Source organism: Mixophyes fleayi, chromosome 1 (assembly GCF_038048845.1).
Source record: "Mixophyes fleayi isolate aMixFle1 chromosome 1, aMixFle1.hap1, whole genome shotgun sequence".
NCBI lineage: Eukaryota > Metazoa > Chordata > Amphibia > Anura > Limnodynastidae > Mixophyes > Mixophyes fleayi.
Window position 1 is genome coordinate 175430457 of NC_134402.1, and position 72089 is coordinate 175502545.

Sequence of the window (72089 nt, forward strand, 5' to 3'; positions counted from 1 at the left end):
TTCCATTGGTCCTTAAAATTACTAACCAGTTGTTGGTCAGAGCATTAGTGTATATCTGTACCATACCTATTGTATTTCTGTGCCACTTCCCAGGAAATAGTACAGATACCGCCCTTTAATAAAACAGACTATACAGTATCATCTTTACCCTAATCCTCCTAGAGCTACTGGAAACTAGAGATGTTCACTGACCCCCGTGTTTTGGTTATGTTTTTGGAAAAACTGCCCTCATATTTTGGTTTTTGATCTGTGTTTGTTTGAAAAAATGCTAAAATATGCTAAAATCACATCATTTGGCTATTTTTTTGTTGTTCCTACATTATTATTAAACTCAAAAACACAGATCCAGTCCAGTCATTTCCAGTCAATTTTGATCACCTCACAAGTCACAATATTATTTTCAACCACTTACAGCCAAAGACTGCAGCGAGCTGGCTGGTTGCGATTAGTAACAGCACAAAAACACATAAGTTCATAGCACATTTAGGAAACATTGCCACACAGCAGTGACAGAAGAGAAAAGTGGTGCAAAATAGAATTGTCCTTCGGACCTCCCACCCACCCTTATGTTGGATTGACATAATATGATCGATTGGGCAACAGAGTAGACAAGGTTATGAAGTCGACAATATAATGACATTGACAGTATTATTAGGACATCAATTGTAATGTAGACAGTATTATCCGTTAACCATAACCCTAAAATAATACTGTCCACATTTGAATAGTCTACCTAAATCATATTGTCCACCATGTGAATTGGTGACCTAATAATAGTGCAAGTTGAATTTGTCCATGGGAAATATGTTAAAAAGGTTTAACAAACTCACACAGAAACAGGAAGGGTAGTACATTTTAACAAACCAATGAACTCTAAGACTGATGGCTTTTCGCTGTTCTTCCATCCTCTGAAGCATATAAAGGGTGGAATTCCACCTTGCTACCACCTTTTGCTTCAGTTGGTGGCAGGGCAAATTAAATTGTTCTTGTAGCTGCTGCAATCTAATCGACAGAGCAATGGCACAAACACACAGTAGTCCATAGCACATCTAGGAAACAATGCCACATAGCAGTGACAGAAAAGAAAAGTGGTGCAAGATGGAATTGGCCTTGGGCCCTCCCACTCACCCTTATATTGGATCTTAAAAAGGACATGCACAGTTTAACAAACCAGGCACTTCAACAACAAGGAGTCTCCTGATCAGGCAGGAACTCCTCACTGTCTCACATCACCCCCTCTGCTATGCTCTGATTGGCTGACAGTCACTCAGCCAATCAGAGCAGACACGCTCCCTATTCACACTGACATGGAGGAAGCAAAGCAGGAAAGGTAAACTTATGTGTATGTATGAGAGAGAATGTGTGTCAGTGTGTATGATAGATGTATTAGTGTGTATATGAGAGAGAATGTGTGTCAGTGTGTATGATAAATGTATTAGTGTGTGTGTGTGTGTGTGTGTATGTATTTATGTATGAGAGATAATGTGTGTCAGTATGTATGATAAATATTTTAGTGTGTGTCTGTGTGTATGAAAAATGTGTATATGAGAGAGGGGAGGGTGAGTCAGTGTGTATGATAAAGGTGTTAGTGGGGGGCTTGTTATAAGTAAAATTGGGTGTGAGGGCAGGGGGGCTTGTTATAAGTGAAATGGGGGTGAGGGCAGGGGGGCTTGTCGTAATATAATGTGGGTGTGACGAAGGTGGTGGCTAATGTGTGCAGTTTTATTTGTAGGGTGATGGTGGGCCAATTTAATTTAATAGTGGGGCCTATTAATTTAAGATGAGGTGGCGGGACCTTTAATGCTGGGGTGGTTGTTGTGGTTGGGGCTATGAATTGAATATGGGGTTAATTGAATATGGGGTTAAGTTTGGGCAGGAGGGCTATTTATTAAATGTGAATATGAATTATTTAATGCCAGGAATGGTTGTGGGAAATTGTTATATTTATTAAACTTAAATGCTATTTATTGCTAGGCCTGTTTGGAGGTAGGGAAATAGGTTTATTTATTAAATGTGGATACTAATACTAATTAGTAACGGCACAAAAACACATAAGTTCATAGCACATTTAGGAAACATTGCCACACAGCAGTGACAGAAGAGAAAAGTGGTGCAAAATAGAATTGTCCTATGGCACTGGAGGAGACTGACAAGAACACTGCTACCCATTCTGTTTCTTTGTGAGCAAAGGCACTGAGACTGGAGAGTGATTAGAACACTGCAACCCCTTCTGTTTCTGTGTGAGCAATGGCGCTGGAGTGGTGACAAGAACACTGCTATCCTTTCTGTTTATTTTCAGTATGAGCAATGGCACAGAGTAATGCCACTGGAGAGTGACAAGAATACTGTCTGCTTACCCTGTTTCTGTGTTAGCAAAGGCACTGGAGACTGATAAGAACACAGCCACGCCTCCTGTTTCTGTATGAGCAATGGCACTGAGCATTGGCCCTGGAGACTGGCAAGAATGCTGCTACCCCTCCTCTGTCTGTCAGAGAAATGGCGCCGGATATCCATGAAGGGAGGTATTTATGGAATCCTAAACTCGCAAGATCTGATGCGCCAAATACGTTTTGCCTCCATTTCAGTTCCAAGGACGCGAGAAAGTACTCAGCTGGCTTGGCTTGGTACTCGGATTGGTAAAGATGGGGGGGGGGGGTCGACTTTGAAAAAAACAGAACCTGAGCATCCCTTCCGGAAGCCAGCAAAATTCTGCATTTTTTTCCAATGCACCATTCCAGACCAAACTCTTTTCACATTGCCACCACGTAGCTTGGTCATTGAAGAGATGAAAAACATATATGTTTGTATGTATAATTTATTTTAATAAATATAATAGTCAGACCCGAGGCTTTCATGCTGCAACATGCTTAACCACTCGTAATTATGACAGCCTATTATTATTGTTATTATTATCGTTTATTTGTAAGGCGCCACAAGGTTTCCGCAGCACCGTACACAGTACAAACAGTAGACCATACAGGGTAAAACATTACAGAACATTAAACATAAAATACCAATACTTCAGAAACTCCGGGCAGGCAAATACAGTAGAGACGGAGCGGAAGAACAGGTATGGAGACAGGAGGAAAGAGGTCCCTGCTCATACGAGCTTACATCCTTACATCCTCATACAGCCTAGTCACTGTATGAGGGACCATGGGAATTGGCAACCTATGAAGAAAGCAACATATGGTACATAACATACGTGCTACCTCCTAAACTGCCTATCAACATCCTTGATCCACGACAGCTATCATGGGAAAAAACAAGGATCAAACCCATCAAAGGGATTACAATACATCAAGGTGTCATTCTCCTCAAACTGATTTACGGTCCTTTTTAACATTGACCAGTGCTAGAGTGGATACAGACAAATAAAATAGCGACTTCACTTTCTCCACCTTCTTCCCTGGAAAAATCCAATCCTGTGGCTCAAACAAAGACTCTTCGATCAAAATGAAATCAGGGAGATCTTGTCATATATGAAAATTTCCTTCAAAGCAAGACCTCCAAGTTACTACAAGCAAAGAAGTGGCTGTTATAAAGAATGATATTTCATAGCTTACCAACCGTATTACTTCACTGGAAGAGGGAAAAGACACCACAGATGATTTTTTTCTCAAGTTCAGAAGCATTGTTTCCTCATACTGATGAGTTTTGATCCCTGAAGACCAGGGTGGACGATTTAGATAATAGGGGGAGACGCAGCGATATTCATATTCGTGGATTGCCTAAAAATATAATTCCAAACTGGTCTGATCGATATGCTAACTAGATCTTTAATGAGATTTTAGGACAGGACCCAAATTCACAAATCACATTCAACAGAGCTCATAGAGACCAAGAGGAATGCCTTCAGAGAAGCCTTGTGATGTAATTTGCTGACTTCACTATTATACCAAGAAGTTAAGGCAATTAGATGGAATTGAGTTTGATGGTGATAAAATACAAATCATTGAGGACCTGTCATGGCACACTTTACAACAGTGCAGAGCTCTGAAACCTCTCACAGATGAACTCCACATGAACAACTTAAATACAGCTAGAGCTTTACGTTCAACTTACCGTTGTCTCAGAATGAGAAGCTTGCCGGTTTGTGTTCTCCCTCAGACACTGTGTTCTCCCTCAGACATTGGACATACCCCTGATGGATCTCCCAACTGGTGTCTTTACCGACTTTGACCAAAGAGTTACAATGGCACGTAATCCAACGTCCGAAACGAAGATTGAGAAAGGAGAGGAGTCCTTGTCCTCCATGAGATCCTTCACAATACCTTTGTATCTATTTTCCTTGAAGGTCTCTCTTTAGTTGTTCTTCATTCCATCGAAGTTACATGACTGTTGTTTACTCCTCAGGACGATTCAATAGCTGACATTTCGATGTCCTTGGGTGAGATCATTCTCATAAAGTTTCCCAACTCCCATATTTAATATTGTGCTATTTAGGTTTAGTATCCAGTCAACGCTATGTGTTATGTATGCTGACTCTTCCCAGCCAGCACGGCCATTAACAGTCTGGGCATGCTCGTGCTTGTAGAACTTCAAGGACCAGCATACCCATGGCAAGCAGGGAATGTTGACACTTGGAGAACCACCGTTAGCCCCATTTCCCTGACACCCGGGCCTGCTGTGACCTGTAGTACCACAAAGTAAAATGTAAATAAAACACCACACCCTCTTTCAAACCACATTGATTTAAAAAAAAAACCAAAAAAAAAACCCTGAAAGAAAACACAACTCCCTCTTTATAACCACATATCTTTATTAAAAATAATAAAACCTCAAATACTTACCATCAGATGTCTTCATCTATATAGCCCTGTGCTATTTCCTGGCTTTAACTTTTCTTTGTTTTTAGTTAGCAAGAATGTGTATGTCTCACTTGTTTTTATTTCACACATAGGGGCATATTCAATTGTCCGAAAGTCCCGCGGAGTTAAAAAAACTACTACCGATAAGCTGGATTACAGCTCGCGGCTCAGGGAGCTGCGAGCTGAAATGCAGCGAGAAAATTACCGTATTAACGTTTTTTCTGTGCACTATTACCGTAATAACGGTAATAGTACGCGGACCGCGGGATTTTCTGCGTTTCCGCAGACAATTGAATACGCCCCATAGAATTATAGATACATTATTTAGGGATCATGTTTTATTTGTAACAAATTTTTGAATGTAACTAAACTGGGGACAGGTACAATAATTAAATTATTTTACAGCTTTCAGCTCGCAGCTTCCTGAGCTGCGAGCTGAAATCCAGCGAGTAAATTACCGTATTAACGGTATTTCTGCGCAATATTATCGTATTAACGGTAATATTTTTCGAGCGCGGGCTTTGCGGCGATCCCGCCGTCAATTGAATACCCCTCTATTTGTCATAAGTAAAACTATTTCATTTCTACACGACTGTCAGTGAATGCTTGTTTCTTGTTGGTGATATAATACATTAGGCCAATCGAGAAGAAACTGACAACAACAGTTTTAGACTGTGCATAGTTAAAGCTTTCATATATTTCTAGCAGAAAATCTGTACACTGAAAGCTGCATTAAGTTTAATTTTTGGTGCAGATGCAGAAAACAGTGATAGGCTTTTATTCCTAGTATTTTTTTTAATGTATTTCAATTGCAGGGGTTGAAGCCGTCTTAAGAAACCTGGGACACACAAGGATCCTACTCATGGTATTAGAGCTCCACCGTGTGTCAGAGATAGGGAATTATAGTAGCAATGTAAGTAAAAGTATGACCCCCAGAAATGGAGGAGGCAGATAGTTTTACTGGTCTTCTATAGTAAAGTGTAAGATGTCTACTCTACCTAAGTGTATTGTGACACTGGTAATTCTTACAGAATGATTATGTCAGTAAAACCGCAAAAGAAAATAGCTGCAAATATGTTCCACATATATTCATGAACTGTTATTGTAAGATGTCACACCAATCAATTTCATCCAGTACTCTGCTGGTGGTAGTTGCTGATAGTGATTTAGCCCAGCTCTATTGAAACTCAATGTGACCTGCCAATTTACATGTGACACAGCGCGTAATCATTGATATTAAGTAGTGATTTATTGACGCTATTTTTCACTGCATGCAAAACCTCCAATTATTCGAAAAACACTCAGGGCCTGATTCTAGTCCAAACATAACTTGCAACTTAAGTTGCGTTTTGAAAAAATGCACGCAACTTAAACATAGTTCTGACCATGTTCAAATCCAACCGTATCTCTTATGAGTCGCGGCGGTGCCGAGCCGCGGCAGTGCCCAGCCGCCGCGACTCTCTCTCCGCCTAGGCAACGGCTGGGACGTGACTCGGAAGTGACGTCCCGGTCGTCATAGCGACGGCCGGGACATCACTTCCCAGTCACGTCCCAGCCGTTGCCTAGGCAACGGTCGGGGCGCTGTAGGACATAGCGCCGCGTCCCAGCATTAGGTGCAGCTGGGCGCGCTCGCTAATTCACAGATGATAATCATTATGACAGCCTCTAGTGCTGATTGCATCCCCACTTCCATTGGCCACTGGTTGTTTATAAGACAGGAAGGGCTTAGCCTCCCTACCGGTTATAGTTCTGTCTCTCAGTATATAGCCTGCTCCTGAGCCATTGTTCCTGAGTACCTTTGATTGGATTTCCTGTGTATGACCTATTGCCTGTCACTGGATCTTGAACCTTTGCCTGTGACCTTGACTTATCGCCTGTCCTTGGATACTGAACCTTTGCCTGTGACCCCGACCCTGCTGGTACCTGACATCCCCTCTTGTGCTCCGTCCAGTCTGCAAGATTGCTGGCCTGCCTCTGTTCCGTGTACCTTTGCTCAGCATTGTGAGTATAAACTTAGAGTTTAAGACCTGTGAGCATAACCAGTCTCTATGGGAAAGGTGAAGACCTCGTCACCTATTCTATAAGTTTATGCCGCACTGCTTGCCGTAACAGTATCTCAAGATATGTGTCCATCTAAATCTGGGTAAAAATATGCTTTGCCTAAACAGTACTGCACACAGTATACACACATAAGTAAGTACAAAAAAAAGCTCACATCTGAACACATAAAAAATGGTATATTATTAAGAAGAACTCATTATAGACTCATTATAGACATTATAGACATTATAATCATTTATAGAAATATTTTACATAAATAAACAGGGCATGGCCTAGATTTGGAGCCATGCAGAAATGTCTCTTCATAGTTCCTGCTATATGGTCTCATATATACGATCACTGGACAGCTTCAAACTTTTTCTGTCTGTTTTGTACTGTCCCTTTGTAGCATCACCCAGTTTAGATTTGCGGTCTAGTCATTGCATGAGCATTGACAATCCGTGACAGTTCACTCTTGGTACGGGCTCTCTATGCAGCCAGGACATCTTTGATCCTATTTTTGACAGAAACTTACCTGGAGCCTCAATTTTCCATCCAGCCATCATGAAGGAGATCACTGGCATTGATCCTCTCTATCCCTTTTCTGTCCGCAGACTTCCATCTTTCCATGGGTGAAGACCTCCAACACTGTGCATCAAGACAGTGTGCTGTCTTTGTCCATCCCTGGACCTCTCCGACTAGGTTAGTACAAAGGTTCTGTTTTCGTGCTCCAACAGCATTTTGGAAACATGTGAATCCATCCACTATAACTGTCAAACTCTCATAAAGTTTCCCAACTCCCATATTTAATATTGTGCTCTTTAGGTTTAGTATCCAGTCAATGCGATGTGTTATGTATGCTGACTCTTCTGCTATGTTCACTAATTGTTTCAATTGGGATCTGTTTTCATGCTCCTCTTATTTTCTTGTTTTCCTTTAGGTCTTTAATTTGACTCATTCAGAATACTCATGGAGATGCAGTTAGCATACACACTGTTATGGCTCTATAGATTTTTTACAGAAAGGTTCTTATAGATTTGTTAACATTGTTGTTAACTTATTATTAAAGGTTGCTAATGTCAGATTTACCCAGTGACCCAGCACCATATATATATTCCAATATCTACTTTTTGTTTGGAGACACGGGTGTCGTTTCTGTCACTATGTGCCCCAAAAGAGGCACTTTAATTCACCTTTGTATTATACTGTTATTCATTTGTTTATTGCTGTTACCCCCCCCCCCCATCTCTTCAGGATCTACCCACCTCCCTTTGGGAGATCCGTTCTCCATTTATATTCTTCAATTTAAGATGTTTGAGGTGGTAGTATTGCTTCCTAGTGAGACATGTTCCGCTATGGAAAACTTACGTATTGGTACTGTTTTAGGCCAGAGAGTTGAATATCCCTAAACAATGAGCTATAGGGCCCTCTGAGCCCTACAGGCTGTTAAGGTTGATATAGTGTTAGTTCAGGAGACACATTTAAAGCACAGTCCCCCCTCCCCCTCAATGCGCAGCCACTATTATCCCAATGTGTTTTACTGCAATAATTTTAATGGAATATCAAAGTGAGTAGCTATCTTAATTGCTAGACACTTCCCACTGTCAGACATTGTTACAGACAGATTAGAGAAGGGTAGGGGCCTCTTGGAAAAATGTAAAATCTTTAATCACCAAGATTTTGAAGTGCATCACGATAGTGGGAGATGATCTCAACTGGATCCCAGATCCCATTCATAACACATGGAATAGGGCTTGTAGTTACCCTAAGAAAACACTGTCAGGCAAGATGCACCTTTCATGAGCACCAGTTGGTTGACACCTGGAGACTCCTGCACTCTTATGACCGTGATTACAGATTCGACTATATTTTTGTCAGCCACAAACACTAACACCTTTTGCATGGGGCTGACATAGGTTCGGTGACCTCGTCTGATCACACTCCCATTTTTATTGCAATTCAACTGACACTCCCTTCCTTTAAACAGTGGTCCTGTAGACTCAACGAATGCTTACTACAAGATACCTACTGTAAAACACAATTGTAGCCCTCTATTGCGAAATATGTAGGCAACAATGATACTCCAGACATTTCCAAAATCTCTGTCTGGGAGGCTCACAAACATGTGATTCGAGGTAGATGCATTCAGTTAGGGGTTTTATTGAAAAAGCAGAGGGAAACACAGAAAGTTGCGCTGCTACACAAAATTAAACTTTTAGAAACAAACCACAAGACCTCCCTTCCTTTACACAGATCTTAATGCTGAATTGGTAGGGAAAGTACAGCATTGAACATTCGTTAATGATAAAATGAAACTATTGTATTGTATACGCTGTAGCCGCTTCTTTCAATGGGGTAACAAACCGGGTAAAATGCTTGCTAGGGCCCTGCTTGCGCAGAGGGTTAACTCTCACATCCAACCTATAATGCATGATAAAGGCTATATATATTTTGAAACAGAAGGTAGAGCCATTACAGTCCAGTTTTATTACACTAGACTTTACAACATTACTGGTTCCACACCTAAATCTGTTGGTTGGAGCAAACAGGAGGATATAGCTAGCTATCTACAGTCAATTGATTTCCCTGTGCTATAAGTAGAGGTTTTCTTAGAACACCCTTTTACGTCTCGGGAACTGGAGCAAGTTACTTTATCTTCACCCTCTGGTAAAAGCTCAGGCCCCGATAGCTCTACCATCTCCTATTATAAAAATAATAAAGAGAAGCTTGTTCTGCTACTCCTCCAGGCATTTAATGCCATTTCAGATAAGATGAAATTCTCCAGACAATACCTGGAGCTTTACATTACCATTCTTCCAAAGGAGGGGAGGATCCCTTCCAATGTCCCAGTTAGAGGCTCATCTCCCTCCCAAACATAGATGTGAAGCTCTATGCCAAGTTAATTGCTAACCACTTAAGAAATCCTTCTCCCCAAAATAATACATGATGACTAAGTTGGGTTTGTCCTTGGCCGTAAAGCACGCAAAAACATGACCAAAGTGATTAATCTGATCCATGTTATTTAGCAGAGAGATATTCCATCTATCATTTTGTCAACTGATGCCGAGAAAGCTTTCGATAAGATTGATTGGGATTTCCTGATGAGCCTTCTGGAACACATGGGATTGGAACCCAAATGTCTTCATAGAATTCTAGCTCTTTTCTCTCTGCGTATTATCTTAAACTCCTACTCATGCAATATCTACCCTTTACAAATGCATTATTGAAACCTCTTTATCGTATTACTCCATTATACAAACTCTTGGGAGGGGGGGTACTTAAACAAAGAAATCACTGTAGAGGAATTGGCGAAAAGTCTTCCAAATTACACATATATGTTCCATTAGTCATCAGTTGTGGAGCCCTAGCGGTAAATGTATCAAGGTCTGATTTTTTCAGCGTTTTAAAATAACGGCAAATCGCGGGTCATAACCCGCAATTTTAGTCCCCAAGTCTCCAGATATGTCAAACTGCGATTTTCACTCTGATCTTAAAAATCGCTGGTCATCTCTGGCGATTTGCTGCAATGTCAAACACTCCCGTGTTTCGCTAGCTCTCCCGTTTTTAGCTAACTCTCCTGTGTCTCCCAACTGCGAGATTAGAAAACACATCACTGTTACACTGTCTGTCTATCGAGCCAGAGGTCTGGCAGCTGTCAAAACTGTAAAAGTAGATAAATGTTCCAAAAAGAAAAAGCGTGGGCTCCCTCGGCCGACCACTATTAACCCTAGTGCTGTCAGCCTACTGCTGGTTTTGTGAAAATCGGGGAAAAACTTGCATGGGGTCCCCCAGATTTTCACATAACCAGCACTAGGCAAACCAGCCTGGGGGATGCACAGCAGGGGTCCCCCTGCCATAATGACAACCAACTCCAGGTTGCTCAGCGCTGGGATGTATTCCCTAGGGAGTGGGGTCCGCCGAAAAAAATGAGTGGTTCCCCCTCTAGGGAAACCCAGCCCAGTGCTGGAAGCACTAGGGCTCTTCCTACAACCCTGGGCAGTGGGTGTAACGTGATAATGGCGAAAATTTAGTTAAAAAAAACAAATGGACGCCATTTTGTTTTGTGGAACTACAAGTCCCAGCCAGCCCGGGTTGCCATAAACAGTGTGGGCATACTGATGCTTGTATAATTACAAGCACCAGCATACCCATGGCAGCCAGGGCATGCTGGCACTTGGAGATCCACAAGTGCTAACATGCCCTGACACCCATGGCTGGCTGCGACCTATAGTACCACAAAACAAAATGTTAAATAAGCCACTATTCCCTGTTTAATACAAATAATAAAACCCCAATAAATGCACTAAAAACCCTCATTCATACCACATAAATTTAATAAAAATAATAAACCCAAAATATTCACCAATTAGATATTTTCATCTGTTGTCAGCAGCTTTTAATCCAAAAATGCTTGTAAATTATATCCAAAAACATTTGTAATTCCAAATATCCTGCTTCAAAAGTCCCAAATAAATTGTAATTCCAAATGTCCTGCTTGTAAATATCTTCTGTTCTCATTGGCCAGGAGGGCCCCCTTGTTGCTTGCAGTCTTCATATCTTCAGCCCAGGAGGGGCCCCATATTTGTAAACCAATCCAGAACATGCTTGGTTAAAAAAATAAAAAAGAGGACACAGGAACAGCTTGTACACTGTACAAGCTCTGATACGCAATGAACTTAGCACAGCCGCGAGGTCTATTTATAGTATAAGGGGTTTCCTCATGACAGCATGGGAAAATCCCTTATACTATAAATAAACCTATTTCCTTCCCTCCAAACAGCGCCAGCAATAAATTAATTAATTTAACAAATATACCAATTTCCTGCAACCATCGCTGCCATTAAATAACTCATATTTACATTTAATAAATAGACCTCATTCTCCCCAAACACACCCCCACATTCAATTTATAGCCTCCAAAACACTCCACTATTAAATTAAATTGACCCACCATCATCCCACAAACACAAGAGCAACCATTAAATAGTCACCACCTACCAATCACACATTACATTGTCACAAGCCCCCTGCCCTCACACACACACACACACACACACACACACACACACACACACACACACACATTACTGCACCCATTCATCATCACCATGCTGTGCCCCCCTATGATCACACTGTGCCCCCTTATGATCACCACAATGTGCCCTCTTATTATCGCACTGCACTGCACTGTCCATGCTGCTTTTCCCACCTTCACCTGGCCCCCCTTCATCACTCTGTGCCATGCTGCCCCCCTTTTCATAACACTGTGCCACGCTGCCTCCTCTTCATAACACTGTGCCATGCTGCTCCCCCTTCATCACTCTGTGCCATGCTGCCCCCCCTTCATGACTCTGTGCCATGCTGCCCCCCCTTCATCACTCTGTGTCATGCTGCTCCCCCCTTCATCACACTGTGCCATGCTGCTCCTCCCTTCATCACTCTGTGCCATGCTGCCCCCCCTTCATCACTCTGTGTAATGCTACTCCCCCTTCATCACACTGTGCCATGCTGCCCCCCCTTCATCACTCTGTGCCATGGTGCTCACCCCCTTCATCACTCTGTGCCATTCTGCTCCCTCCCCCTTCTTCATCACTCTGTGCCTTTCTGCTTCCCCCCTTTTTCATCACCCTGTGCCTTTCTGCTCCCCCCTTCTTCATCACTCTGTGCCTTTCTGCTCCCTCCCCCCCTTCATCACTCTGTGCCATGGTGCTCCCCCCCTTCATCACTTTGTGCCATTCTACTCCCTCCCCCTTCTTCATCACTCTGTGCCTTTCTGCTTCCCCCCTTTTTCATCACCCTGTGCCTTTCTGCTCCCCCTTCTTCATCACTCTGTGCCTTTCTGCTCCCTCCCTTCTTCATCACCCTGTGCCTTTCTGCTTCCCCTCTTTTTCATCACCTTGTGCCTTTCTGCTCCCCCCTTCTTCATCACTCTGCCTTTCTGCTCGCCGCCCCTTCTTCATCACTCTGTGCCTTTCTGCTCCCTCCCTTCTTCATCACTCTGCCTTTCTGCTCGCCGCCCCTTCTTCATCACTCTGTGCTTTTCTGCTCCCTCCCTTCTTCATCACTCTGCCTTTCTGCTCGCTGCCCCTTCTTCATCACTCTGTGCCTTTCTGCTCCCTCCCTTCTTCATCACTCTGTGCCTTTCTGCTCCCTCCCTTCTTCATCACCCTGTGCCTTTCTGCTTCCCCCCTTTTTCATCACCCTGTGCCTTTCTGCTCCCCCCTTCTTCATCACTCTGCCTTTCTGCTCGCCGATCCTTCTTCATCACTCTGTGCCTTTCTGCTCCCTCCCTTCTTCATCACTCTGCCTTTCTGCTCGCCGCCCCTTCTTCATCACTCTGTGCTTTTCTGCTTTCCTCCCCTTGCCTCATTCCTTTACTTTTTATTGGCTTCTTTCATCTCTTTTCCTCTTTTCTTCTCTTCTTCTCTTCTTATCTTTTATCTTCTTGCAGGCTCCTCTCTGCGCCGCTCCTCACTAAATACTGGGCGTGATGTGATGATGTCATGCCCGACATTCAGTGTGAACGGAGCAGGAAGGAGGGATGAGGGGCGCCCTGCTCCCCCCACCAACGAAGAGGGCGGATCAATCAGGCGTCGGAGTCCATCGGGAAATACCCTGGCTCCCCAGTCTGACCCTGGGTGTCAGTCATCACTATCAGTCGGCATTTACACCTGACCTGTTGTGAGTGCAAAAGATACAGCTGAAAACCGAACGTACTTCCGAAAAATACAGGACTTGAATTGGCCTCATCTTCGTCAGACCATCCTTACTGTACATGGCTTATGTTAGTCCGTCCCTTCCCTCCCCCCACTCTGAGTCTGAGTATAGGTAGAGTTATTTCTCTATGCAAATAGAAGTACGTGCGAACATGAATCAGGCCCTCATTATTTAGATTTTCAGCTGCTCAGAAATTGCTCATGAATATAAACTCAAAATTGAAAACACCTTAAAAATTGACAGTGTGATATTTCCCTAAAAGTATCCATGGTTGTCTGCCAAGTTCTATTTTTAGTAAATAGGGAATGAATGGAAATAAAAGAGCTCTGACTACTATATTTTCAAAATGATCTGATACTCATACAAAAATGTACATATTTATTTTTTATTCATGCTATTTACCAACATAAAGGTCCAAGTGATAACAAATAATTAATGTTGGGTGTTCAATTTCTAACATGAAAAATATGCTGAATTATTTCCCAAGCAGGGAATTCTGACAATCATTGCTTTCCCCCCTACAAACATGGATAACAAAGGGATAAAAAATAAAATAAAATAAAACAGTGGGCTTTTAGCACCATCTAGTGGGGAACATGGAGCTGACAGCCTTCTTTTTTAATTATCTAAAGATATAGATATGCTGCAATGATTTTCAAAGTGACCTTTCTGAGATTCACATTTGATATTTATTTCATCTGTAGTTTTGTGTGGATATACGGAAAATATGCACAGTTTAAAGGGAAAAAAATTAGAAAGCCAGTGACCCAGTCCAAGGTAGCCCACTATGGGACTGGCCTGGAGGGGTAGAAGCCTCCCCAGCCCAGCCAGCCTGTACATGAGGACAAGTTTGAGACCCACTCATATATTGAATTATCTGTTATTACCATCTTCCTTTGCTGAAGAGTTCAGCGCAGATAATTAACAAACTGAAATCTTCAGTGTTACTCATGCCGATATGTGAATTTTTTTATGTGTTTCTTTTTTCATAAATTTAACTTAATATGTTATTTTAAAGTTGTGAACAGCATTGGCATTACATATCAGCGAAATTAAAATTGCTTAGAAAACTATTTGCCTGTTTAAACAAATTGGCCTTTAATTTTCACACATTTTGCTGGTGGATTTTGGCTTTAAGCATTCAGTCCTACCTCAACCACAACACAGAGATGAAGGAATTGACTGGTTCGATCTTAGCTCTATTCACAGACAATAAATCCTGATAAATCGAAACTTACGCATGACATTCTGTGTAATAGTGATGTAAACGTGGAATAGACAGAATTTTACACATATGCAAAATGGCCTGTTTTGCCATGAAACTCGATTCATGTGAAATTATGCAGTAACTTTGCCCATCTCCAGTTGACACCCATCAATCACTAAATAAAAATCAAGAAATCCTATCTGTTATGTTTCATACATGTATTTTATTTTAAAAAGTGCACTTAAGATTATGTTTATTCATATGGATATTGCTGTCTATGGAGATTTAAGTTAGATATTAAACATCTCCATAGTCAGCAATAACAACATTGACATCTGCAGACTATAAGACTTTATAACACATTAATGCAGAACAGCTAAGATATTAGTGTGCCATGGGCAAAGTTTACATTAGCAGGCTCCCAATTCCCATTCCACATGGGAAAACATGTAACTGTATTCCACAAGTAGGATGTAGTAAGCTTCCACGAGAGGAAGATGTGTCCACTGGTATAGGTTAGTCTCTGTGAGGGTTTATTACAATTTAAGAATTTAATTAGCAAGATCGGAGATCTTTTGGGAATCTAGATGGTTTTATAGTTAGTACTATACTTATCGGTGGCCTTAAATTAGAGCTTGAAGTGAGGTTAAAGGTTAAAATTTGATGTAGGTTCAGATTTCAAATTTGGGCTAATGTTAAGGTATATTTTTAACTTTACATTTCACTTGAAAGAGATTTACCTCTTTGAAACAAGGGGTCTCTTGTCTTCCTAGGATACTAGGTCACTTTAATAGAAGCTCTTAGGGTCTCCACAAGCCAGTCTCCATTGCTAGGAAGTGTTAGGACAATCGTTCTATTTGCCCCTTTATTAAAACAACCATTTAAGGATGATAGAAAACAATAATTAAAATACATTTGGTTACCCTGCTACAAAGGTATCTATAATATAAAAGTCTAGTGGCGTGTGTTAGTCTGTGTGTGTGTGTGTGTGTGTGTGTGTGTGTGTGTGTGTGTGTGTGTGTGTGTGTGTGTGTAAAAAATAAAACCAAGCTGCAGAGTCACCTGCTGGGCGGAGTTATACACTGACCTACTAAATTCTTAGTGTGTGTGGAAAAAAAACCTCAGAAAGGGCTGAAATTTGGTATACTAAGATGTTTTTAATTTGTTAACTTAATTTGTTAATTGTTAAAAGTGTTTAGAAAGATTTTTAAAAAATATATATATATTTCTTGAAGGAGAAGTGACAGTTGGGAGTGGTTGGTGGTTGCCAGGGGTGACAGTGGGGAGTGGTTGGTGGTTACCGGGGGTGACAGAGCGAGAGGAGTGTGATACTCAGGACCGCTGAAAGAGATCCCTGTGTCTGGATAGACATCTGGATAGATGTGGCGATGAAAATGAAGGATGAGGTGATGGAGAAGAATGATGAGGTGGTGCCATGTGGACAAAACCACGTTAAAAAAGGGCGCTTGCGTCGGGAAGTAACGCTCTTCCCCTGAGGAGGCCTGGGCTAGGCCCAAATGCATGACAAGAACCTTTTTAACACCTTAAGTAGCTTGATTTGACTAGAATGCATGAGTATCATGCACCGGTTAACTTGTTGGATATATATATATATATATATATATATATATATATATATTTATTATACAAAGAAAAAGTTGTGGTTATTCTATTGCAGTGCATTTGGAGTGCATTCTAAAGGATATATCACAATCCTATTTCAATAGCAATTATGTTGGTAAATTATATCGAGTGCCTTAGCCTGCAATGGTATTAATATTAGCAATGAGCCTTATATGGAGTTGTACTGTAGTACCACTATCACAATTTACCGTAACATAACATAATTGTTAGATGAATAAGATTGTGGTATAACCTGAAGAGTTAGGATTAAAATCTAAAGTGTATAGGGCAAAATCTGAAATATAAATTAGAACACTGGAGATTAAAACAGCAACAAACGACTATTACAGTTGTAATATTGTATTTTACTCATATTTTGTTTACACTTTTTTATCTTGTACACTTGCTATAGTATTACTTTTAAGCGAATGGTCTAACAAAATTTAACCAATAAACATTGAGGTTCTAAAGAGTACCTAAGTGCACCACAATAAAATGACCTAAGCTTTTTCTTTATATAATAGATTTGTTAACTGGGTGATTATGACTGGTAGCACAATCTGCATATCAATGATATGCATTTTTTATTAAATAAAAAAATAGGGTGTTAAGGTTTAAATAACTGATATAGCGTGAAAGCTAGTGCGGGTGGTATTTTTGTTTTCTGTACTGTATAATTGGTATTTGATTAAATCGATAAGCAGCCCAGACAGGAGACACAATTAGCATAATATAAAGAAAGCTTCAGGGAGCCTGCATTCCAGGAAGTGAACTAACTATAGGGGTTTGATAAATATAAAGAATACTGGGATACTAGTAATACACCCACAAAAAAAACAACTTTGTAGTATTATTCTTACTACAACATTCTTTGGAAATTATTACTGCAATAAATGAAGACATTTGTTCCCAATCTCATCAGTTGAATCTGTAGGAGGCAGAGGGAGTGACAGGGCAGGTTGAACTCAAAGAGAGGCATAAGGAGTGAGGTTGGGCTTGGTACCCAGCAAGACAACTTGTTTATGGGGCTCTATAGCCTAACCCAGAGTGGTATATGTTACATTAATGGCAGAAGCTGCTTTATTGACAAAGGAGAAGAGACCAAAAAATAAGCCGTCTTTTAATTAGTTGCATAAGGGTGGGGTAAGGAAAAATTGCTATGGGCATGATTTCGACAAGAGTTAAATCGGCAATAAAATGCTGAAGGTGATTATAGCGACATAGAAAAAATTCAGACTTACGTAAAATAGCGATAACAAAAATGCAGGCACCAGGAGTCAGAACACTAAAAAAACGTGGCAGTTACATCGGCATCATTTAGGGGCCTTACTAAAAAAAAATTAGAAAAAAGTGTTCGGTTGATTGGTATAAACACTATTAACCTTGGCAGCGCTGCCAAAATCTCGACTTTGGCCACAATGCGGTATATGAGTTTGATATGTAGTCGGACAGCTTTTCACCAGGCTCTCAACTGGTATGAGAGGTGTACAGGGTCTAACTGTGACCTATAGACAGAGCTACCATTTACCTCTGAGTCCCATAACTGCTGCATCCCCTGTATCAGCCATAGATCTACCACTGCCTGTAATCTATTAAAATCACAGTAGGGGTCATAGGAGGACAGACATTATTTTGCATAATATAAGTTATGTTATCTAGATTTTAAATATTATGCATTTGAAAGGATATATTTAGGGGTAGAACACTACACTGCTGGCTCCATAGTATAATTGGGGAGGAGGGGAGGATGGCAATGTAGTGTTCTGCCCCATAACCATTTTTTTGGTCAATTTTTATTTATTTTGTTTTTTAACAACACTTTTTTATTGTTTTTTTTGCAAGGCATGAAGGTGATAAACAACAATTCAGCAGGTACATAGGTGCAGAGTTTCTTAGGAGTCAGAAAATTCAAAAAAAGTCAGAAAAAAAAGAAAAAAGTATCTAAACAAATGTGGTGTACCTATGTATACCCAGGGTGGTTTCAGGAGTAGACATACAATGGGGTGAAGGTGGGGCGAGGAGGCCAATGAGGGGAGAGTTATTATTTAGGCAATGTGTGAGAGTGGTAGAGTGATGACCCACTATTGTAGTGAGGGCGGGTGGGGAGAGTGTAGCAATTGGGAATATGTTGTGGTTAAAGTTGGGGCAGCTCAACAGTGGGTGGTCCATGGTGACCAAACAGCCTGGAAGGCAGTGGAGCTGTGGTGTAGCGTGGCTGCTATGCTCTCCATGTGATATGTGACCCACACACTCTGAATAGTACTGGACATGGTAGGTGGGGTGATATTTTTCCAGTTGGTGGCTATGAGAAATGTTGCTGCATTTACTATGTGGTGGATCAATTTCTGTGAGTGGTGAGTGGTATTGGGGATCGGCCTGGGCAACAGTGTGTACAATACAGAGGTGAGCATGCAAATGTCAGTGATGGATAATATGGGCGAGTAGACTTCTTGCCAGTAAAGACGTATTTTTGGGCAGGTTCACCATATGTGCAGTAGGGTGCCTTGCTGACTGCAGGCCCACCAGCAGAGATCTGAAAAATTGGAGAAAAATGAGTGAACGTGGGTGAGAACACTGTACCATCTATAAAAGATCTTATGAGCGTTCTCTTTTACTCAAACCAATATTGATGTTTTAGCCAAATTTTAGACCACTACTTCGGGTCTGGCACCTCCTCTGTGTCTCACTCCCACACCAATTTGTGGGGATCTTTGGGAGGCTGTTTGTGTTAAAGCAAAATTTAGTATATGGTGGAGATAAGGCCCTTGGATAAAATTGAACTGCAGCAGAGTGCCTCCAGTGGCGAGCATTGCTCGAAAGCTAAGGAGAGCTGGAAGGAGTATTAGTAGAATACCTGGTTGGGGAGTGTCAATGTAGCGCTGAGTGCTGTGAAGGTGGGAAAAACGCGCATGGTGGCCAGGTCCCATACAAATTGTAGGATGTGTCCAATTGTGGAAACGTTGGTGCTCTCGTCCTGGAGGAATCAAGTTCCAAAGTGGAGCGAGCAACATGTAGTCGGAGTGTGATTAGTGGGGGTACATGTGGCCATATATGATATAGAGAGGGAACATTTAACCGTGGGAATGTGGTTGACTGCTATAGGTCTCTGGCTTGGGGGTGTCCATAGGAGGGTATATGGTGAGTAATAAGTCTGATTCAATATGCGTCCACACTCTTTGAGGAGAATGTCAGACCACACATTGAGAGAGGTGAGTGGCCAGATAATATTTCCACAAATGAGGGGGCTTTTAATATCCATATATTGTGCGAGGGATGTAAGGGAGAGGGGGTTCTTAATATAATGTGCGAGGGATGGAAGGGAGGGGTTTCTTAATATAGAGTGTGAGGGGGGCTCTTAATATAATGTGTTTGGGAGGTAGATTATTAAATTGTGGTGATGTTTAGGTGGACGCTAATTATTTAATGGGTGATATTTTATTTGTAGGGTGATGGTGGGGCAATTTAATTTATTGGTTGGGCCTATTAATTTAAGATGGGTGGTTTGGGGCTATTAATTGAATGTGAAGCTGAGTTTGGGGAGGAGGGATATTTAATAAATTTATATGCTATTAATTTAATGCCAGGGCTGGTTGGAGGGAAATAGATCTATTTATCAAATGTGAGTACTATTATTTTAATGTTGGGGCTGGAGGGAGGCCTAATTCTTAAATGTGGGCGCTATTGATTTAATGCCGGGGATGGTTGCAGTTTTCTATCTTTCATGATCCCATTTTTTTTCCAAATAGGGCTCCCAACATTCCAGGATCCAGACAAGTAGCAACTGATCTAAAGAAACCGGCAGCCACAGGTGGTGAAAGTGACAAGAACAGGACACATATACAGGTACACACATTGGGCACACACACAGGGGCAGACATACTGGGTCGCACACGCACATACACATACACACAGGCACAGACACACACACACACACACACACACAGGGGCAGACACACTGGGTCGCACACACACACATACACACAGGGGCAGACACACTGGACGCACACACATAATGGGTCCTACCTACCATTTTTTGGCCCCTCCTACTTGAGGCCACTTTCAGACTGTTTTCCAGGTCCACTTTAAGTTCCCAATCTGCCCCTGGGCACATGTGATTTAGTGAAGGAGCACATTGTTAAGGGGCACATGTGTTATTGTGGAGAGGTAAATTGTGATATTGTGAAGGAGCACATTGTAAAGGGACACATTGTGATATTGTGAAGGGGTGCAGTGGTATGATGGATGGGCACAGTGTGATGGTGAAGATGCCTAAATACTTCTTACAATATTTTGACCCCAAAAGCTTAAAAAACGTGACTAGCCAGTAATTATTTTGGCTTAAGGGTGCCTTGGAAAAGTTATGGAGACCCTAAGGGTGCCTCGAATTGAGAAAGTTTGGGAACCACTGGCATATCATTAAAGACTTTAAATAATCTCTCACCTGCTCATAAAGATGCAGGAGGTTTGTGCAATTATGGCAAAACCTCCTGTTCCGAGAGGAAGTCCAGGACCACCTACACTCTAAGAAAATGGATTCTGTGGACTTTGGGTCTGGTGTACCTCTTCCTCCTAGCTGCTTCTCCTCTCCTCCAAAATTGTAAATGCAAAGATCTGCTCAAGTCCATCAAAACAATTTTCAGACAACGCCACATTGTTACACCCACAGTAGCAGTCAGGTATGGGGCCCTTTTTTATAATCCAATGTCGCCTCTCAATAACACCTACTTTTTCAGGTGGGAATTACAGCTTATTTTCTGGTGGTTTGTCAAACCAAAACTATATTACATTTCACATTTTGTATTCTTACTATGTAAAAAACGGGATTGGGATGTCTAATGTATAGTTTGCAAAATCAGCTGTTTATAAGTGGTCTGTCCATTAGTAAATCTGAAGGTCAGCAAACCGTTAAGAACTTTAGTACATTTTAATTCAGATGTGTTACCTGTAGGTTTTCCTGCTCCTGCTAAAAGTGGTGAATAGAACATAGAGAAAGATACAAACAAATCCACATTCCTGCTGTGCTTCCACCCAGGTAATTCTGAGTACTCACAATTAAAGCAGGCCAAACTATGCTTTAATTAAAGAACTTTTATAAATGCCAATATCAATTTAATTGGCTCTAATGAAGGGGTCAGTGGAGTTCCTACATAAATCATCATCATACAAACTCATGTTAAAACACTGTAATAGCAAGAAAAACAAAACAATCAAAATGAGTACACATTGAAAACAAGCAGGACCTGATTCATCTTCGAACGTAAGTTCTGTTGCATGCCGTATCTTGCATGAAATTGCCCTGCGCATGCTCAGAAACCGACATTATGCCAGTGAACACAAATGCATCCAATACATGTCCAAACTCAAATTACACTTCCAACTGCCTATCACTTGAATGGCGGGACGGGGGTGGGAAGGGGCAGGTGCACATAGGCAATGTACAGTAAGGGCGTGCCAAAGTCAAGCACATGCACCTTTGTCTGAATAAAGCTCTTAGGTACGTGTTTTTTAACAATGTCATTTGCACCAGCTACATGGCAGGTGTAAGTGACGACTGATAGTGATGACTGGCACGTATGCATGGTAGAACATGTGTATGCAAGTAAGAGAAACTATAAAAATGCATTTTATGTGCAGTACGCATTAAGAGCATCCTGATTTATGTATTTTATGTAATAAAAAAAAATCTAAAAAACATTTTTTTACATATATTTGTAATAATGATTATAGTATTAAAATTTGTAATTTAATTTTATTAAAAATATGTTGCTGCATGCGTTCCGATAGGACTTTGTTTTGCACATATGCATCTGTGTATACAGCAGTCTGTTCTGTCTGTCTGTATACGTCAAGTAAGGCATAGCTAGAGTGTACCTATACCCATATTGAAATGTAAACATTTCTTGAGATCCGCTTGTACTTGAATACTGGTGTACGCGCAGAAACCTTAAGTGGGCACCTAACTTTTGACAGCTTGTGTGGTGGCTGGGTTACTAGAGTAGATAGCTGTAGCAAACGTTATCTAAATGCAGAAGTTCTACAGCTGCAGAGTGCTAAGCATTTGGCATTGATTAGTGATGGAAAATTAATCATTTGCTGTTATATCAGCATCTAGTGTATTGGAACTCAATACATATTTTGTATAATTAAATTCATACGAGAGCAACAGAGGACTACATCTTTACAATTCCCTATCCTCAATACCTTTTATAAGATATTTATTGTTACCACAAAGGTTTAACTGACATAATAGCTCATGAATGTCTTTTTTCCAGTGATGCTGTATCCTCTCTGCTACAGTTATCAACCAGTCACTTTATCACGTTTATGAGTTTTTATATCCCATGAGGTGACTTGTAGAAGTGTATACATTTATGTTGCAATCTGTCACCAGTCTTTTTTATTTTATTATTTAGCACAGCCTCAATGTGTCCAAAAATAGCAATGATTTATAAACTGGCTGTGCAAATATGTAAATAGAAGAACTGGAGTTTCTGTGATTGGATGATCTCCTGACATTTTACATATTTCAGTCTAGTGGATGTAATGGACTGTCAGTTGCAGTAGCTGTAAATAAAGTGAATGTCTAAAAATGAACACATTAGGGTAATGACGGCAAATATACCCACAATGCATTTCTTTTATTTATCTGTATTAAACCAGTGTTTCTTTGTCAGACGCCCATAACACAACAACTATTGGCATCAAATGAAGGGAACATTAGATGCTCAAATACCAAACTAGAATTTACAGGTTAGAGAAGATGTGGAGGGATTAAAATTATCAACAAAACAATGATAGTGAGCTACATTGAATTTAAAAATATTACATCTTCCTTTGAAACAAAGCTATAGTAGTAGTCTAATACTTTTTATTTTCTTGGTTTGTGAAGTCTTCCTGCACAGGAAAACATTGCAGACTTCTAACCAGCAGTAGAGTCATTCAGAGGGGGATTAAGATGATCTTGGGCCTAGGCTGTAGTACTCCATTGCCTCCCCACCCTTCACAAGTTTCAACTCACAGCACCATGCACCACGTCCGTAATTCTGGGTCACATTATGCCCTTAACCTTTCCTCATCTCATTTCACACATGTGTGTTTTGTTAATATACTTGTAAATCAGTTCATCAGGACACTGAAGCATGGGTGGGCACTGCTGAGCTCTTTATTCAGCCATTTGCAGACTCTGGGTACATTGCACACTGGCCACACCCACTTCCCAGCATTCCCCATGGTCTTAGGGACCGTCACTAAAGATTCAAGCTTAAACATATAAGGGAGTGTCTACAAACATTAAGCATATCTAATGCAATAACATCACATCTTCTTTTCTTTAAAGATAAGCCTTGTATCCTTCAGTATAACAATTTAACGATATAACATTAAGAACATCATCTAACACGTTTCAATGAGTCTCTCAGGTCTGCGTATTTCTCTTATGGGTCTTTCACACAAAGTCTGTGTATCGTCAACCATGTTGGACCTTTCTTCCATCATGGTTTGTTCACCATTATCAAGTCCATCATACATGTCAGATGAAGGGTATTCTTCAGTCGTGTTGCCATCACTATGGTTGGGTTGAGATCTTAAATCGACCCGATTTCTTCTTACTTCTGTTCCACGATCTGTACGTACAATATAAGATCTTGGTGCTACTTGTGCTTGCACAATACCTTTCTGCATCCAAATGCCTTTCTCATGATCTCGGAGACGGACTTGGTCACCTGATTTTAGATCAGATAAGCTTTTTGCTCGCCTATCATGGTACAGTTTCTGTTTCTCCTGTTGACGTACCTTACTCAGTCTCACCAATGCTGAGTTATGCGTATTAAGCAGTTCATCACTTATCGGAAGATTTGCTCTAATCCTCCTTCCCATCAGCATTTGTGCAGGAGAGAGTCCATTCTGTAGAGGTGTACTGCGGTAGATTAAAAGACTTTTGTAGAAATCTTCTTTGCCGTCTTGTGCTTTTTTCATTAGACTCTTTACAGTTTTTACTGAACTTTCCACCAACCCATTTGACTGTGGATAATGGGGACTCGATGTTGCATGGACAAATTCCCACTCTTCAGCAAACTGTCTAAATTCAGCGCTGGAAAACTGAGGTCCATTGTCAGTGAACACTTCCATAGGAACACCATGCCTTGCAAAGATTGACTTCATGCAACTGATTACGGCTTTACTAGTAGTTGTAGGTAGAGTCTGCACCTCAGGGTAATTAGAATAATAATCAGTCACGACAATGTGCGTCTTTCCAATACAATCAAACAAATCTGCGCCTACCTTCTGGTATGGTCTCTCTGGCACTGCATGAGGACTCAGCGGCTCGACTTGTTGCTTTGGTCTGTACGTAAGACACAGTTCACATGTAGCTGTTGTCTGTGCTATGTCCTGGTTCATTCTTGGCCAATACATCACTTCACGCGCCCTCCGTTTACATTTCTCTTCTCCTAAGTGGCCTTCATGTATCTTGCACAGCATAATTTTTCTTAGTCGTGCAGGTATAATAATTCTATTGCCTTTGTAAATAATACCATTGACAACCGTAAGGTCAGTGCGGTACATCCAATAATCATGAATAGACAGTGGGCACGCATTTTTTTCTGCTGGCCATCCTTTCAGAATGATGTCTTGTAACACTTTCATTGTGATGTCTGTCTCTGTTTCTTTTCTTATCTGTTCTTGTCTTGCAAGAGACACAGGTAGAGAAGCTACAATCAAATTAACATATGCGTCTATCTCTTTATCCATCAGACTTTTGGAACCTTCACTTTTGTTCACAGCACGGGAAAGTGTGTCAGCAATGTACATGTATTTACCAGGACAGTACAGCAATTACACATCATATTTCTGTAGTCTTATAAGCATTCGTTGAATTCTCATGGGACAGTCATGTAACGATTTAGCCATGATAGCTACCAATGGCTTGTGGTCAGTTTCCACTGTAACCGCTTGACCATACACAAACTGATGAAATCGCTCACATGCATATGTGATTGCTAGAAGTTCTTTTTCTATCTGAGCATATCTTGTTTCAGCACTTGTCAATGCTCTTGATGCATAGATTACCGGTTGCCATGTATCCTCATGTTCTTGTAACAACACTGAGCCTAGGCCAAATTGCGAGGCATCTGCTGAAATTCTTATACTTTTTGTAGGATCAAAGAATCTTAGTACCGATTGCTCTGTGATGGTCCATTTCAAGTTTTGCCAACTTTCTTCTTGTTCATGTGACCACATCCACTCATTATTTTTGTCCAACAACCATCTTAGAGGTGCTGTTTGTTCGGAGAGTTGAGAAATAAACTTTCCTAAGTAAGTAATCATTCCTAGGAATCTTCTCACGTCGTCTTTGTTGTTAGGACGTTCCATGTTTATTATGGCTGATATTTTCCTCGGGTCAGGCTTCACACCTTCCTCCGAGACCACGTCACCCATAAAGGTAAGTGTTTTCACACCAAATTCACATTTGTCCTTGTTCAGCTTTAGATTCACCTTCTTGATAAGTTCCATTACTTGTCTCAGTCTAGAATCATGTTCTTCTTTTGTAGATCCCCAGACAATAATGTCATCCATCATTGTTTCAACACCTGGAATGTGTTCAAAAATCATGTGTATCCTTTTGTGATATACTTCTGGAGCAGACAATATCCCATATGGTTGTCGAAGGAATCTGTATCGACCTTCTGGGGTATTAAATGTACACAGCATTGAGCTGGCTTCATCTAGCTTCATTTGCCAGAATCCTGAAGATGCATCCAATTTACTGAACCATTTTGCTCCCGCAAATTGTGACATGATTTCATCTCTGGTTGGTAGTTTGAAATGTTCTCTTTTAATAGCCTTATTTAAATCTCTTGGATCCAGACATATTCTGAGTTGTCCATTTTTCTTTTCAACAATTACTAAGGAGCTCACCCATTCAGTAGGCTCATCAACTTTCTGTATCACACCCAAAGTTTCCATGCGGTTTAACTCCTGTTTGAGTTTTTCTCTCAGCGCAAATGGCACTTTTCTACAGGGGTGTATCACTGGAGGAACTTGCGTGTCTAGATTTATCTTATGCTCGCCAGGCAGACAACCTAAACCTTCAAACATGTCTCTGTATTCTGTAAACACTGATTTGCATTCATCTTCTACTTGTGATGTCACCATGAAAACTTTCTTTATCAAGTTAAGCTTCTCACATGAACTTAATCCTAGAATTGGTTGTACATCTTTATCCACAATCAGTAGAGATGTTTTGAACTTTTGTCCTTTGTAGCTCAGGGTCACTAGGCATGTACCTTTCACAGGAATTTCCTCCCCAGTGTAGCCTGTAACTTTCACATTGGCTGGATGAATTTTAGGTTTTACTCTAAAAGTCTTATAGTCTTGAAACGATATCAAATTCACCTGCGCACCAGTATCAAGCTTAAAGGGAATGACAATCTTGTTCACTGTTAAAGGAACAATCCATTCTTTCTTGTCTGTACTGCAAAGTTAAATACAATTCACAAAAAAATCTTCAGACGTAGCTTGTTCAACGGCATGCACTTTGTTTGTTTCACTATTGGTTCTACAGCATTTGGCAAAGTGATTAAGTCCACCACATTTCATGCAGGTTTTACCATAAGCAGGGCACATTTTAGGATTGTGAGTATTTCCACATCTACTGCAGATTTTCCTATTAGATTGCATTTTAGACTGCTTCATTTTAGAGAATGGTGGTTTGCTTGGCTCTGTTTTCTTCACCACATGTACAGTAGTATCAGATTCCTTGTGTAACTGTTTGGCTTGCAGTCTGGTCATTTCTGCAGATCTGCACATAGTCATTGCCTTGTCTAGTGTTAGGTCTTGCTCTCTCACAAATCTTTCTCTGAGTCCATTATCAGGTATTCCACAGACAATACGATCTCTAATCAGTGAGTCCTTTAAATCACCAAACTCACAGGTTTTGCTGAGTGATTGCAGTTCTGTAACATACTGATCAAATCCTTCTCCAGACTTCTGATCACAGGTGAAAAACTTATATCTTTCATATGTCACATTTTTCCTTGGCAGAAAGTAATCTTCAAACTTTTGCATTATAGAAGATAGCACCATATTCTGCCATTCAGCAAACTGAAAACTGTTATAAATGTCCAGCACATCCTCTCCTATCACATGGAGGAAGATGGATGACTTTGTTTTATCCTCCATTGCATCAGCTCCACATGCAGCAAGATATAAATTTAACCTTTGTTTAAATCTTTTCCAGTTTTCAGACAAGTTGCCAGACATGAGCATGCCTGCTGGAGGAGACAGCCTATCCATAGTTACTCACTGTTTGATGTGACCAGAGCACAAGGCAGATATTCAGACACTGCGTGTCACAGCTTTACAGACTTCTGCAGGATCCTTTCACACTCTGAGCTCTAGCAGTCCAGTTAAAACTTCTTCTGACATCATGTTTTATTAATATACTTGTAAATCAGTTCATCAGGACACTGAAGCATGGGTGGGCACTGCTGAGCTCTTTATTCAGCCATTTGCAGACTCTGGGTACATTGCACACTGGCCACACCCACTTCCCAGCATTCCCCATGGTCTTAGGGACCATCACTAAAGATTCAAGCTTAAACATATAAGAGAGTGTCTACAAACATTAAGCATATCTAATGCAATAACATCACAATGTGCGGCACCAAAACTTTCCTATCTCATGTCACATATGACCCCAACTCTCCTTCCTATTTTCACATATCATATGGGACAATGTGAGGGATGTGGGGGTCATATCTGATCAGGGGTGAGTGTGAAAAGCATATGGTACAGAATTCTGAAAGGTAGAAAACTCTAATGCTTTCTGTTACCTGTTCTTACAGCTTTGATTACCTACTGCTGCTGATGTTCTGTTTCTGCTTGGTCAGACCCTGGTATATTAGAACCCTATTTACAAAAGGGATATGTATTATTCACCTCCTAGAAAGCCCCCCTCCCCAACCATCTCTGACATTACAATAGTAACCACATTTAATTATTATGCCTCCTTCTTCCTATGAGCCCCAACATTAAATTAATTGCATTCACATTAAATAAATAGACCTATTTGGCCCAAACCAACCCTGATATTAAATCAATAGCATTCAGATTTAATAAGTAGACTTATGCCCCTTCAAGTTATCCCAATATCCTAATGCATTCAAACTTAATTAATAGGCCTTTATCCCCTAATGAGCTCCAACATTGCATGAATAGCCCTCACAATATATTAATAATCACATCAACCCCACATTAAATTAATAGTCCCAAAATTAATAAAGAGCCACCCCATAACATGAATAACCCCAATTATCCCCCACTTTTAATAAGGCGCCTCAACATAACATTGATCCTACATCAGTCCCCCACATTTAATAAAGAGCTGCCACATAACATTATTACCCCATACATTAGTCACCACATAAGATAAATATACCCCCCACATACCAGCCCCCAAATGGCATTAATACAACCACTTGACAACTGCCCCCACATTACACTAATACAACCCTTTACACACCAACAACTCATAACAATAATACAAACCACTGCTTGGCAAAAATACACCTCCCTGATCCAGCCCCCAAAATAGACATCCATAGAAAATTAATACATCCAAGACCCAAGATAAAACTAATACACACGCCCAAGTCACTTGCTGAGTGCAGAGTGGGGTAAGGAAGGGAAGGAATAAGGGGAAGTAGAAAGCAAGGGAAGGAAGAAAAGAAACAAATCAGTGATAATCCTGGGCCACCCATACCCTGGGTATCCTACAGCCCTACCTAAGTTTACTAAGACTATGTGAGGTTTTCAGCCTAATATTTAGGGGATTGTAAGTGAGTGGCAAGATTGGAGGATATAAAATTGGCACCATCCTGTCCTGTAAGTTGTGTCATGCGAGAGAGAGGTTTTCTTGAGTATAGAAAGAGTAAAGAGGTTCATCACCCCCAAGGAGGATCAGGTATGCCAAGAGAGTACTCATCCTTGCTGATTAAGGAAGATTGAGCAGTTCAATCAACTCACTGCCACTCATTTATGGGCGAGAGGTGTTTAAGTCAAGTCCAGGTTCAAGCCCATCAAGATATCCTTGATCCTGTCTAGTAGTAGACCGGAGGTCTGCTGAAAGGAGTGCTGACAGATGCCCCTTAACCAGTGTGCTGCGGTACACCCGTGTGACACAAGATGTTGCTAAGTGTGGCGTGGCGCAATGCCTCCAACAAAAAGCACAAGATTTATGGTGGTACATGCGTCATACTATGGTTAACTGGAAGACCTTGCCTTAAGGAAATTTCACCATTTGCTACATATGTTTTCTTTGTAAAATATTTTAATGAAATAAAGAGTTCATTATTATTATTATTATTGTTATTATTATTATGTTACAGGGGAGACATTTATGAATATATCACATATGTGAGATGTTCCTGCAAGCATGTTCCTTATTTCTCCGCTGCTGATGCTGCCATAGTCGCCAATTCTGCTTATAACAAGCGTGGGCTTGTTTTTTTCTTCAAGTTGCATGGGGTTTTTTGCAGGTTGCGGGTTATTGGCCAGTTACACAGGTTGTGGCTTACACGAGTGTCGAGCTCAGGTCTCTCTCGTCCTTGCTTTAGGTACTGCCTGAGAGTCTGAGGCACTTCTAAGTTTCTGCCCCTCCTCTCTCTCACGTATGTTCCTTTCCTAACTTCCCCTCCCACTGTACCCAGATGTCCTGCCCTCCCCTTTCTTATACTTTTCCTGGGTATGGAGCTAGTGTGGAGGACTTACCTGGCCGGGACCGTCGTCATCCCTCGGGCGGCAGTTCCCTCAGTTCAGCCGGGACGGTGAGCCAATCAGGGCTCACCTCCCGGCCATTTCAAAAGGAGAAATGGCGGCGGACCAATCCGGACCCGCCATGTCGTCACGTGGCGTCGCGTCGACGCTACGTGATGACGTTAGCGCGGCGCCGACTATTTAGGTCGGCGCGCGCGCCGCCATTTTGTTCAGTTCGTCGGCGGAGAGAGCAGGAAGAGGACGTGTCGCGGAGAGCTGCGGGATCAAGACAAGAAGAGAAGACAGCAGAGACCAGCAGTGGCGGCAGAGAGCCCTTGTTAGGGCTAAGAGCACCTCTGCTGCCTGAAGACCGGCGTGATCAAGACAAGAAGCCGGCGGCAGAGCGTGGAAGCAGCGGCAGACGGGGAAGGAGTCCAGGAGAAGCTCCCCGAAGACAGCAGCAGGTAAGGCCTTTGCTAGGCAACTCCTCTCCCGGGCCCACGCCCGCAGCACACTAATTAAATTCGGGCACTAGGCCCGTGGGCACAGTCGGGCACAAGGCCCGTGGCACCGTGAAGTAGGGGCACAAGGCCCAGGGACCTGGGCACTAGGCCCTGATAAAGTTAGTGGGCCAGTAGGCCATAGTATTGATAATAAAGGGGACAAGCCCCTATTAGTTAGACAGGGGGGCGTGAGAGCCCCAGGTACAAGGGCACAAGGCCCTTAGGTAGTTAGTGGCCTAGAGGCCATAGGAAGGCCAGAGGGTCTGGTTAGGGGCTAGCAGCCCATAGGCTATTAAGGGCACAAGGCCCTCAGTCAGTTAGGGAGGCCACAGGCCTCAGGCAGGGGTTAGTGCCCCTAGGTTGTAGGGCATAAGGCCCTAGTGAGAGGGCTCAGAGCCCTGAGTTAGAGAGGGGGCTGAGGCCCATGAAACAGAGCAGAAGGCTCTGTGTGTAGCTGGGCAGAGACCCATGGTGTGTAGGGCATAAGGCCCTGGTGGTGTGTGGTAGAGGCGTGAGGGCCTCGTGAGTGTAGGCGCGGTCCTGTGTGAGGTGAGCACACGTAGTTAGGAGGTACAGTAGAGCGGAGGCTCCTGTGGTGCTGTAGCAACCTGCTGGTTGGCTAACAGCGGTGTGCTCTGGTAAGTAGCGTGCAAAGTACTGTATACTGTATTTATTCTGTCTGTGCGGCGAGTATAGTTTACATTACAGTATTTTGGGGTGTGCTACATAACTGTGTCCAGGGGCAAGACGCCAGGCCCCCATTAAAGGTAGGCTCTTGTTCCCTGTGTTTCCTGTGCTAACCCGTGTTGTGGGGACAAGTGTAGTTACCAGCATACACATCGTCAGGGGAGAACACACGTAGTTTCCCTGTCCCTTAGGTCCCCGGGGTCACACTGGTACCCAGAGGGGGTGGCTGAGTGAGTCGGTGGCAGTGCAGCACACCTTGAGGCAGTTCCAGGGGCGGCCGTGGTTCTGATCAAGGGTCCTCAAGGCCGGTTCCGTGCAGGTGGACCTGTGGTTCCGGACGTAGGGACACGTGTGAGATACCCGAGTACAGGCAGTCGGGCGGTTCAGTTCGATCGGCTGTTCCGTGCGGCAGTCGGCCCGCGGGTTAGTGTGCTGTTCTACTGAGCCTCAGCCGGGCTTAAAGAACCGGTCATTAGGGCCTGTGTGTGACTCCATAGCAAGAAGGCAGCTTCTTGGTACGACCTGGGTGAGGGGGTTAGGAACCGCCCTCCGGTTTAGTCCGTGAACACCGGCTGGTGTTCCCCGTAGTGTGTAAGTGAGCAGTTCTGTTAGTGCACCACACCTAGTTAGTCATAGTGGTTTGACTTAGTTGCGTTGCTGACCATTAGGACGTTGTTAGGGTCGGGTCGCTGTTGTAGTCAGTTTAGCATTTGTGGGTGCCATTTTAGTCTCACTGAGAGCGTAGAGGGAAGGCTGTGTGTTCTTGTCATCCGCAGGAGTCGGGAAGGTGCAGGAGAACCGGACTGGAAGTGGGAGTGTCCCGGTGAGTATCACGCTCGATTCCTCCTTTCGGTTAGGCCCTCACCGGCAGGTGTGTGAGGTACTTGAGGCGGGATTAGTCCTCGGACTAGTCTTGGCCTTCAGTGCCTGTAGTCCCCCGCGTCTTGGCCAGAACAAAGTGAGGAGGCGGCAAGTGAGCTTGGACTGACCGTGTCCTTGTTCTTTGCCGTAAGTCTCGGACAGCCCGTACTTGGTAGACTCGGTTTAACTGTGTTTTCCCTCTTAGGTGTTACTTGCGGGCGTCCGGCAAAAACCCAATCAGGGACCGAGGTAGGATCCAGTCATCCACGCGGATCGTGGTAAATTCGGAGGTATTAGGAGTTAGTCGCCCGGTGAGGCACATCTCCGATAGGGACCTCACATTTTGGCGTAGTCGGCAGGATCCACGTTCGTGATGACGGATTCACAACAAACCACGCCTCGCGCCGAGCGCAGCCAGCCTAACGTGATGGCTGTGGGTGCCGCGTTGTCCCACCTGCCGAAGTTCAATGGAAAGAATCTTGCTTTCGCTGACTGGCAGGAACGGCTGCATGGCACTGCCCGGTTGTATCATATCACCGGTGCCATGAAGGTGGAACTGGCTCTGAACGCCCTGGAAGGGGATGCCAGGAAGACGGTTCTTCTTCGACCCAAACCAAATAGGGACACCTTGGACGCCATCTTCAAAATCTTGGAAGAATTGTACGGTGACACCTCCTCTACGGCAGTTCTGAGGAAGAGGTTCTTCGGGCGTTTGCAGAGGGAGGACGAGAGTCTGACCCAGTTTGGCAACGCTCTCCTAGAATTGGCGGGAGAACTCTGGAAGAGAGACCCACGGGGGTCGGCCACCATGGGAGACTCGGATGTGCTGCTGCGAGACCAATTTGCCATGGGGCTCTACAACGTGCCGCTCTGGCACATTCTACTGGACAAGGTGCGGGATCAACCTGGACTGGCGTTCCAAGAAATACAAGCAGAGGCTGTGTCCCGGGATAGAGATGATCACTATGGGCCTTATGCGGTAGCGCCACAGCAGGTCCTTCTCACCAGTAGTCCGTCCGAAGCAGAGGCCCACCCGTTGGAGAGTTGTGTGAAAGATCTAAAGGAAGCTCTCTTAGCCATGAAGGAGGAAGTCGCCCAATTGCGGCAGGAAGTCCGTTTGGCCGAGGGTTCGCCGAGGTGAAGGGGGATCTATGGAGGAACGAAGAAGCGCCCCCAGGTCCCAGCAAGGCCCAAGACCGGCCGTTCGCTGCTGGAGATGCCAACGCGTGGGACATTATGCCCGTAACTGTCCCGAACCTCCAAACCCGGCACCGTTAAACTAGAGTCCCTCGCGGTGAAGGGGCCACCCGCGGGGAGATGGGGGCAAACCCCAACTTCACCAACTCGGCTGATTTGGTGGGGGAGTGCCCTACAGTAGTAGCCACGTTAGGGGGTAAACCACAGCAGTGCCTGCTGGACACGGGGTCTCAGGTGACCACTATGTCGGAGCGGTGCTTCCTGGAGAACTACGCTCACCTGCAGAAGAGCCGAGCCCAAACGTGGATTAAGCTGACCGCCGCCAACAATTTGCCCATCCCTGTCGTGGGAGTAGTTTGGTTGGAAATTGAAGTATGCGGACAGACCTTGGGAAAGAAGGGCATTCTGGTGGTTGGTGGAGAAGAGCTTCGTCATGGCCCGGTGATCCTGGGGATGAACGCTCTACAGAATTTGGATCAGGCCTTATTCCACGCCAAAGGGCCTCGATACTGGAGAGAGTTGGACGTACCCCGGCCCGTGCAGCGGGTTTTCCAGAGGATGGTACGACGGTGTGATGAAGAACCGACTGAGTCGGGACTGGAGCTCCTTGGCTACCTTCGGACCAACTATCGACAGACGGTGGAAGTACCCCCTGGTCAGGAGGTGCTGCAGTATATGGAGGTGAGGACAAACCGGAGATTAGAGGGAAGAGTGGTGCTGGTGGAACCGGTCAGTCCGGAACGAATGGCGGAAGGACCGCTTGTTGCCCGTGCGTTGGCCAGGGTACATCGAGGAAGGGTACCCGTGCGGTTATGTAATGTGCAGGACCATACTCAGACGATGGGTCCTGGTACGACTGTCGCTCGAGTTATCGACGTAGAAGCAGAACAGATTGGAGATGACCGGCAGATACTTCTCAAGCCTGCGTCAGAACAACAAGGGGGCTTGGCAGTCCAGGTGGAATGCGACGATGGCCTGTCCCGCGAATGGAACGGCAACACCATTTTGGAACAAATGGATGTTTCCTTGGAAGGGATCGAGCCCCGGGATGTTACCCGGTTACAGCAGATATTGTGGGCCAGACAGAAAGTTTTCTCCCGAAGTGAAGAGGATTTTGGGTACACGGAGGAACTGGAACATAATATCCGTACCGGAGACAGTCTGCCCATTAGGGAGAGATATCGGCCGATCCCGCCCAAGTTGTACCAAGAGGTCAAGCTGATGATTAGGCAGATGTTGGATAGCCACGTGATTACCGAAAGTAAGAGCCCGTGGGCAGCGCCTATCGTCTTAGTACGGAAGAAGGATGGCGCCATCAGGTTCTGTGTGGACTATCGGCGGTTGAATAGCTGTACTGTCCGCGACGCGTATCCTTTGCCCAGGATTGAGGAATCGCTAGCTGCGCTAGGGAAGGCGAGATATTTCTCCACTCTGGATCTTGCCAGCGGATACTGGCAAGTACCAGTGGCTGCAGAGGACCGGCAGAAGACGGCCTTCATCACGCCAATGGGTCTGTTTGAGTTCTGTAGGATGCCTTTTGGTCTCACTAATGCTCCCGCCACCTTCCAACGGTTAATGGAGAGATGTCTGGGAAACCTGAATTTCTACGCTCTGCTGATCTATTTGGATGATATCATCATCTTCGCTCCCACGGTCAAGGAACATCTGGATCGACTCGACGTCGTCCTACAGCGCTTGGTAAAATTCGGCCTGAAGTTGAAGCCGCGGAAGTGTCATCTTCTGAAATCTCGGTTGGAATACCTGGGACATATTGTGTCCCGGGAGGGGGTGAGCCCCACTCCGGATAAGGTTTCTGCGGTGTTGGACTGGAAGATCCCTCGAACGGTGACGGAACTGAGAGCATTTCTGGGGTTAGTGGGCTACTATCGGAGATTCATCAAAGACTTCGCGAAGGTGGCTGGCCCGCTGAACGAATTGTTAAGGGGAGTTGCCACTACGGCTAGGAATCAAGCCATAGCCTGGGGAGACGCTCAGGAAAAGGCGTTCACGACACTCAAAGGAGACCTGACGACGGCTCCGGTGTTGGCGTACGCTGACTTCGAAAAACCCTTCGTTCTGTATACCGATGGGAGTCTCAAGGGCCTGGGGGCCATGCTAGCACAAGTCCAAGACGGCAAAGAACGGGTCATTGCCTACGGAAGCCGGAGTCTGCGGGATTCAGAAAGAAACCCCGATAACTATAGTTCCTTTAAGCTGGAGTTGCTAGCAGTGGTTTGGGCAGTAACCGAAAAGTTCACGGAATACTTGACCGGCGCTGAGTTCGAGATAGTGACCGACCATAATGCCTTGCCCTACTTGGGCACGGCCAAGCTAGGGGTGCTGGAACAACGCTGGATGGCTCGGTTGGCCAAGTTCGGATATAAGATCCGGTATCGACCCGGAAAGGCTAATGGAAATGTGGATGCATTGTCCCGTTATCCCCTGCAAGGGCCAGAGGGGCCTAGTGATGAGGACAGGGAAGGGGAAGAGATCCCGGATCTGACCCAGTTGACATCTCCTGTCTGTGCTCTGAGTGTGCCCAAGACGACCGTAGATTGGGCCGAACGGCAGGCTCAGGATGCTCCATTGCGGTGTGTCCGCCGATAGAAGCAACAGGGACATTGGCCCTCTAGTGAAGAACGGCGTCGACTGTCTATAGCCGGACGAAGGCTATTGCACAGATGGGATCAACTGGCAGTGAGGGAAGGGGTGCTAGTTCGCCGAGCCTACCTGGAGCAAGAGCTCCGTCCTGTATGGCAGGTGGTGGTGCCTGAGTCCATGGCGCGGGACTTGGTACTGGAAGCTCATGAAAAAGGCGCTCATCTCGGGGCGGCCAAGACCCATCAATGGCTACGCAGGCAGTACTGCGTACCTGGCGCCAAGGCATTGGCGGAAGAGGTCTGCCGAGCCTGTCCACGATGTGGGGTAAGTAAGGCTGGGGAGCAGCATGCGCCCGTGCAGACCATCCAGACGGGGCGACCCTTGGAGCTGCTTATGATTGATTACGTCCTGGTTGGGGAGTCAAGTAGTGGTCATAGCTACGCGTTGGTCATGACCGACCACTTTACTAAGTTCACCGTCGTCGTGCCCACACGAAACCAGACTGCGGAGGTAGCTACGCACGCCATTGTGGAGCACTTCATTCGGAAATATGGGTGCCCGGAGCGGATTCACTCGGATCAGGGAGCCTGTTTTCAGGGACGCCTCATGGAAGGTCTGTGTGACACTTATGGGGTACAGAAGTCCCGGACCACCCCTTATCACCCTCAAGGTAATGGCGCCTGTGAAAGGTTCAATCGGACCTTGCTGCAGATGCTCAGGGCTCTGGAGGCTGGGCAAAAGAACCGCTGGCCGGAGTTCGTGCAGGACTTGGTGTGGGTATACAATAACCGGGTACATAGTACCACCGGTTATACCCCATACTTCCTTTTGTTTGGGCGGCCTGGAAGGGAGTGGCGTGATTTGGAGTTGTCCGTCCCCGAAGAAGCGGACAGTTGGACTCCCAGCGGCTGGGTGACCGAGCAGAGGAGGAAGCTGAAGATTGCCGGGGACGTGGTTAGGGGGCAGCTACGGTCCAAGGTCCATCACGGACCAACCAACAGCACGGCTTCCCCCTTCATAGTGGGTCAGCGAGTACTGATAAGAGTTAAGAGGCCGGGAAATAAACTCAGCGATCGGTGGGAAGTGTTGCCACATGTAGTGCAACGGCGCATGGCTCCTGACCTTCCTTTTTATGAGGTAGTTCCTGCGGAAGGGACTGGAAGACCGCGAGTGCTGCATCGGAATATGTTACGTCCCTGTGGTTTTCTGGATTTGCCTTCCGACGTCCAGGAGAGAAGTGAGCCAGATCTCATACCCGCCCCGACGGGGGTGGATTGGTGGGCACCAACGACCACCGAAGGCGTTGTTACTCCGGATGCTACTCCAGTGAACATGGACCTTCCGACACCGCCGCTTCAACCTAGAAGATCGCAGCGACCGAACCTGGGCCAGCCTGGAGAACGTTATACTGACCCGAATTTCATGTGGACCAGGGTTTTGTCGGCAGGGACTGCCGACATTAAAAACGGGGGAAATGTGGAGGACTTACCTGGCCGGGACCGTCGTCATCCCTCGGGCGGCGGTTCCCTCAGTTCAGCCGGGACGGTAAGCCAATCAGGGCTCACCTCCCGGCCATTTCAAAAGGAGAAATGGCGGCGGACCAATCCGGACCTGCCATGTCGTCATGTGGCGTCGCGCCGACGCTACGCGATGACGTTAGCGCGGCGCCGACTATTTTAGTCGGCGCGCGCGCCGCCATTTTGTTCAGTTCGTCGGCGGAGAGAGCAGGAAAGGGACGTGTCGCGGAGAGCTGCGGGATCAAGACAAGAAGAGAAGACAGCAGAGACCAGCAGTGGCGGCAGAGAGCCCTTGTTAGCGCTAAGAGCGCCTCTGCTGCCTGAAGACCGGCGTGATCAAGACAAGAAGCCGGCGGCAGAGCGTGGAAGCAGCGGCAGACGGGGAAGGAGTCCAGGAGAAGCTCCCCGAAGACAGCACCAGGTAAGGCCTTTGCTAGGCAACTCCTCTCCCGGGCCCACGCCCGCAGCACACTAATTAAATTCGGGCACTAGGCCCGTGGGCACAGTCGGGCACAAGGCCCGTGGCACCGTGAAGTAGGGGCACAAGGCCCAGGGACCTGGGCACTAGGCCCTGATAAAGTTAGTGAGCCAGTAGGCCATAGTATTGATAATACAGGGGACAAGCCCCTATTAGTTAGACAGGGGGGCGTGAGAGCCCCAGGTACAAGGGCACAAGGCCCTTAGGTAGTTAGTGGCCTAGAGGCCAATCGGAAGGCCAGAGGGCCTGGTTAGGGGCTAGCAGCCCATAGGCTATTAAGGGCACAAGGCCCTCAGTCAGTTAGGGAGGCCACAGGCCTCAGGCAGGGGTTAGTGCCCCTAGGTAGTAGGGCATAAGGCCCTAGTGAGAGGGCTCAGAGCCCTGAGTTAGAGAGGGGGCTGAGGCCCATGAAACAGAGCAGAAGGCTCTGTGTGTAGCTGGGCAGAGACCCATGGTGTGTAGGGCATAAGGCCCTGGTGGTGTGTGGTAGAGGCGTGAGGGCCTCGTGAGTGTAGGCGCGGTCCTGTGTGAGGTGAGCACACGTAGTTAGGAGGTACAGTAGAGCGGAGGCTCCTGTGGTGCTGTAGCAACCTGCTGGTTGGCTAACAGCGGTGTGCTCTGGTAAGTAGCGTGCAAAGTACTGTATACTGTATTTATTCTGTCTGTGCGGCGAGTATAGTTTACATTACAGTATTTTGGGGTGTGCTACATAACTGTGTCCAGGGGCAAGACGCCAGGCCCCCATTAAAGGTAGGCTCTTGTTCCCTGTGTTTCCTGTGCTAACCCGTGTTGTGGGGACAAGTGTAGTTACCAGCATACACATCGTCAGGGGAGAACACACGTAGTTTCCCTGTCCCTTAGGTCCCCGGGGTCACACTGGTACCCAGAGGGGATGGCTGAGTGAGTCGGTGGCAGTGCAGCACACCTTGAAGCAGTTCCAGGGGCGGCCGTGGTTCTGATCAAGGGTCCTCAAGGCCGGTTCCGTGCAGGTGGACCTGTGGTTCCGGACGTAGGGACACGTGTGAGATACCCGAGTACAGGCAGTCGGGCGGTTCAGTTAGATCGGCTGTTCCGTGCGGCAGTCGGCCCGCGGGTTAGTGTGCTGTTCTACTGAGCCTCAGCCGGGCTTAAAGAACCGGTCCTTAGGGCCTGTGTGTGACTCCATAGCAAGAAGGCAGCTTCTTGGTACGACCTGGGTGAGGGGGTTAGGAACCGCCCTCCGGTTTAGTCCGTGAACACCGGCTGGTGTTCCCCGTAGTGTGTAAGTGAGCAGTTCTGTTAGTGCACCACACCTAGTTAGTCATAGTGGTTTGACTTAGTTGCGTTGCTGACCATTAGGACGTTGTTAGGGTCGGGTCGCTGTTGTAGTCAGTTTAGCATTTGTGGGTGCCATTTTAGTCTCACTGAGAGCGTAGAGGGAAGGCTGTGTGTTCTTGTCATCCGCAGGAGTCGGGAAGGTGCAGGAGAACCGGACTGGAAGTGGGAGTGTCCCGGTGAGTATCACGCTCGATTCCTCCTTTCGGTTAGGCCCTCACCGGCAGGTGTGTGAGGTACTTGAGGCGGGATTAGTCCTCGGACTAGTCTTGGCCTTCAGTGCCTGTAGTCCCCCGCGTCTTGGCCAGAACAAAGTGAGGAGGCGGCAAGTGAGCTTGGACTGACCGTGTCCTTGTTCTTTGCCGTAAGTCTCGGACAGCCCGTACTTGGTAGACTCGGTTTAACTGTGTTTTCCCTCTTAGGTGTTACTTGCGGGCGTCCGGCGAAAACCCAATCAGGGACCGAGGTAGGATCCAGTCATCCACGCGGATCGTGGTAAATTCGGAGGTATTAGGAGTTAGTCGCCCGGTGAGGCACATCTCCGATAGGGACCTCACACTAGCATTGCCCCTTTTCTGTTACTTGCTGTGGTTATCCCATTTTGGTGAGTTTATGTTCATATAACTTTCTCTCTTTTAACCACTGATCTCCACCATCTCTTCCCTACAGTAGTCTCTTTCCTTCCCACATTAACTGTAAACCGACAGCATAATAATGTCGGCAAGCAGCGGCTCTCTCTGTCCCCGGGCTTAAAATGCTAGCTCTTCGGAACAGGGATGTCTGCAGTCACCTCCTATAGAACATTTCATATTGTGCAATGAAACTTGTGTACTTATCAGAGGTCATGTAAACAGGGCTCAGCCTGAAATAACCCACAAAGTTCATTATCATCATTTAGGCACTGTTAAAATAATCAACATAGAATATTATTGTTTTTGGGAACCATGTCTTTTACTTTATACTGCACAAATAATCTGGTGTCCAATACAAATAGAATGTGCTGTATTTATGCTAGCTGTAGAATATGTTGACCAAGAACTTTGAGTTGCTCTGTCAAATATCGAGCCGAAAATATAACTATTGTGTTTATTAAAACAAGCACAGCTATCACATAGTTGTAGTTAAAATGTAATATTAATTATAGTTATAAGCTAGCATAGTTAATATTAGTTATAAGAAAATAAAATGTTATTACCTGTGATGTTAAATTTATCACATAAAAAATAACAATTAAATGTAATTTCTGTGTATGCACTTTGTAATTCCTGCTTTTTTTGTATATATTTGCTTTTGGTGTGCTGCGAAATTCTGACAAGGTCTTAGGTGTGCTGAGGGTGAGAAAAGGTTGCAGAGCACTGCTCTACAACACCGGGCGCAGTAGGATCCGTCCAATACTTATGTGGATCATAAATTCACAAAAGAAAGCTCAGGATAAAGAAATATTGAATTAATGTCACTTGTTAATAATATTGGGCCTGATTCATTAAGGAACATACCCATTTTTTACTTACGTTTTCTCCTGGACAAAGCTATGTTACAATGTAAGGGGTACATATTACTTTATTATTTTGCACATAAGAAAAATACTGGCTTTTTTTCCCTAGATCAACTTTAAATTTCAGTGTACAAGTAAGCTATCAAGTATTTGTGTGCTACATGAAAAAACAGGCAGTATTTTCCTTATGTGCAAAATAATAAACTAATATGCACCCCATGTATTGTAACATGGTTTTGTCCACAAAACTTAAGTAAGAAAGCTTACTCAATTTTTTGCTTAACTTTCCTTAACGAATCAGGCCAATAGGCATTAATGATAAAACAGTTTAAAAAAAGTGTTTTTATTCACAATGAAACACATTTATTAGGATGTTGTTAATGTCTACTGAACATAAAATATATTTATATAGTGCTACTGTAAATTGACTGCTGTTAAATGCCCCTTCCCTGCCTCATTCACTCCCTGAAATCTTAGTCTGTATTAAGTGTCCTTTGCGTTAAGAGACGGAGCAGACAGGGCTGCTTTCATGGACGTATTTCCCGGTTCTGAGCATGCATAGAGTGATTTTGCTTACGGTGTGCTTAAAATTGGCAGATACAAATGAGGCCCTTTGACGACATTTATGGGCATTCTGTGTACTGCTAAATCGGTCCATTCTGTGAGTACAGTTATGATGACAGTGCAGTCAATTGCATAAACAGAGCATGGAGACCTGTAACTGTGTGTAGTGTCCATGTCCGGATATGTAAAAAGATAAGAAGCAAAGTGGTGTGTAAACAATCTAGGGTTTCAGGGGAGCTGCTACAGAAGACAGAGGACAAGAGTGAGAGTGATAACCACCAAGTCAGGCAGTGTTACCTTTTTGTAACACCATTTAAACACTGTCAAACTTTATTGTAACTGACCAGCTTGTGTATTTTCTCGAGAGGCGATTTGGCATCCATAATTATGCCAGCTGTGATATAAACTGTATTGATACACTAATGATATCCTGCAGTATATATTTCAAACTTACATGTGCAAGGACCCTTTCCATGTAGAAAATCGCAGAGCACTTGCATGTAAAGAGACTGGGCTACCCAGAGTAACTCTGATCACGGACATAGGGGGCCTCATAGGCAGGTCCGGAAAAATTAAGATTTTTTTTTTAATCTCCTTTGATGTCACCACACCCAACATTTTCTGTGAGATCGCAGAGTGGAAATGCAACGGCACAGAGTAATGACGGAATAAGAGACAGAAAAGGAAAATTTTGAAGAAAGAAGGCAATAGAAAGGTAAGTGAAAGGGGAGTGTGAAACTGGGGAGAAAGATGATGGGGAACAAAAGCAGTATAATGAAGGGCACAATGTGAAATGGGAAACAGAAAGGGGAGCAAAAGCAGCATAATGAAGGGCACAGCGTGAAATAGGGGAGACATGAAGGCAGGGCTGGATTAAGAAAATGTAGGCCCCTGGGCTAAGGGTACTGTGAAACCCCCAGTAATTTGTAAAGGCCCATGTCACCCCCTTCAGCAAATTCATCCGCCCCCTCAGTCCCAATGTATCACCTCCACTCTTCCTTCCCCCATGATATATAGAAACTTACTCTACTCACCCTGCTGTAAGTACAAACGCTATGGGCTGAGCGCTGCTTAGTGAGGTGGTCTCGTGAGACTACGAGTCACTAAGCTGCGCACTGTGCCGCACTGACAGCAGGGCAGCTCATAGCATCAGATATGCTGTTAGCTGCGGCTGCCTAACGAGAATGAATGGGAAGCAATGGCAGTGACAGTTGGGGGCAGGGACGCCCTGGACCTGATCGCCGGCATTATTAAGTAATAAATGTTGTTAGGGCCCCCCAGCTACCTGAGGCCCCTGGGCTATAGCCCAGGAAGCCCATTACGTTAATCCGGCTCCGCATGAAGGGGAGCAAAAGCAGCTGATGTGGATGTAAGGGGCATATGGAGAGATCTGATGACCATGCAAAGGGCATTTAGTTAGGTTTGAGGACACGTGTGGTGGTATGATGGGTATGTTGGCCATTTATGACTTTTTTAACCCTTTAACAGTTTCCTTGACAGCGATTGTCAAGTACTGTGAAGAGACTATGTAGCTCTTTGAACCCTCCTTCGCTGGATACAGCAGCCAGGTAACCGTTGTACATTCTGTTTTTTTTAATGTTTAAATACTGATTTTGTTGCAGATAATAAATATAAGCCTAATTTTATCGATAATTTACATTTTTATTCCTGTGTGGTTGTGTAGGTAGGAGCCCCAGTACACTGCTTTGCTCAGGGGCCCATGTTGCTGTAAAGATGGCTCTGGGGGGGCATGAAACTCTGTGAAAATGTAAAATCAGGGAAAATAGAATGACTGTTATCTCTATTATGATATACATGTATTATACACTGCGCATTTATTTCAAAACCTGAAGTGTTATTCCTAAGAGCTGCATGCTTACAGAATTCCTGGTTCAATAAATTTGCTTCCATGCATTTTCATGAAAGCAAAATGTTACATGTTACTAACTCATAGGTAATTTAAAAAGAAACCCTTTCCTTGGGCATTTTTCTGCTGAGCTGGTAAATATAAGCATGTCGTGCTGGATTTCTAGGTTCCAAAATTACCACCATTATATGTTCACTGAACATGGTTAAATGTAATTTTGTTGCCACTTAAAATACTCCGCTTTAATCATTATTACATTATAAAGCCCTGAGACTGAGAATAAATATAAAGAATGTCATCCAATATAGAGAGAAATGAATCATACTATGTAGGTGGCTAACATTGAAAATAATTCTATGGGCATACATTTCTGGGGACAAAGCTTTACTTGGCAGTGGTATAATAATGCGTTTGGCCATGTGGGTAGGGAGTCTGTAAGCACTGCAAAACACTGAGGCCACCTTCTAGTGAGACTAGCAAAAGTAATACATATCCACTCGCAGCTGTGGAGCAATGTGGGTGCTCCTGTGGAACAAAAACTGGAGTGGTGCTGTTCTCTAGTTTTGTTTTCAACAATTTGGTGCTGGTGGTTTGAGAAGTTAGATGCTAGAATGTAAAGGGATACATATGAGTATTGGAAAGGAAATGAAAAATACAGGCAGGTATGTTTTGTAAGAAGGGAGAGAAGTCAAGTCTTGTAAGGTAAAGGAATGAGTGATATTTGGTGAGAATAGGAAGGGGAAATATTTTGCAGGTGTGCTATGTAAGTGGGAAACAAAGATGGCAAATGCGGTTGGGAAAATGATGTGAATACAGGGATACTTGTTGTGGGGTTGGAATACAGGTACGGTTAGTGAAAATAAAATATAGAACCAAAAGGAGGTGAAAAGATGACAGCTAGTATCATTATTGTGTAAAAAAAAATTATATTATATTGTAGACACCTTTATAAGGTAGACCTATATATGTGATGATTGAAGTTCATACAGGATGAAAAGATGTGGTTAGTAAGGAGTCTGTAATACCAGCACATTAGTTGGAACTGGCACACAGATTTTTCCATACCTAGGTATGGAAGGTATGGAAAAAACTGTGTGCCAGTTCCAACTAATGTGCTGGTATGTGTGTAGTATGAAAGTAGTGTGTATGTGGAAGATGGAGGCAGGACATGCAAGTGGAAAACAGGATGTAAGTAGAGAGAAGTGTTGTAGGGTTAGAATGCAGGTAGTTAATAATGAGGTAATTAGTGAAAAAGGGAAGAATTGTTACTCTAAAATTAATCAAATATGACACATAATAAATAATAAGTAATAATGAACAAACAATCAAATAATCCTCTAAACATATGAAAAAAGGCTTGAAACTGTGTGTAAGCCCAAAGGTGTTTCGACACGGAGGAAGCCACATAATAGAAATAAAAAGCAATACAAGAGACAATAGAGAAAGCAACTACCTAAAATGACATAACTAGAACAAAGGAAACCTTACAAAGAGGATGAGGAAATAAGGGGTAGAGAGGGCCAAACTTGTTAGAGTTATCATTCAAGAGCATTAGCAAAATAAATGGAGACAATAGGTGGAGGAAGCAGAGGAAGAGGTAGGTGGAGTGAGAGAAGGGAGCTGGTTAGGATGGGACAGGGTAACAAATTGAGATAAAAGGGGTGTAGGGAAAGGAGTGGAAGCAGCAGGAGGAGCATGAGGAGAGAATTGTCTTAGGTTGGGTCAGGGTAGGCAACTGTGAAAAGATGAGGGAGCGAGTGAGGTTGTGGGCGAGTCTGATCAGGCAGGGGGTTACAAATGTGGGCAGCAGCGCAGCAGAGGATTGCTAATTTCCCTTAACTAAAATAGACACTAAGCAGACATTCATGTTATAGTAAATAACAAGAAATTAGGAGCACATACACAACTTCACTGCAGCAATACCCTACAAGAAAAGCCCCCAAAATGAAATAAATATAAAAATAATAAACAAACACACAAATATGACTAATCATACTATACATAAGGCACCACAGGCAAGACAAAAAATTGAACTGCTTGTCATTTTCCAAATACCACAATAGAAAAAAGAAATAAAAAAAACATGTTCGAAAATGATGAGGGTTTCACTGGCCCCAGTCATCTCCACACACAAAAAAACGAAAGCCTGTTTTCAGCGATGCTGTAGTTTAGGTAATGGGGCAGAACTTGGCTCAGAAGCTGCATAACACCACCAGTCAGCTCATGGCTAATTGACCATATTTCCACTCCAAACAAGTAGATTGATTACATTTGTTTTCCTTTTGAAGGGTTAACAAGATAAATCAAAATAAGTGGCCAAACAAAATAAGTATTTTGAAACCCTCAAGGAGATGAAGGTCCGGCAGGCACAACAGTATGAGCACCAAGAATGAGCACAGCATTGGTGACCAACCTCCAAAGTAAGATCCCCCAGCCCCAGGAACTGGTCGTGCTTTAGGACCGAATGAGCCAGAGGTTAAGGGAGCAGTGTCCTTAGCACCTACCTGTGCTTCTGCAACCTCCAGTGCTCGGGCCACAAGAAGCCAGTTATGGAGACCTACATTGAACATTGGCCCTGGGTGTAAACACTTCTTGCAGTGGCAGATGTGTGTGCCAAATCTAATTTCTTCCATTTCTTAAAAAAAAAATTTTTTACAAAAAGTTTGCTGGCCTTCTTCAATTAATCCAACACAGGTAATATATTAAAACATAGTATATGTTGTTCTTAGCGAAAATGGGAAAACATTTCATCTAATATTAAAATGTATACTGCTTGGTTAAAATCTGTGCATCAACAATTCTGAACATTTTTGGAAATGATCATGTGTCAAAATGCTTTACCAACATATCTTAGCCACATTTTAATGCATTATATATTGATTCAGATATAAACATAGCATGGTTTATGGAAAAAGATATTAGATGTTTTAGTTACAAATAGAAACTTTAATAAATATGCAGTATTTCTGTTTCACAATATGTATTTTTGGTTTGTACATACAAGTGAAATATTGTTTAATAACACAAGACCTCATTTCGAAAAACTACATTAGAATCTCTAAAAAGGACACCCCATTCTTAATGGTGATGTTAGGAAAAATGACATACATGTTGGCGCCTCCTGAATGGTCATGACAATGAAAGCGGATTTTGGGAAGGCCAAATGTTCACTCAAAGACTGACTTAGTGGAGGCATGAGCAAAATTGTATATGACTAGTTGATCTGTAGCTGGATGTAAAATAAGAGTGTGAAGCCATAGTTGGAAAGGGTAGGTGCTACCTCCTGTAAGTAGTACAAACAAACTTTACAAAGAAAACCTATATATGGTTCAATAGTATCTTATTACAGACACGTTAAAGTGTCTGAAATGTGTACCTTTAGAAGGGAAAAATTATCTACGTTACTTTTTAAAAGCAAACACATCATTAAAAAAAAAACTAAAAAAACTTAATAGACGCTCATGTTCACATTGTCTCAGTGCTAAGCTATGCCATATTACTGATTGGCCCATAACAAAGGAGTCATGGCTACTCCCAGGAAATTTGGTAACAAAGCTATGGATGAGGAGAGATGTATCACATATAGCTTGGACATTGATGGAATGAAAATGTTTCCTGTTCAAAAACATGGATTTCTTTCTTTCTAAAAGCTACATAAATACCATACACAGCCCCTAAGGCATGTGAACATTGTAGAAAGAAGTACAATTACTGCATTATCAGTAAAAGGGATTCCTCATGGCAAAGTAATAAAATGCACCTGTTTCATTACCCGACTAAAAGCAGTCTGTGACATTCCTGCTGCCACAGCTACTGTGGTCTGGAATGAGCCAGATGCAAGGACGTGTAACACAGACAACAATTGAGTTAGCTGTGGTATTACTGTATGGATGCCAATCATAAGCTTAAGGTCACACTGGACAATTTGCAGAGTTTTCAGGATGACATAAGATGACAGCCTGAACCAGCATATCTCCTCTGTGTCAGGCAGCACAAAGAGGCTTACACATGACCTGTACACATGGTGTTGTTGCTGCTTCTGGTGGCAAAAGCGATAATGTCTCCATCAAAGGATAATGTAAAATGCCAATTGACCAAGAATATGCAATATGTCTGAAAAAGGAAAAAAAACAACAAAACAATACTAATAAATAAGGCAGAAATAATTTTTAAAAAATGTGTTTAATGTTCCCTGATACCCAAATTCTTTCTACTCCCTTTGGGGGCTCCCTCGGCATCCTGACATCAGAATAAATTGATTAGGCGCATCGTTTCGGCAGCTACTTGTCAAATAGCGGCAGACTGGAGTATGCAATCCCCTCCCTCCATGCAGTCCATAATTAGTAGAGTCTGCCGGATGGAGTATATGATCAGCATTATTCAGAACACTTCGAGAGTTTTCACCAAGGTTTGGGACCCATGGTTAGCCTTCTTTCAGGTGTGCCCACCCTTTACATAACCCTGCTCTAACACCTCATCTCTTTCTTGGACTTCTCTTTCCTTACAATGGATCTAGTCACTTCTTACCCTCCTTCCTTTTCCCCCCCTCCTCTCGTTCCTTTCTTCCTCTATATTCTCTCTTTCCTTCTTTCCTCTTTCTACAAAAACTTTGGGTCACTCGCTGCTACTAAATTTAAAGGTCCGGTTGTCGTAGTGTTTCATATGTTCTACGCTGGCCGTTGATTTGATTACTTCTTGTCTATGCTTGATAATTGGATTCACTATGTCAACCGTTTTTTCTTTTGCTGTTGTTATTTTGACCTTACAAAATAAAACTTTAAAAAAAAAAAAATTGTTTAATGTTAAACATTTTTTAAAATATTTACATAGATATGCCATCACAAAAACACATATCATACATAAGAAAAAGAAAGATTAAATAAGTAATGCATTGCCACAAACAATGAAGTAACTACTAGTAGCTGGAGAGGTCAAGCCCCAATCATCCAATCAGAAATGACTAGTTAGTGTTGCCGATTGTCATCATCATCAGTGTGTATTTAAAGCTGACATCCAGTTGCCTTTTTACGTTAATCTTTTTTTTAACCATTTCCTGCTTATGCCTTCATTTATGTCAAAGTGCACTATGTCTCTACTGTATGAATAAACGTCACTGCTTTACAGCATGAACTGGAACAGAGAGGGCTTCATATAGAATTGGACATAAAATGCTGCTTTGATTTTCTGTGCATGCTCATAGCCTGGGCTGGTTATAGCTAATGGTAGGGGGAGAAACATCATGGGGCCTGTAAAAAATGCCCCCCCCCTTACGGATTATGAACCCCATGATGATAACACTGGGGTTCTCCTAACCGAACTGGACAGTGGGTGCCTGGATAGTAAGTTAGGTGTTCAAACACTGTACTTTATTATCAGCACTTTAAGTCCAATCATGCTCTGTTAATCATTAACTGCTTTATATTTGGGTACTTGCAGCATTATAAGTGCCAGCATAACCATGGCTGCCAGATCATACTAATGTATATAGAACTACAAGTGCCTGCATGAACAACAGGACAGGGCCTACTGGAACCAGTAGTTCTACAAAGTAGAATACTTGAAAAGAAATAACATTTTTATTAGGCTCCTAAATAATTTAGGATCCTTTTTTCTTCCTCCTTGAAGTAATCCAAGGGTTAAATAAAAATAAAGCAAAACATGTAGGATAGTGTAGTACTTGCTATGCTAGGAGCCATGACAAAATGGATGATAAGGCACTCTTCCGCAAACAACTTGCCTGTGATTGGCTGGGTTGTGAGAAAACTTCTGAATAAGTTTCTAGTTTGCTACAATGAACTTCAATGAAACAATAAAGTTCATTCACAGCCCATGTGGGGTCTATAAGCAAGCAGTTTTCTCACCCTCCAGTCAGAGGAAAGCTAGTCTGTTTGATACTCACAAACAGGCCCCTATTCATTCTTTCTTCGCAGTTCCTACTGCATTGTCCTACATGGGTTTTTTTTATTGATCCAATGGATTACTTCAAGAAAGAAGAAAAGATGATCCCAAAGTATATAATAGTCTATTAAAGATTATAAAAAGTGAACTGGAAGTCTTTATATTAAAGTATTTGTTATGTAGTGTGTGTTGATTGACTTTTCCAGAAGCCTGGTTGCCAGATTATGCTATAAGTCTACAAGCCATTATACCCAGAAGTTAATGGCAGCCAGGACTTGAGGAGACTTCTAATTGCACATAGTAAAGTACTGCTTTGTAACACTTTAACTTATTACCTGAACCCGCAGAGTCGGTATGATATTTGTACTCCCTAGGAAGAGCGGCCTGCATTTTTTTTTACAAGCCCAATTTCTCTTGTTAATTCATACCTGAACTATCCAGACTAGGGCTGTCCCATGCTGTGGGTATCACTGTTAAAGTGTGACCAGCCTCTTATATCTTGGCGCTGGTGGCGGCTTTTGTTTGTATCCAGTGTAGGCTATGAGCGCTGTTGCTGGTTTGCAGCGAGTAGGTTATGTGCATGTCCAGTATAAAACAAATTTGGCTTATCTGTACGTGAGGCCCAGAACATGCACACACATTTCCAACACAAGCAACACAATTTCTATTTCTAAAGAGAAAACTAATGATACAGCTAGGCTCTTGACTATAATTTTTCATCTAGCGCTTGCTGCTAGTACGATAGATTCCTCTCTTGAGGAGTAATTGTGTTCTGGAAAAAAAGAAAAATATGGGAAGGGATGTAGAGTTGTGCAATGGGATCATGTTGATTGATTAAATGTTTCAGAAACGTTCAGCATGTGCCACCATTTCTTCTGTTGCTTATCTACCTATCTGTCCACATCCTTAGTGCCCCCCCCCCCAACAAAAACATCCATTCTATTCTGCACCTGCACATCTGAAATTGATAAGACTTTCTTGCAGTGATTAAAACAGAAGTGAGCCCAGGTTAAAACTATTCTAGTAAAATTAATTGTTCAGAGACCGCGTGTCTCTAGCCCTCTATAAAGCCCCCTGTAATTTACTGCACAGCGTACCACCTGTGTGATACAGCTGTCTCAGCCATTTTCCTGACAAAAGAGAAAGTGATGTTTGGTGAATTTAAAGCCATATGCTTTTGAGGTTTCCTTTTTCAACTAACTAAAAACATGTGTGGTATATGTACCAGAGAAACCTTATTGCCAACCAACCATAACAGCCTGGGCCTTTTGTGTCAAACTAAAGACCAGTGATCCAGGCCCTCTATGAGGAGGAAAAATATACAGAATCTATACCTGTGTGTGCTAAACAAATAGCGTCAGGAACTCTTTGGTGGAATTAATCAATGCATTTATTTGTCCATTGGCCCAGACTCAAAATGTTGAAGCAAAAACTTTAAACGGATTCCTAGATATCTATCTAGACAGGTTACACAGTTCTCCTTGCAACTTTGCTGTAAGATTTTCCACAGAGCTCAACTCAAAGATCATCTAAATAAAACATTTTAATAGATTTCCTATTTCCTTTCATGTGATATACGCAATTCCATGTATTGCTACCGTGTATGTGCATTTAATGAATGGCAGGTTGTTATCCTTAACAGGTATTATTCCAGAGGAGTTGGTAAGCTATGACATTAACCCAAACTCAATTTTTTTAGAAAGATTACTTGAAGGTACATGGTATACTTTCACAATTTGCTTATTACTTGCTGCTGGGATAGACTACTACAGACAGAAAAGAATCAACATACTCCACTGGGCACAGAGTAAATCCATTTTGTGACATGAATATACACATTTCAGTATTGCACATATGAACCTAACTGCATCCGCATTTAGATTTTTGGAGTATTTTAAACTTGTGGTCTATTATGTCTAGAGAGGAGCAAGTGTAAAGCTGGGTACACACTACAGAACATTACTGCAGATGCAAATTCTGCAACTATTTTACCAAAGACTGAAAGTCCCGATGATCATGTGTACAGACCTCCATGATTTACATTCAGATTTGTGCTCTTAATCTCTCATAACCATCTGCACCTAGATTGCTGGTCATGAGTGCGTACACCATCATCATCATCAATATTTTATTTATATAGCGCCACTAATTCTGCATCGCTGTACAGAGAACTCACTCACATCAGTCCCTGCCCCACTGGAGCTTACAGTTTAAATTCCCTAACATACACACACACACACACACACACACAGACTAGGGTCAATTTGATACAAGCCAATTACACTACAAGTATGTTTTTGGATTGTGGGAGGAAACCGGAGCACCCGGAGGAAACTCACGCAAACACAGGGACACCATACAAACTCCACACAGATAAGTCCATGGTCAGGAATTGAACTCATGACCCCATTGCTGTGAGGCAGAAGTGCTAACCACTAGGCCACTGTGCTGCCTCCTTAAGTCCCTTAAGCCTGGTGTAAAGATACGTGATGATGATGATGATTATGATGATGAATCCAGTGGCTCATTCTAAACACTTTTGATTGGCTGTTTGCATATTGACCACTCCCCCAGCTTTAATTAATAAATTAATTCATTATTATTAATAAACCATATTTTATCAAGTCGCAGCCTTCTTTTTGTATTACGTACTAGTTATTTCCATTTGGAGAACTACAGGAAAGATTCCTATCGGATTTACAAAAGGGTAAGTGATGGATGTGTATTTTATTACATTATGTGACTTTCGCATTTATTAATAATACTGTCAAGACACTATTTTCTCTTGTGTATATGAAACCTTATTACATTATATCCTAGGTTCCCAAACTGTGCGCCGTGGCTCCCAGGGGTGCCGCGGCGCTGTCACAGGGGTGCCATGGACAGGAAGAAGAGGAAGGAAAAAGAAAAAAAAACTACTTACCAATCCGGCGGTGCCCGGGACCCAGCATCCTCCTCCTTCCTCGTTTCTCACTAAATGCCGGGCGTGACTGTCCACGGTGAGGGCACAGCGAGGGGCAGAGGCTGAGGGGGCAGAGTGGGCAGATGCTGAGGGGACAGAGCGGGCAGATGCTGAGGGGACAGAGCGGTCAGATGCTGAGGGGACAGAGCGGGCAGATGCTGAGGGCACAGCGAGGGGCAGATGCTGAGGGGACAGAGCGGGCAGATGCTGAGGGCACAGCGAGGGGCAGATGCTGAGGGGACAGAGCGGGCAGATGCTGAGGGCACAGCAAGGGGCAGAGGCTGAGGGGACAGAGCGGGCAGAGGCTGAGGGGACAGAGCGGGCAGAGGCTGAGGGGACAGAGCGCTCAGAGGCTGAGGGGACAGAGCGGGCAGAGGGGACAGAGCGGGCTGAGGGGACAGAGGCTGAGGGGGCAGAGGCTGAGGGGGCAGAGTGTGTGTGTGTGTGGATGCAGGGGGCACTGTGTGTGTGGATGCAGGGGGCACTGTGTGTGTGGATGCAGGGGGCACTGTGTGTGTTAGCTGTAAATTATTCTTTGACAGAAATATAATTGAAAAAAATATACATAAATAAATTCTTTTCCCTTGGATTTATGTGTATTATTTTTGTATACAACTAAATAAGTATTTCTGTTCTGACCTAAATGCTTATTACGTCTTTTTGACTACTTATAAAACGGGACTGCTCAGTAATTATTTTGGAGGGGTGTTTTGAAAAATTTTTGGAGACTCTAAGGGTGCTGCGAACTGCAAAAGTTTGGGAACCACTGCATTATATCCTTTTGTATACCTAACATACTTTTGACATGGAAATACTTCTATGATTTCAGTTTGATGTATCTTGAGATATGCACCACTCAATATATAAATGTAGGCAGGGGCGGATTGGGTACATAAAGTGGCCCTGGAAAAAAATCTGGAAGTGGCCTCATGTGGGCGGGACCAAATAAAGTGTAGGCAGGGCAAACACAAAAAGAGGTGGGATTAATACAAAGTTGATTAGGCCATCAAAAGGCTGAATATTGCTAGACTGCCCATTACATACCACCGTTGTCCCAACATTCCCACTCATGGGACAGAGCCCTAAATCAGGACTGTCCCGCTGAAACATATTCATGTTTATTTAATAACATGTTGCAGAGGAACTGCCAATATAGAAAAATACAGTTGGCAGACTGTCCTGCTGTCTCCTACCTGTTCTTGTTGCTTTCCCTACCTGTGGTTGCTGGTGTCTCTTGATCAGTGGCCACTTGTCTGGATCCTGGAATGCTGGGGGCCCTATTTGGAAAAAAAATAAGTACATGAAATATATAAAACTCCAACAAGCTTCGGTGTTAAATCAAAAGCACCCACATTTAATAAATAGGCTTCCCTCCAGCCCCAATATTAAAATGCTAGAATTCACATTTAATAAATAAACCTATTTCCCTCCAAACAGCCCCAGCAATAAATTAACATCATTTACATTTAATAAATATAACCATTTCCCATGACCGTGCCGGCATTAAATAATTCATATTTAATAAATAGCCCTCTTCCCAAACTCAGCCCCGCATTCAATAGCCCCAAACCACCCCACCATTAAATTACAGGTCCTGTCACCTCACCTTAAATCAATAGACTCTACTAATAAATTAAATAGCACCCACCATTAAATAATTTGCTCCAACTTGCAGTTCACCATTAAATTACTAGCCTACCTTCCACCCAAATTAAAGTAGAGAACGTCCACAGCTCCAGCAATAAATTAATAGCATTTATGTTTAATAAACCTATTTCCCGCAACCATCACTGGCATCAAATAAATCAAATTCCATTTAATAAATAGACCTCATTCTTCCCAAACTCACCCCCACATTCAATTAATAGCCCCCAAACCATCCCTTCTTAAATAGCCCCCGGTATTAAATTAAATTGCCCTACCATCACTCCACAAACAAAATAGCACCCATTAATTAGCCACCACCTACCTCACACCCATATTACAATGCCATAAGCCCCCTTTGCCAAAACACTACATTGCCACAAGCCCTCTTTGCCAAAACACTACATTGCCACAAGCCCCCTTTGCCAAAACACTACATTGCCACAAGCTCCCTTTGCCAAAACACTACATTGCCACAAGCCCCCCCTGCAGCCTTCACACACACACACACACACACACACACACACACACACATTGTCCTCAGCCCCCCCTGCTGCCTACACACACATACACACATGGTCATCAGCCCCCCTGCTGCCTACACACACACACACACACACATTGTCAACAGCCCCCCCCTGCCTTCACACACACACACACACACATTGTCATCAGCCCTCCCTGCTGCCTACGCACATGGTCATCAGCCCCCCCCCCCTGCCTTCACACACACACATTGTCATCAGCCCCCCCTGCTGCCTACACACATGGTCATCAGCCCCCCCCCTGCCTTCGCACACACACACATTGTCATCAGCCCCCCCTGCTGCCTACACACATGGTAATCAGCCCCCCCCTGCCTTCACACACACACATTGTCATCAGCCCCCCCTGCTGCCTACACACACACAGTCATCAGCCCCCCCTGCTGCCTACACACACACAGTCATCAGCCCCCCCTGCTGCCTTCACACATACACCTTGCAATCAGCCCCCCTGCTGTCTTCATACACACACACACACATTGCTATCAGCCACGCCTCCGCTCACATATACACACACTGGAATCAGCACCTCGCCGCTGCGCACACACACTCACAGGAATCGCCCCCACTCCTCTCACACACACTGAAATCAGCACCATGCCGCTGCGCTCCGCTCACTTACCTTTCAGCCGCTTCCAAGCTGCGCTTCTCTGCTCACATGGGACGACACCTGTCACATGGTGCGCGTCCCATGTGATATCCACTTCTTGTTGGATAGGCCACAGGGGGGGGAGAGACAGGTCTCAGGATATAAAAAAAAGTAAGGCCTATGACCAATCCGCCCCTGGATGTAGGTATGCTTTTTTTGCAAGAAACAGAATTGTATTCTTGGCGCAAAATGTATGAAATGAGCCTCAGAAGTTTGCAGGTATAGGGTACATGCACACTGACCATGGGGCTCTGGTTTCCATCTGCCTGAGGACGTCTGTGTTCACTGACCTCACTGAAGATGGTTGTAAATGGAGAATCATTAATCTCTATGGTAAATGCAGCAAAAATAAAACAAGGAATGTTCATTCTTAGTGTACATCTTACTATAACCATGCCTTTATAGCTGTGCTCCAAAAAGTAACTCCTGCAGCTCTCTGCTGTAATTTACAACAGTGGTACACCAGACAAGACATGTTACAAACTTTTCTAAATTTAAAAAAATGTTCTTCACTCCAAAAGTATGCCTTTTATAAACAGTTTTAGTTTACATCTGTACTATTTTTACTAATCATAAATGCCAGCCCAATATATCTATGAATATTTCAGCCCTAAAGCTTGCTGCTGCTTAGGGCAAACTTGACACCTGGAAATCTCACAATATTTTTTTACAAAAACCTATCCCTATTCTCTACTATACACTCTCTTTTAACTTAATCATGTGACTGAGCAGTGGCGCACGCAGGGGGGGTTTCTGGGTCTCCAGAACCCCCCCTCCGCTAAAAAAGTGCCTCACATATCGGCACTGTACTATACAGCAGCCGTGGCGCTGTCTAAGAAGCGTCCGCAGCGGTGCTGTATTGTATACAGCACCACCGCGGACGCTTCTTTGACAGCGCCGCAGCTGCTGTATAGTACAGTGCAGCCGAAACGGAGCTGCCGTTTTTTTCAGGGGTGGAGGAAACCCCCCCCTGAAAAATCCTCTGTGCGCCCCTGCTGAGGATGAAGGAGCTTGATACAGACTTGGGGGTAAATGTATGAACATGCGGGTTCTTCAACACCCACGTGTTCAGCGCGTTCGGCGATTAAACTTCCCTTTACTGAGCTGACTGCCAGTGGAAGAGAAGACAGGACCACAACTTTCCAGAGGACAGCTATACGACAACAAAACTGCAAGAACAAGCAAGAAAAGCAGTTCCCTCCACAGTGGGAAGTACAGTGGACAGACTATATCTAGCTCTTTCAAACCTCCTCCCCTGGATACTGCACCAAGGAGGACGATCTGAATCATTTTGAATTTTTTATTGCTTTGATCTTTGGTCATGTGACCTGATCGAATTATAAATTGACTTGCCATTACAACAATTACCATTCCTCTGATGAAACCGGACTGCCCGGAGAAACGCGTCAGGATTGGCTATTTCGTATCAGCTGACTAGCTGACCAACTAACCCCGCCCTTCTACCCCGGGGTACTGTGTGCCGGACTGTTGTTTGTAGTTTCCTTACAATCACGGAGATAACGGACACTTCCTATTACTACACCAACTGTGGAGGACTCTCTACAAACGATTGGAGACCTGAGGAGCTAAGTATCGCTATGCTTAAAACAATACAGCATTTGGTTTGATACTGTGTACTTTGTACAAACATACTTGCATAACGACTGCCGCTTGGTCCCGCTGTGAGCGGTTTTGTGGTGTCCACATAATTCAAGCTGGGCGGCCACCACAATCCAACATTGGATAAACAAGTTTAACTCCATATATGCTCTCAATCAGGAATTTGAAGGCTTCCAACGAGGAATTTGAAGGCTTACTGATGTTTTATTACATGCCTAAATTGCTTATCAATAATCGTTTTGCCTTCGTGTTCTATTTATTTTGACCTGGGATTTTTTGTCCATATGTTATTATATAATCAAGAAGAGTTCCTACCCAGTTTGGTTTATTTTTCATATGCTCATTTTTTGAGCTGAACAAACAACCTTGTTTGTCTGTGCTTGACCATATCTACATAACTTTTATATGTTATGCTTCATAGCGCTATGTAGCTCTATGACATCATAATCTGCATAATAGTTTTGGTCTTGCTTATTAACCGGTTTTATTATTGCATTATAATTGGTCCGGACCACAGATTGAATTAAATCTTTTGTTTACATATATATTGCCATATATTGGTCAATTATTCATTGCTGGTGCACCAGTTTATATGATAAGTAATTGTACATCAAGTTGGCGATATTTATTCTATTTCAACAATTATCCATGTGTCACGGGCACTAGGAGTCTTTACCCAGGGATCACCAGGTGATAGGCTTACCAGAGCAGTATAGGTGGTAATATGGTACTCTGGTAGCAGGGTGATCACGGAACAGGAAATAGCAGGTGATGAGATGCTCAGGAAAGTCTATGACTAGCAGCACTGGCAATATGGAGGTAGTAATACACGAGGAACTGTATGGACAAAGGACACGTGAAGGTAGTCAGTGGTCTGCGGTAGCAAGTTGTACCACTGCTATAGTGAGGAGGAATGTCCAACAGAAACGAGGGGGTGATGAGAGTCAGCGGTCTGCAGATAGCAAGTTGTACCGCTGTCTGAGTGAAGGAGTGGAATCCAAGTGGAGGTATCCGGGTAGTCAGTGGTCTGCGATAGCAAGTTGTACCACTGCTATGTGAGAGGATACTGGAACAGGTGATACAGGAAACAGGGATCAGTGGTCTGCCTTCAGCAAGTTGTACCACTGAATATATATGTGAGGAGGTGCACGGGGAGAGACTGCAACACAAGATATACACGGGCACCTTGACTTTGAACCACAGTGATATGCACAATATAAATGTATAGATGACTGAACAATACTGCCAATATAGAAAGTCTCTTGAAGTAGTCCAGCATAAGATAACACAGTCAATGATGGCAATAGACTCAGCGGATAGCACACTCCAGAGGAGAACCAACACAGTCCAGCAAGGTATGCAATACACAGCACAGTCAATGAGAAGTATGCATACCGTGGTTCAGGAGGCAGTCAGACAGGAGTGCAGAGATACCTGAACGGCAGGAGGCCGGCAGGATGCGAAGTCCCTGGATGGGTGAAGCGGTGGTCTAGTAGGTGCAGCGCACGGGTAGGTAGACCAGCAGGGAACACAGGAAAGCGTGGAGAGCGGATCAGCAGTAGATGGATGAGTAGTGCTGAGGAGTAGCAGCAGCGGGTCTCTGCGGGAACACGGAGGTAGCCAATAGCAACCAGCAGGTGCAGTAACGATGGGACACGGGAGAGCAGAGTTGAACAGGCACTGTTGATCACGGAGAATAGCGGGTAGCAATAGTGGAGGCAGACTCAAGGAAACACGGGAGCGTTGACAAGGACTGAAGACTGAAGCGCACAGAGGCAGCGGATAGGAATCAGCCAAACAGTCACGATGAAACACAGACGGGTTGCAGGTTGAAGACTGTAGTGCACGGAGGCAGCGGATAGGAATCAGCTAGCAGTCACGATGATGAAACACAGACGAGTTGCAGGTTGAAGCCTGTAGTGCACGGAGGCAGCGGATAGGCATCAGCTAACAGTCCCAATGATACATGGTAGAGTTGAAGTGATTAGAAGACTGTAGTGCACGGAGGCAGCGGATAGGAATCAGCTCACAGTCACGATGATATAGTAGATGGTAGAAGTGGTATGGGAACCACAGTAGCAGAAGTGGTTTGGAAACCACAGAGGTAGAAGTGGTTTGGAAACCACAGGAATCAGCAGGGCTGAATGAACAAGGAAACACAGGAACACCTTCAGAGACTCATGGGGAATGAGACTCCAAGATCAGGCAACGTGGTGTTGACCACAGGTGCTTAATATAGGGAGGTTGCCTGATCTGCCAATTAAGTTAAAGGAACATACACTGAAGGTTTGGAAAGGGCTGCGCATGCGCAGTCCCTCAGGATAGAGGACGTCCACGGTTCCTAATAGTCCGGGAAGAAGCACTCACAGTCCGGTGAGTGACAGTACCCCCCCTTTTAAAGGTGGGCACAGAACGCCTGGAACCGGGCTTGTCCGGATTTTTGGAATAAAACTTCTTCAGAAGGGCAGGAGCATTAAGATCTTCAGCTTTGATCCATGAACGCTCTTCAGGACCAAAGCCCTTCCAATGAACGAGGAAACGGAGGACTCCTCGCGAAATTTTTGCATCCAATACCTCAGTAATCTCGAAATCCTCCTCCTGATGAACTTGAACTGGCTGCGGTGCTGAGGGAGGAGTCGAGAAACGATTGATAATAAGAGGTTTGAGTAAGGACACATGGAAGGCATTGGAAATCCGAAGATTCTTAGGAAGAAGAAGTTTAACACATACTGGATTGATAACTTGAATGATCCTATATGGACCAATAAAACGAGGGGCGAATTTCATAGATGGAACCTTCAAACGAATATTTTTGGTAGATAACCAGACACGATCTCCAATTTTTAGTGGTGGAATAGCCCGCCTCTTCTTATCTGCGAAAGACTTATATTTGTTAGATGTCTTCTTTAAACAGGTTTTGACCTGAGACCAGATATTTTTGAAGGTCTGACAAGCAGTCTCCACAGCAGGAACTTGGGTGGGCGGGAGGGCAGGAAATTCCGGAAAAGACGGATGGTGACCGTAGACCACAAAGAATGGAGTTTTGGATGATGACTCATGGTACATGTTGTTATGGGCGAATTCAGCCCAAGGGAGCAATTCTACCCAGTTGTCTTGGTTGGCTGAAGAGAACATCCTAATAAAAGTCTCAAGATCTTGATTGACTCGTTCCGTTTGTCCGTTAGATTGCGGATGGTAAGACGATGAGAGTGCTAATCGTATGCCCAAGGTTTTACAAAGGGCCCGCCAGAATCTGGAAACGAATTGTACTCCTCTATCTGACACAATCTCAGACGGACATCCATGGATGCGGAAGATTTCTTTAATGAAATGTTCAGCCAGAGTAGACGAGGAAGGTAAACCGGACAGAGGGACGAAATGAGCCATCTTCGAAAATCTGTCTACCACTACCCAAATAGTATTGTGATTCTTACTTGGTGGCAAATCAGTAACGAAATCCATACTAATATGGGTCCAAGGCTTGGACGGAATGGGTAGTGGTCGCAGCAACCCTGCTGGAGTTCTGCGGGAGGATTTGAACTGAGAACATAAATCACAGGAAGCAATAAACTCTTTGACGTCTCTCCTCATTGAAGGCCACCAGTAACTACGAGAGAGAATCTCAAAGGTCTTATGTTCACCGGCGTGTCCAGAAAAACGAGAGGCATGGAACCACGAAAGGATTTTCCTCCTCAGAGTAGGAGGCACGAGGGTCTTCCCAAATGGTAGCATTTTGGTGGATGACGCAGCCAGAGAAATACATTTGGGGTCTAGAATAGCATGGTTGGGAACCTCTTCTACATCAGAGGACGTCACAAAAGCTCGAGATAGAGCGTCAGCTTTCTTGTTCTTAGCAGCTGGTTTGAAGGTTATAATTAATTCAAAACGGGAAAAGAAAAGAGACCATCTTGCTTGACGAGGGTTCAAGCATTGAGCAGATTGCAAATATGACAAGTTCTTATGATCCGTGAAGATCGTCACAGGATGGCGAGCTCCTTCCAACAAGTATCTCCATTCCTCTAATGCAGCTTTGATGGCCAGCAACTCCTTGTCCCCGATAGTATAGTTTTTCTCTGCGGGCAGAAGACCCCGAGAGTAGAAGGCACAAGGATGTAATTTTTGTTGCTCCGAGCGTTGGGAGAGAATAGCTCCTAAGCCCACATTAGAGGCATCTACTTCTAGGAAGAAGGGGAGTGTCACATCAGGTTGTCGCAGAATGGGAGCAGACGAGAAGGACTCTTTGAGGATTTGAAAGGCTTGGAGAGCCTCAGATGACCATTGCTTAGTATTAGCCCCTTTCCGAGTTAAGGCCACAATGGGAGATGCAATGGATGAGAAGTCTTGAATGAAGCGTCTATAGTAATTGGCAAAACCTAAAAAACGCTGGATGGCACGAAGAGTAGTTGGCTGAGGCCAATGTAGTACAGCATTTACTTTGTCTGGATCCATCTTCAGGCCAACTCCGGAAACTATATACCCCAAGAATGGAATCTGGGGTAACTCGAATGAACATTTTTCCAATTTACAGAACAATGAGTTTTTCCGTAGTCTGGAGAGGACCTCTGCCACATGTTGGTGATGAGAAGGCAGGTCCTGTGAGAAGATCAATATGTCGTCCAGGTAGACAACGACACATACATATAATAAGTCCCGAAAGATCTCATTGATGAAACCCTGGAAAACCGCGGGGGCATTACACAGCCCGAAGGGCATTACTAAATATTCGTAATGCCCATCTCTGGTGTTAAACGCGGTCTTCCATTCGTCACCGGAACGGATTCTAATTAAATTGTAGGCACCACGAAGATCCAACTTAGTAAATATCCGAGCTCCCTTGATGCGATCAAATAGCTCAGTGATCAGCGGAATGGGATACCGATTCTTGATAGTAATGGCGTTGAGTCCACGAAAATCTATACAAGGGCGTAATGATCCATCCTTCTTTTTGACGAAGAAGAACCCAGCTCCAGCGGGAGAGGTGGAAGGTCGAATGAACCCACGCTGGAGATTCTCCTGTATGTACTCAGATGTGGCTTGAGTTTCAGGTAACGAGAGAGGATAGACCCGACCCCTGGGAGGAGTCTTGCCAGGTAGAAGGTCGATCGGACAATCCCAAGAACGATGAGGAGGAAGACGTTCAGACTGAGCTTTATCAAACACATCGGCAAATGAAGCATACTGAGGAGGGAGTCCCGGGGAGGACGATGAGATGGAAGATTGCTGTACTTTAAGAGGAATAACTTGAGAGAGACAACGATGGTGACATTCAGGCCCCCAAGACGTAACTTGAGGGGTGCGCCAGTCAATCTGGGGAGAGTGACATTGAAGCCATGGAAGGCCTAAGACAATCGGACTTGTCGTAACAGGAAGAATTAAAAACGAAATTTCTTCATGGTGTAGTACACCAATCTGAAGGGTTACTGGAGACGTACTCTGGGTGATGAGACCATTGATGAGACGTGATCCATCTATAGCCGTCACAGTAATGGGTGTTTTTAAAGTGATCACTGGTAGGGACCATTGATTCACTAGTGATTTAGAAATGAAATTTCCTGCTGCTCCGGAATCAATCAATGCCTGTGACTCAAAGGATTTGGTAGCAAAGGAAATCGTAACATCGAAAGCGCAGACTTTAGATTTCATAGACAATGGAGAGGACTCCAGGGACCCTAACTTCACCTCTCCAGAACTAGTTAGGGCCTGGCATTTCCCGATTTCTTAGGGCAAGAACTGAGCATATGTGTGGAATCAGCACAATAGATACAGAGTCTATTCTTTACTCTTCGTTTCCTCTCTTCTAAAGATAATTTGGAACGTCCTATCTCCATGGGAATCACAGAAGGTGAAACTGGACGAAATTGAGGGTTTAAACGAAGAGGTGCTTTAGCAGAAGTTGTTTTCTCAGATTCTCTTTCACGAAATCTCATGTCTACACGATGGCAAAGAGAGATCAAATCTTCTAGTGACGAAGGAAGCTCTTGGGTAGTCAGTGCATCTTTAATTTTATCGGAGAGCCCCTGCCAGAAGGCGGCAACTAATGCTTCAGTGTTCCACTGAAGTTCAGAGGCTAAGATCCTAAATTGAATGACATACTGTCCTACTGTATGGGAGCCTTGTCGCAAACGAAGAATGCTGGAAGCAGCGGAGGTCACACGACCTGGTTCATCGAACACACTTCGGAACGTGGAAATGAATTTGGCACTATCTTGTAGAATTGGATCGTTTCTTTCCCACAGAGGGGAGGCCCAAGCCAGGGCTTGTCCAGAAAACAATGAGATAAGATAGGCCACTCTGGAACGATGGGTAGAAAAATTTTGAGGTTGGAGTTCAAAATGGACTGAACATTGGTTAAGGAAACCTCTACAAGTTTTGGGGTCCCCGTCATATTTTGACGGAGTAGGCAGGTGAAGCGTAGGAGCTGTAGACACCTGGGATGGCACTGGGGAAACGGAGGAAAGCACAGGAGCTTCAATACTAGCTGTAACAGTCTGTCCAGATGTTCCTTGGGAGGTTAACGATTGGTAACATTGAAGTAACAGCTGTTGGCGAGCATCCTGTTGCTCCACACGGCTGACCAGATGCTGCAGCATCTCTTTAGCAGTAGGTTCCGTATCTGGGTCTGTCATGGCCTGATCTTACTGTCACGGGCACTAGGAGTCTTTACCCAGGGATCACCAGGTGATAGGCTTACCAGAGCAGTATAGGTGGTAATATGGTACTCTGGTAGCAGGGTGATCACGGAACAGGAAATAGCAGGTGATGAGATGCTCAGGAAAGTCTATGACTAGCAGCACTGGCAATATGGAGGTAGTAATACACGAGGAACTGTATGGACAAAGGACACGTGAAGGTAGTCAGTGGTCTGCGGTAGCAAGTTGTACCACTGCTATAGTGAGGAGGAATGTCCAACAGAAACGAGGGGGTGATGAGAGTCAGCGGTCTGCAGATAGCAAGTTGTACCGCTGTCTGAGTGAAGGAGTGGAATCCAAGTGGAGGTATCCGGGTAGTCAGTGGTCTGCGATAGCAAGTTGTACCACTGCTATGTGAGAGGATACTGGAACAGGTGATACAGGAAACAGGGATCAGTGGTCTGCCTTCAGCAAGTTGTACCACTGAATATATATGTGAGGAGGTGCACGGGGAGAGACTGCAACACAAGATATACACGGGCACCTTGACTTTGAACCACAGTGATATGCACAATATAAATGTATAGATGACTGAACAATACTGCCAATATAGAAAGTCTCTTGAAGTAGTCCAGCATAAGATAACACAGTCAATGATGGCAATAGACTCAGCGGATAGCACACTCCAGAGGAGAACCAACACAGTCCAGCAAGGTATGCAATACACAGCACAGTCAATGAGAAGTATGCATACCGTGGTTCAGGAGGCAGTCAGACAGGAGTGCAGAGATACCTGAACGGCAGGAGGCCGGCAGGATGCGAAGTCCCTGGATGGGTGAAGCGGTGGTCTAGTAGGTGCAGCGCACGGGTAGGTAGACCAGCAGGGAACACAGGAAAGCGTGGAGAGCGGATCAGCAGTAGATGGATGAGTAGTGCTGAGGAGTAGCAGCAGCGGGTCTCTGCGGGAACACGGAGGTAGCCAATAGCAACCAGCAGGTGCAGTAACGATGGGACACGGGAGAGCAGAGTTGAACAGGCACTGTTGATCACGGAGAATAGCGGGTAGCAATAGTGGAGGCAGACTCAAGGAAACACGGGAGCGTTGACAAGGACTGAAGACTGAAGCGCACAGAGGCAGCGGATAGGAATCAGCCAAACAGTCACGATGAAACACAGACGGGTTGCAGGTTGAAGACTGTAGTGCACGGAGGCAGCGGATAGGAATCAGCTAGCAGTCACGATGATGAAACACAGACGAGTTGCAGGTTGAAGCCTGTAGTGCACGGAGGCAGCGGATAGGCATCAGCTAACAGTCCCAATGATACATGGTAGAGTTGAAGTGATTAGAAGACTGTAGTGCACGGAGGCAGCGGATAGGAATCAGCTCACAGTCACGATGATATAGTAGATGGTAGAAGTGGTATGGGAACCACAGTAGCAGAAGTGGTTTGGAAACCACAGAGGTAGAAGTGGTTTGGAAACCACAGGAATCAGCAGGGCTGAATGAACAAGGAAACACAGGAACACCTTCAGAGACTCATGGGGAATGAGACTCCAAGATCAGGCAACGTGGTGTTGACCACAGGTGCTTAATATAGGGAGGTTGCCTGATCTGCCAATTAAGTTAAAGGAACATACACTGAAGGTTTGGAAAGGGCTGCGCATGCGCAGTCCCTCAGGATAGAGGACGTCCACGGTTCCTAATAGTCCGGGAAGAAGCACTCACAGTCCGGTGAGTGACACCATGTATGTATGCTAGTCAGTTGTGTTAATTTTTATAATTAGGCCCTTGGCTTTAATTTGTATATTAAACTATTTTACGGTTGCATCAGCGCTATCCTCTACTTCTTCTATATTGTTTATATTTAGTTAGTACCAGATACCTAACCAGAGGTAGCAGCGGCCAACTGTAATTAACACGGTTCTATATAGATTACTTAGCGCCCAGTTTTATTGTGACTTTACAATGCAGCGCCGCTTGAAATTTAATCGCCGAACACGCTGAACACGCGGGTGTTGAAGAACCCGCATGTTCATACATTTACCCCTTGGTTGTAAATTGGGCACAATTGCCGCTCAAATTATCTGTAGGTAAAAATATTGTCCTTACGCCCATATGCTGAGCTGAATGCATCATAAGATCTGTGCAGATCTGCACCAGTAGAATATGCACCCGGTTTATGCTCGGCACACGCCGTGGACTCGTATGCCCCATGCATTTTTTATGTGCAACAATCGCATATGCTATTAGGCACCAATTAAACTTAGAAAAACTCTCTAATGCAGCAGAAACAATTCCCCATCTTCTGTACAGAAAAAAGTTTGGTTTAAACAAGCACATAAAAGCATAATACAAAGGGACAAAGAAAGCACCAATCAGCATCAGCGACGCAATCACAAACAGCCGATCACCAGTGGTTCGCTATTTCCAGAAATCATCATCCACTATTTGCTCCTGCCCTCGACCACTGATTTTCTCAGGTGTATAGGTATCTGTTTCCCGGTTTGCATCCGTACACAATTGTGTGAACATGCCCTTACTTTACTCAGTTCATGCTGGAACTCCCGTTTCCCACCTTTCAAGGCACAGGCTGGGTACGTGGCAAAATTATGCAAATCTGTATCAGTGTATATGCTTGTGCATGCTTTCTGGGCTCTCAAGCAAGATACGCTACACAAACTGGTGTAGTACTCACTCTGCATCAGCCCTAAAGTATATGCACTTCTGTCCTCTTTAGATACATCAACTTAAACTCTGGATACCATTCCCCCACACCTAGATTTCTATTTATTAATATTAGTTCATTATATAATCACTTAATACCATCATTTATTATTAAATTCTCAACAAGTCAGCTGCATCGGCGATACTGGCCCAGAGTGGGAAGGTTTAACTATCCGTTAGGGCGGGCCAGTCTGAAGGGATTTCCCATGTGTGATGCAGCCAACTGGTTCACACATGTACATGGGGACTGAAAGCCCAAACCTGGGCTTTCAGTTCCACTAATAAACATAAAGAATAGTAAAAGTGAAATTGTAAAAAATAGATTAAAATATTAAAAGATATATTTGTAAAAAAATATTGTCCACTGGAAAAATACTTTATTCTAAGACAAATACATTTTTTCATTCGTTATCTTCTGTTATCGCCATCCTGATATAGCGATAACAAAAGAATGATTGCGCCAGTACTTGTACAGCCGCAATCCTTAAATAGGCTTCCCTATGCAGTTCTCGTCAACGCAGATCCCAGCAAATCTTACCACTGATATGGCTACTGCTGACCCCTTGATTTACAGGGCAAATAAAAACGTTTTTCCCGGAGATAGAGCTTTTTATCCTTTAACAAATAGACCCCCTAGTTCTCTTTTTCAAGTGCTCTTTCTTAACTACAGTTTGCAACTTCTCCCATTTTTCTAGCATGCATTAATTTTTTCCCTCACCATGTTCTCATCTGAGCTATCTCCCATTTTCTCCCCTACTTTTCCATCCAAGCTTCTTGAATATCTTGTCTACATCTGCCTTTATCTTACCATTCACTCTCTGCTCCCTTAAATATGACCTTCCATTTCTGTAATAACGTCATTTTACATAGTACTTAGTAGTATGTGTGACCCAAAAAGTAAAAAGTCCCCCAGTCTTCCCTCTTCAAGGGATGGAACATGAAACAGATAGATGGCTATGTGCAAATGACAAATATCACGGGAGAGGTAGACTCATGCTCACTCCTGGGAGTGACACGGGTTATAGCGTTACATTTCTTCTGTGGAATCTTGTATGCCAGATTGTGTGTGAAACAGTTGCTCTTTGTCTGCAGGATATCTTGGTAACTGAGATGGAAGTTCCTCTGCCTTTTATACTGCTTTCTGCTATTACTGTGTGCTGATTTTGTGGCCCGAAACGAAGTAAAATTTTGATCTACCTGATTATGTGGTCTCATTTCTTTTCATAGCATTTATTGAGGCGCAACTGAGCAACCTGACACACTGGGCTGCTACCTCCTATGTCATAGTTCTTCTGTCTGGCGAGCACAGCGGATCTGTAACAGGAAGCCATAACACATTATGAAAAACTGGTGCTGTTTTCCCCTTCCTCTCATGTTATTATCACGTAAGCAGCTCTTACTCAACAAGACAATGGGTTATATTTACTAAACTGCGGGTTTGAAAAAAATGGAGATGTTGCCTATAACAGATTCTATCTGCCATTTGGTAGAATGTACTAAATAGGTGATAACTAGAATCTGATTGGTTGCTATAGGCAACATCTCCACTTTTTCAAACCCGCAGTTTAGTAAATATACACCAATATTTCTGAATGCTTCTCCTGCAGTTTCTCTGGAGCAGATTGATCGCTTGTATGATAGAAGCATGAGAAATAACATAGACTACTAGCAAGTACTTGTTTGCATCAGCATATTTTGGACATCTGCTTGTATGACACAATCTTAACTAGAACAATTATACTTTTGAAACAGAAATCTTGGATACCTGCGCCATGTAACTGGTGTCCCACAAGTGAAGAAATGCTTATTTGCATATAGCTACTAAGGTGATTACAGGCACAGATGTATGACTATAATTGCTAGTGCGGACTTAAAATTAAAGTCTAAGGGGTCTATGCATCAATTTGATGTGGTGCACATCGCAGTGATGCATATTTATGTATGGCTAAGATGCATCATGCCGCAGCTAGTTTGGGTGCCCCGGCGAAAAGGACCCCTCTCCTGCGATCTAATTTTTCTGCTTACCGGCAGCTTAGCACTGCCGGTGCTAAGGAGGAAGTGCTGTGCACATGCGCATAGCACTAACCATGTATCGGATTCTGCGAAGCCAGAGAGGCTTCAGTAGAATCCCATAGGAAATGATAGGTAATGCCATCCTGAGATGGCGTTACCTGTCTGCGCAATGCAAAACTTAGCAAAGCTTAATGAATTGCAGAACAACGTAGTCCCCACATCTTTTAAATGGAAATTAGCTTGATGTATAGACCCCTAAATGTTTTTCAGTGATTAACTTTACCTTTTCATATTCTGAACAAAAACCCTAACTCCACCCAAAGGGTAACTGTTGAAATGGTATGTGCCTGTACAGTTTGGTTGCTGATAAATGCTGTTATCATGAGTTTACTCTACTAGTACTAAGTACTACATTGTGAAAGTGGTATGCAATATGTTTACACTGTTAAAACTTCATTGGTCAAACTGGTATGAGATGCAAACCATACATTATACTTTAAACACACAAAACAGATACTAGATTATATAATTAGTGTACAGGTACATATACAGTACTCTGATTTTCTACTGCATTATTTATCTAAACATTAATTATTATGTATAAAAATTGATAAAGGCTTCAATAAAAAATGTTAAAAGTTTTTAAAAAAATAGAAACTTATATTACTCTACAATATTTCAGAACTTAGACATCTTTACTATTTCAATCTGAAAAATACCATAAAGGTTTTACAAGACATATATTTGATCTATGACAGTGGTACTTATGTTACAATTGTAATCCCTAGGATTTTCATTCCATGGATCATTTTACGCATTATGTGACTGCATTTTTAATATCTATGCTTTATTAATGATTTCTGTGTTTTCTTTTAGAACATACCATCACTCTAACTAGTATGATAATCTCTCTATAGCAATAACCTTAAGACTAAATGCATGCATGTCAAATTCCATCATTCTTTTTCAGTGCTCTGGATGTTGCAATTAGTGGCAAAACATACATTGCAAGGTTTTAATTTAACCCATACTGTTCTTTTTCATATTGGATATTTTAACCAGGTCCAGCTTCCAAGAGCTAAACATATTTAGTAGATTTTATCTGTCTGTCATTATGATTTAGAACATGGTGTGTTGGGTAATTCCACACTCAGCTATTTTTATTTTACTTGACTAATGATATTTTTTTTTTCTTTTTCCAGAGATTCATTAAAACATCTGTTTTCCAAATGCCTCCCACTGTCCTGACTGTCACACTATTCCAATTACTGTGACACTAATTTACATACGAAATGTTTATTATATGTGTAATAGACAAGAAGAGTTTACACTGAGATAATGTCCTATGAAATATATTGTTTCAATGAAAGATATACGGAAAGTGGTGACCTAATTAATTGTTATAGAAATATTCAAACGCACAATACCTAAAGTAAGGATGCCGCAAGTTACCGTTTCATGCTCTGGGCACTGTTTAAATACACCAGTTTGGTGACTTGTACCATGTCCAGAAAATAGGAGGCACATATCCATGAAGTAGTGGACTCACCATGATATATCCAGTAACTATAGTAAACTAACTAATTATTATACATTTTTGTAGAAGTTCAGCCTTTAAGTTGATCCAAAAATTGACAGAATATATAATAATAATAAAAATAATAATAATAATAATATTTATTTTTATATTTGTCTATATATCTATATTCTAATTTTTGGAACTGCACCTAGACAATCTGGGCTTAGTTTTGTGCTATTACTGACCCAACGGGGATGTCCTGCATACTAACATTTAGAAACCATCCAATTAATTCATTTAAACTTTTCATTTTTTGATTCTTACTATACAATATGGTTTAGCCTTGTTTAAGTCTGAAATTAATCAAGAGAGTGAAAGAGACATCTGGATTTTCTTTATTTCATTTGTCACTTTTGTGTGTTGAATGTTTTAATTAATTTGTCCAAATGGGCCTATAAATGTACTTTCCCAATAAAAGAGCATCTTAAAGGTGCAAAAGGCACCGCATTGCCAGGATGGGATGACTCCTGACTACTAGGACTAATGTAAAATTGAAGTTGCATAGAGTAAAATGGTACATGCCCCCCCAGCTAAACTGAGAATGCCTCCCTAAATGCGACTTACATGTCCAATAGATGTCATTTAAATAATTCCGCCATACAAAGTGAAATCTTTTTATTACATGTGGGTACATAGGTAGCGCCAATAATGCACTGAGCCCATGCTCTAAAAGGAAAACACCAATGTTCTCAGTTCCTCCACACAGAAGATGCACAGTTTTGCACCACTACAGACGCTACAGTCTTGGCCTGTAAACCCCCGTAAACTGCAACCTCCTAAATGACCTTTTTATGGTAGTGTTCATCTTAATAAATAGATTAATTCTCTATTGTAACATCTAACTCACTTGGCTTATCTGTAGCACTGTAGTCAGGACTGTTACCGCTTTTCAAGTGGCACCATTCTAGATGCAGCAAAGACAATATCCTCTAATCACCTCCTGACCCCAGTCTGCTGCAAGAATCACTTTTTTTTTATTTTCTGTCACTCAAAAGCCCTACAACTTTGATTGCAGAGAGGAGTGCAGGTGACACCAATCAGCTTGTGATTCCTCCTGCCGTCATCTCATTAGCAGCAAAGTGACTGGCAGTATCAGAAATGGTACAGGACGGGAAGGACTTTACATCCAGATGCCCGATGGAATATCAGGAAAGGAAATTCTTGGAGTAGTGAGGGGCATCAGCTTTTAAGCTGGCATGAGTTGAAGGAATGCCCCCAACTTTGACATTAAACCTGGAATCTGGTAGAGTCAAACACCAGGGAGAATGTGTGGGTAAAGCTTTATTCCTGCGCAAACAAAACATGGTACGGGTCCCTGGTGTTATGTATGGAGAAAGAGAAGGGTGGGCTCCATGCATTAGGCCCAGTCCGGGTCTTTTGATCTGCCAGTCTCTAAACAGAATGGTCAGAAGTTGCACCTGTAAGGTGCCTGTTAATATGCAGCTAGAATATGCAAACAGGCTCTCAACCTGGGGAGGAGGGCAGATGGCTCTTGAGAGACTCTGCTGTGGTAAGCAATGATATGTTGAGTGTGTGTTTGGACACAAGGTCCAACACTTGAGAGAGGGTGTCACTAAAATGTATTAGCTAGTAGCCAGACGGCTAGGATTTTGTTTATTCTGGTGAATAAACTAGATGTGGCTTTTAACCTGAAGCCTCTGGACTTGTGTGGTTTACTGCTGCTGTTCATCGCCATCTTCCCCAGGAGATGGTACCTATTCCCCTGGTGGTGCTACAATATATATATATATATATATATATATATATATATATGTATGTATGTACAGATATATATATACACACAGGGCCGGATTAAGGGAAGGGTGGCCCCCGGGCTAAGGGTACTGTGAGGGCCCCCCCAGCCATGAACCAACCCCCCCGTGAACTTACCTCCTTCCGTTGTTACACTCCGTGTAGCACTTACGTGGCACGCAGTAATCTCCTTACTGAGGAGATCTCGTGAGAGTGAGACTATGACTCAGTAGGGAGATTACTACGCGCCGCGTGAGTCCTACAGTGACAGCAGGCAGCTAACAGCATTTCATTTGCTGCTAGCTGCCTGCCATTCTCCTTGAACAGGTGACAGTCAGAGCCGGGGGCAGGGACGCCCCCAACCCGATGAATGCCGGCGGGTCCCCAAGCTGCCCGAGGCCCGTGGGCTGTAGCCCCTTCAGCCTTACTGTTAATCCGGCTCTGTATACACACACACACACTATATATATATATATATATATATATATATATATATATATATATATATATATATATATATATATACATATATATATATATATATATGTGTGTATATATATATATATATATATATATATATATGTGTATATATATATATATATATATATATATATATATATACACACATTTAATGGCCTTATGAATATTGGTATTATTATAATTATACATAATCAGGTGTGTGTAGATGTCCCACTTATTGCGGCTCAAGTGCAGCTGTAGTTGGAATCACTGCTTATATGAATTGTTACAACAATTTAAAACAGTAATTTAGTAATGAAAGAGGACACAAAAAAGGCAAAACATTATTAGGACTGTGTGTACTCTTAGATGTTAGTTAT